Raw genomic sequence first — 70,689 nt, forward strand, 5'->3', positions numbered from 1 at the left:
AAAGTTATTCCATCTAATTTTTCTAGAGTAAGCCAGGTTCTGTGTCATGTAGTAGAGCCGCGTAAACAGCAAAGGTGCTATTGCAAACTGTGCGTGCGAGGGATCAGGTTGTGTTCCTTATGTGAATCTGAGCTAAAATAAGAAAAAAATAAAAAATAAAAATTTAGCGTGTGAGGTTAGAAGGAAGACAGTCATGTTAGATTTCTGTCATTATTCATAGTTCTGCAAAGGTGGTTTCAGGTTCTGCATCAACCGAAACGTGCTCTTCCATCCAGCAGCATTTAAAACCAAAGATGCTGTCCCTTAATTAGTTAACCCTCACAATCCATTTTAGTAATGGTTCCTCAGGAAACTGACTATTTCAATCTATAAAGTAAAACAATTTCTTCACATTATACTCTCTTGTTTGAATAGTTGCTTGGTTTTGCTCTTCCCCACAATGACTACCTTCTTGGTAGCCGTAGGTCTCAGAGGCATTTTCTGTTGTCCCTAAATGATTCTGCCCTTGGTGGGAGGTGGCTTTTAGGCTGGCTGGTGGCTTTCGTTCAGATGGACTGAAATCTAAGCTTGATCTAGCATCAAGTTTGGACCCAGCACTCTCTGTTTTTTTTTTTTTAGCTATTATAGATAACAAAGGATTGAATAATTTGCCTTTTGCTTATTAGCTTGCATTTTCTTATGCATCCAGTGAACCAGAGATTGAATATTTTGCTTTTTGCATATTAGTTTGCATTTTCTTATGCATCCAGTGAACCAGAGATTGAATATTTTGCTTTTTGCATATTAGTTTGCATTTTCTTATGCATCCAGTGTACCAACTCCCTGGGAGTTGGATCCATCTCTAAATTTCCATGGTAACTCTTACCTTTAGTAACTGAGCACAGACAGCCACAGCTCCATACCATGTATGGCCCTATGGCCACTAAGGAATCAAAGGTTTTTCATCCTCTACCCATTTTTAAATTGAGGATTATTCGAAAGTTAAAGAAAAACTTTATTATCTCTTATTAATATATGTAAATTGTGTTCAAAATAGAAAATGAACTTCTACTTTTTTTTTTTTTTTTTTTTGAGACAGAGTCTCACTCTGTTGCCCAGGCCAGTGTGCAATGGCACGATCTTGGCTCACTTCAACCTCTGCCTTCCGGGTTCAAGTGATTCTTCTGCCACAGCCCCCTGAGTTGCTGGGATTACAGGTGTGCACCACCTTGCTCGGCTAATTTTTGTATTTTTAGTAGAGACGGGGTTTCACCATGTTGGCCAGACTGGTCTCGAACTCCTGACCTCGTGATCCGCCCGCCTCTGCCTCCACCTCCCAAAGTGCTGGGATTAGAGGTGTGAGCCACCGCACCCAGCCTTTTTTTCTTTTTCTTTTTTTTTTTTTTTTTTTGAGACAGAGTCTTGCTCTTTTGCCCAGGCTTTAGTGCAGTGGTGCGATCTCGGCTCACTGCAACCTCAGCCTCGTGGGTTCAAGCAGTTCCCCTGCCTCAGCCTCCTGAGTAGCTGGGACTACAGGTGCGCAATACCACGCCCGGCTAATTTTTTATATTTTAGTAGATAATGGGGTTTCACCATGTTGGCCATGATGGTCTCGATCTCCTGACCTTGTGATCTGCCCGCCTCAGCATCCCAAAGTGCCGGGATTACAGGTGTGAGCCACTGCGCCCAGCCGAAATTCTATTTTTATATTTATGTATTGTCAATACTAAAGCTAATTTGCATAAAGTCTTATAAACAAATCCATCCAATTTTAATCAGGTTTTGACCACACAAGGTAAGATTTTTCCATAAACCTTTTATACCTTCTTAAAATTTTTTTTCTATTTTTCTATTTCCCCAATTTTTAGATCTATTTACCTTTGTTTGAGACAGAGTCTCATCTGTCACCCATACTGGAGTGCAGTGGTTTGATCTTGGGTCACTGCAACCTCCACCTCCCAGGTTCAAGTGATCCTCATGCCTCAGCCCCCCACATAGCTGGGATTACAGGCACACACCACCATGTCCGGCTAATTTTTGTATTAGTAGAGATGGGGTTTCTCCATGTTGGCCAGGCTGGTTTCAAACTCCTGGCCTCAAGTGATTCACCCACCTCAGCCTCCCAAAGTTCTGAAATTATAGGCTTGAGCTACTACACCCGGTCCTAGATCTATTTACTTTTATCTACATGTTTTTCCTTTCATTTTGAAATGATCTTTACATAACCCCTAAACTAGACGAATTCCTTTTTTTTTTTTTTTTTTTGAGGGAAGTCTCACTTTTGTTCCCCAGGCTTGAGTGCAATGGCCCGATCTTGGCTCACTGTAACCTCCGCCTCCCGGGTTCAAACAATTCTCCTGCCTCTGCCTCCCAAGTAACTGGGATTAAGGCATCTACCATCACGCCTGGCTAATTTTTGTATTTTTTTTAGTAGAGGCGGGGTTTCACCAAGTTGGCCAGGCTGGTCTCAAACTCCTGACCTCAGGTAATCTGCCTGCCTTGGCCTCCCTAAGTGCTGGGATTACAGGCGTGAGCCATCACGCCCGGCCCAGAATTACTTTTTCTTTAGCAAAAACCACATCTTCATTTTTTAAATATAAGCTTCTTCACGAAAAACACATAGTATAAACATCATGGCACTGGGCTGCACAGTACTTTGATAGAGCACGTTGATGTAAAGACATTTTTGTAAGTGTTTAGAGCATGCCTTTTATATCTAAATATGCAAAGAAATGAGTAGCCTCCTGTCATAATAACCATTTACTGTAAACAACTGCCACCAGCTGCCTCTGACACTGCAGCTCTTGCTTGTGACAGCCATTACGCACAAAAAGGTCAAGTTCTTTCACAGGACAAAGTAATCTCTGGGACCCCCCAAAACCAGTGATATCAGGTAATGCACTACAAAAGAAGGCAGAATTTTAGACCTGAGATAAATCTGTCCTCTTAAAACTCTTGAGAGAGAGAGAGAGAGAGATTTCCTCATCTGGTTAGTGTAGATAGCAGGTTGGCTTCCTGAGCTGGTCAGTGCAGTAGTGGGTTAGTTCTGTTTTATATTTTATATTTAGTTCTGTTTTATATTTGGCTTGGCCATTGTTGATTTCTATAGTCAATTTCTTACATGTAAACAAGGAAGATATCTATAATATTGAGATTTCTTGTTTTCTTAACTGGTCTTAGGTTGAAAATTGATTTGATTTTCATTCTCCTCCCCCCTCCCCCCTCCCCCCACCATCCCATTCTTCTGCCTCTGCCGGATCTTCAGCTGGGTAGCATTTTGGTTTTGTTTGTTTTTTAACCTGGAGGATGTCCCCAAATATCAAAACCTAAACTTCCGATTCTTTGAAGTCCTCCCTTCGATGAGTTGCTAGTTTTATTTCTGAACATGAACTTACCAAAACATCCCCCAGAAATCCCCTGGTCTCAGACATAGCTCTATGCTTCCCATTCCATGGCAGCAACTCAGCCTAACTCATCCAAAGCAAAAAAGCAATCCCTTCTTGCTTAAGTGACACAAGGATCCCCAGATGAACAAGTAGCTGTATCACCCTTCAATTAAATGTAAATAATATTTACTTCTGGTGGAACCTCTCCTTCCTTGGAACAAAGGGCCCCCAACCAGCAGAATTTACATTAAGAAGAAGTGGCCAGGCACAGTGGCTCAAGCCTGTAATCCCAGCACTTTGGGATCTGCCGAGGCAGGCAGATCATAAGGTCAGGATTTCGAGACCAGCCTGGCCAACATGGTGAAACCCTATCTCTACTAAAGATACAAAAAATTAGCTGGACGTGGTGGTGCATGCCTGTAATCCCAGCTACTCGGGAGGCTGAGGCAGGAGAATTGCTTTAACCCGGGAAGTGGAGGTTGCAGTGGGCTGAGATCATGCCATTGCACTCCAGCCTGGGCGACAGGGTGAAAAAAAAAAAATTAGCCGGGTATGGTGGCGGGCGCCTATAATCTCAGCTATTCAGGAGGCTGAGGCAGAAGAATCGCTTGAACCTGGGAGGCAGAGGTTGCAGTGAGCTGAGATCGTGCCAATGCACTCCAGCCTGGGTGACAGAGCAAGATTCTGTCTCAAAAAAAAAAAAAAAAGAAAAGAAAAAAAAGAAAGAAGAAGAAGGGTAGCAGAAATTCTGTGAATGAGTTATTAGGTTCAAAAATGAGGATGCTCAATATAATGCATAGGCTCAGAAAAAAAATTACGATGAAAAGAATTGTCAAATTTTGTAACTGATACTTGACCTAGTTAAATTTGAATTATTTCTAATTCCCTATGTATATGTGCAGTGAGATAAAAGATAAATATTGTATGTGACATACTTATCATAGAATTATTTGTTGTTTATCTGAAATACATTCTAAATCAGGGGTCCCCAACCCCTGGGGCCACAGATAAGTACTATGGCCTGTTAGGAATGGGGCCATATAGCCGAAGGTGAGTGGCAGATGAGTGAGCATTGCTGCCTGATCTCTGCCTCCTGTCAGATCGGCAGCAGCATTAGATTCTCATAGGGATGCAAACCGTACTGTGAACTGCACAAGAGAGGGATCTAGATTGTATGCTCCTTATGAGAATCTAATGCCTCTGAAACCATCTGCCCCCAAACACCTCTCCCTTATCCATGGAAAAATTGTCTTCCACAAAACCGGTCCCTGGTGCCAAAAAGCTTGGGGATCACAGTTCTAATGACATAACTCTTTCCCTGATAATTTGCCACTACTTAGCAATTCCTTGTTTTATATAATTTGCTTACAGAATTCCTGTAGTTACAGTCTTGATGCCATTTATGTTGTGACAAACCTTCGTCATTTGTCATATTCAACTTATTTCATTCCTTTATCTATTGGACATTCATTAATGAGAAACACACTCAACAGTAGCATTCTGAGCCTAAACACTCATGATGATAAACAGTGTAGAAAGCATTACAAACTGTATTATAATTATTCTACCATCTCCATCTGATTTTAACAAAAAAGTTATTTTGTCTCTTTCTTTGAAACTAGTTGAGAAAATCATGCACCTTCCAAAGTTAATATATATTTGACTGTCCACCATTTTCATTAGTCAATGGGCAGTTACATAGAGTCGAAGACCTTCAAAGGGAATTTTAAATATTCCTCAGTAAGTTCATCATAAATTATAAACTTGCATTTTGACATTTTTTTGCATTCAATATACTCAAAATATAGACAATAGCAACTTCTACAAGAGTTGAAAAACATTGTGGGTACAGTGGCTCATGCCTGTAATCGCAGCACTTTGGGAGGCCTAGGCGGGCAGATCACTTGAGGTCAGGAGTTTGAGACCAGTATGGCCAACATGGCGAAACCCCATCTCTAATAAAAACACAAAAAATTAGCCAGGCATGGTGCCACGCGCCTGTAATCCCAGCTACTCGGGAGGCTGAGGCACGAGAATCACTTGAACCTGGGAGCCAGAGGTTGCAGTGAGCCGAGATTGTGCCACTGCACTCCAGCTGGGTGACAGAGTGAAACTGTATCTTAAAAAAAAAAAAGAAAAGAAAAAAGAAAACACTGGAGAAAACGTTGGATTTTACAATGTATGTCTGGGTCAGTTAGTCTACCATTTCATATCCAAACTCATAACTAATTATAAAGAGAGATGGAACCATTGAAAGCTTGCAAACTTTTAAATTATATTCATATAATTAAAATATAAGTAATAATTTATATTCAATTAAGAATAAATTGGGCCAGGCGTGGTGGCTTATGCCTGTAATCCCAGCACTTTGGGAGGCCGAGGCAGGCGAATCATGAGGTCAAGAGATCGAGACCATCCGGGCCAACATGGTGAAATCCCACCTCTACTAAAAATACAAAAAAATTAGCTGGGCGTGGTGGCGTGCATATGTAGTCCCAGCTACTCAGGAGGCTGAGGCAGGAGAATCACTTGAACCGGAGAGGCGGAGGTTGCAGTGAGCCGAGATCACACCACTGCACTCCAGCCCAGCAACAGAGCAAGACTCCGTCTCAAAAAAAAAAAAAAAAAAAAAAAAGAATAAATTGATTTTGATATCTCAAGGAAAAAAAACTGATGTTCCTCTTTGTCTGCAGGGCAGAGCTGTAGTTGTCAGGCAGTCTCCTCAAACAAAGCCAAAACTGCTATTATATGAGCTTTTAGGAAGGCTGGCCTTCAGGGATTGAGGACTTTCAGAAGAAGCAGAGGTAAAAGATTGATGGACTTTCAGGTGTGTTAGTGTAAATGCAACCATTTACCAACTGGCTTTCATAAACAGGATTACTGACAGGAGGCACTTGTGGATTAGTTGTTGCCAGCAGCCTGGGGCTGCCACTGATTGACCATCTTTAGTACTGGGCCTTACCCCCATTGGAAAAATTTTAGAATCTTGGCCTAACAGTGATTTGCTAAGTTTCTGGTTAGTTACTGGGGTGAAGCTTTTGCTGACTAGCTGACTTTTAAAGCATAGGTACGCATCCCAAGTTATCTCTAATTAATGGTGGTTTCTTGTTTATGATTATGGATTTGGGGCAGAGATAAATTTTTTCCTTACTTGAACATAAGCCAGCAACTTAATTCTCATTCCCCATTTTTGGTTTCCAAACAGCCAGAATTTGTAAGAAATCATATGCTATGGTTTGGATGTTTGTCTCTTCCAAAGCTCATGTTGAAATTTAATTTCCAATGTTTGAGGTGGGGCCTAATGGGAGGTGTTTTGGTCATGAGGGTAGATCCTACATGAATGCTCCCACTTGAAGATGTGTAAATTCTCACTCTATTAGTTCCCAAGAAAGCTGATTGTTAAAAAGAGCCTGATACATTCCCCACCCACTGTCCTCCTCTCTTGCAATATGATTTCTTCGCATTATAGCTCTCTTTCGTTTTCCACCATGAATAGAACCCGCTGAAGACCCTCACCAGATGCAGATGCCCAATTTTAAACTTTCCACACATCAACATTTTGAGCCAAATAAACATTTTTTTCTTTATAAATTACCAGCTTCAGGTATTCATTTATAGCAACGCTAACTGGACTAAGACATCATCAGTATTATCTAGATATTTGTTTGTGAGGATACGATTTTCAACTCGTGTTGCCAATGAGTAATTTAACGGCCAGTTACAGTCTGAGAAAAATGTGTCTCCCACTGGTGATTCTTTGTAATATATTATAACCAGCTGATATGTAGGATATGTAGGCCATTCTGATAAGTCAATACAGGATTCAGGAAAAATCATTATATATAGGTCATATTCTTAAACTGTGCCCAGGTCTTAATTAATAACTAGCAATGACACAGAGGGGTCACTGCCATCAAAAGAAAAGATTAATGTTACAGTTGCCCTGGAAATAAGAGGCACTGAACATCACACAGGCCACAAGAAACCTTATTACATACAGAGACCGGAAAGCAGAAAGAGAAAAGAGAGTAACTGGAAGTATGTCTTTATAACTAAAGTGGCAGAGAATGATGAGGTAGAGATACCATTGATGCGCAGGAAGGAAAAACACATTTTAGTGTTTGTGGTTGGGGGGTTTTATATGAGTTTCATGCACTTGAGTAAGTGGCTTGCAAGAAAAAAAGTAAACAACTTTGGTTCTATTAGTTTGACCCTGTGATTAATGAATATCAAACAGACAAATACAGAATCTAAGAAAACATAGAACAGTCCTGTATACACATAACAGGTGGGAAACCTATTCCCAGTGTGTCCCATGCACCTATCATTGATCTGAAACCCAAATACATATGTGCTCATTGAACATTTACTAGAGAAGTAAATACACATCATCACACAGCTTCTCTATTCATTTTTATCTTGTGGCAAGTCTTTCAGTTTATCATCTGTACTTACCCCTCTAAGCAGTTAATGAGCAATGTTTTCAAGTGTGTAAAAAAATTACATTTTGGAAACAAAAGCATAGTGTGTCCAAGTGTCCAGCAGAGCCACAGGTTCAATTTCATTCTCTGACTTCTCAGAATTTGCTGTCTCTTACTCAAAAATTGAGATCTTATCTTTTTCTCACATCACAGATCGATTTCTCTAGGGCTTCTGTTTGTTTTTTTTCTTTTGGAATAACCTACATAATTACTAATAGATTTCAGTAATTTTTTTATTTCACAAATGTTTTTCACATTTCGACTCCCTGTGCAAATACGGTTGTAAACACAGGTGAAATTTTAAATCACTTCTGAGGAAGAAAATAACATAATGGAATTCCACACCTTTTTTGAGGATAAGATGTGCATATGCTTCAACTATGAAAACGGTAGACAATGTTGTCCAGAAATGGCATGTATCAGCTGCTCTTGAGAAATAAAAATAAAATTCTAAGCACCCCCTAACTGACTGAATGGATGCCCTCTTGACCGTGAGAACCCTAGAATAACTTTGGTAGCTGAATTCACCACTATAGAGGAATGGGAAATCAGACACACCTCATTATATCCCCTACCACACTACAATCATTAGGTTTTCTTCCCTAAGGGCTAAATAGAAATCAACCTTTTCAGAAGACTACTAGCTTATCTTCCAAGGTACAGAACAGAGAGAAGATGAGATTATTCATTCCTTCATCCTTCTATGAGACATCTGCTTTCTCTATTCCCTTTTCCCCTCACGTGTTTATCTTATGTAAAATGTAGATTTACTGGGCACTAACTAAAGTTTCACATGTCTGTAATCATTTATCTCACTGCCAACCTCTCTTCCTTTTTAAGGAAAATGTATAATAAATACTAAACCTCCTAAGAACCTCTTTGGAAAAATCAGCCACAGATGCTTCTGTGACTTACAGTTTTCTGGATGTGCCCTTAGGCTGGTCCAGTAATCCTCTATGATTTGTGACTTATGCCTCAATCACTCATTTTGGTCATCACTCTCGTTTTCAGATAGGATTGTGATTCTTAAAATAAATGGAAAATATCTCAGATATGAAGTAGTAAGTATTATTAGAATAAAAGCGTTGCACCCTTCGTAGGAACACAATCGCTGACTCTACAGTCAGGTAAGACGTCTTCTCTTTGATTCAGAGGCATAGCTTCACCCTTTCAACCTACTTCAGTGTCTCCTGCCATCCTTCCTACAAATTCTAGTCCCTAGGCCTAACTGTGTAGTCTTTCTTTCTTCTTCTGGACCAAACATATTGAAGCTTACTAAACAGACGCCAAAGCGTAACTGTATGTGTATTTGAAAAGCAATAATATGGCTGGCAGGCATGAGTAGAGGCAGACTGCCTTTATGGTATGGGGTGCGTCTTTGGACGTGTAGTTATTGGGAATTAGCTGTGTTTAATAGAGTCTTAAGTAATAAGTTGCTAACATTTCTGTAAATATCCTACACTACAATCCAAAAAAATACCGTATGTTGCCTTTAAGAGCAAGCCAAGTCCCCTCCTGTCTTTGGAGTCGGGGACTCCGTTTCCCAGCTCCCCTGACAGTGCCACTGGGCCTTTATCTGCCATATAAGGACTGATCAACGCTCTAAGGCAAGTCCGGAAGCGGTGTCGAAACTTCATAACCCAGAAGACACTGCAGCTCTCGGCGGCACGACTTACCCAATAAAGGCTTAGAAGGGGACGTTTGCGTGCGTGCGTGCGCACCGACGGAGGGCAGGACTTCCGCCGTCCTCCTGGTGGTGGTCGTTTTGGTTCTCTCTGGTGTTTCACCAGCTCTGGCCTATGGCTGTGTCTGACGTCACCGAAGTGACGGAGCGGAAAAGCGCGAGAAGCGGCTTGGTTCCCACCACGGAGAGGCGGGAGTGAGTCAACTGACAAGCGCTGGAGACAGTGGCGTCCTTGTCTTGCCTTTGTCGCCCCCGCCCCGCTCTTCCCTGGCTGGGCTGGCGGAGGCCTTGCTGATGAACCTGACTGAGGTGGGTGCTCCGTCCCAGGCTCCCCCGCCCGACCGGTCCTCCCAGTGCTGAAGCCCCCTGAAGGGGCCCTGCAGGTCAAGGCCCCTTGTCCCGAAGAGAGGGGCGTTCCTGCGTGGGGTCCCCGTATCAGCTGATTTGATGCAGCCTCAGAGCTCCCGTTAGGGACCTCAGGTTCAGGGCATGGAGGCGCTGCCGAGTGGGCTGTGTTGGGGCGTCAGGGGTGTGTGTTGTTTCTGCGGGAAAGAGAGGGTTTTGTGAATTCTCGCTTGGAATGGCAACCTGAGCAGCCAGTAACCATGGAAGGTTGTCAAGGGAGGGACAGTTGGAGGGGGCAGGTCCAGAGTTCGAAGTTTCAAGTTAGGAAAACCAGGTTAGGAATGGACACAGAGAGACTGGCGAAAAGGCCCTGAGGCCACTGCAGTAGACCCAGGAGAATTATGGTTGGGGCTGGACCAGTGACAGTAGAGGGAGATGTGATGAGATTCTTCATAGGCCTGAAAGATAGGGCCGGTAGGTTTTCCTGGTGCTTCAGTTATGTCTGAACAAAGGCAGTGAAGAACCGTTTCAAGTGTTTGTTTTGTTTTTTTGTTTTCTGTTTGAACGTTTGAAAGAATGGAGTTGGGGAAGTCAGCATAAAGAGATTTCCAGGATAAGATTACAGGTTGGATTTTGGACATGGCGATTCTCAAATGTCTCAAGATGTGTATGTCACACAGGCAGGTGGACGTAAAGGTGTGGAGTCTGAGGAAGGGGATTGGGTTGGCGATACCAGAGGGATGGAGGGCGTGGACTGGGCCAGAGCATGGTCTGAGGATCAGATGGAGTAGGGAGGTCTCTGGGGTTTTTTTGTTTGTTTGTTTGCATAAATTTAAGGAGTCAAGTGCAGTTTTGTTATATGGATATATTTGCATAGTGGTGAAGTCTGGGCTTTTAATGTATCCATCGCCTGAATAATGTACATTGTATCCATTAAGTAATTTCTCATCACTCATCTTAGTCTCATCCTTCTACCTATTTGGAGTCTCCAATGTCTGTCATTCCACACTCTGCGTCCATGTGTACACGTTATTCAGCTTCCACTTGTAAGTGAGAACATTTGGTATTTGACTTTCAGTTTCTGAATTGTTTCATTTAATAATGGCCTCCAGTTCCATCCTCATTGCTGTAAAAGATATAGTTTCTTTCTCTTTTTTTTTGTGGCCGAGTGGTATTACTTTGTGTATATATATGGCACATTTTCTTTACCCAGTCATACATTGATGGACAGTTAGGTTAATTCCCTATCTTTGCTATTGTGAATAGTGCTGTGATAAAAATACATGTATGTTTTTTATATAATGATTTCTTTTCCTTTGGGTAGATGCCCAGTAGTGGGATTGGTGGATTTAATGGTAGTTCTATTTTCAGTTATTTTAAAAATCTTCAAACTTTTCCATTGAGGTTGTACTTATTTACATTCTCACCAACAGTGTATAAGCTTTTTCTCTTCTCCATATCCTGGGCAACATTGGTTATTTTTTGACATTTAAATAATAGCCATTCTGACTGGTGTAAGGAGATATTGTGGTTTTAATTTGAATTTGTCTGATGATTAATGATGTTGAGCATTTTTTTATATGCCAGCTTGCCATTTATATGTCTTCTTTTGAAAAGTGTCTGTCCTGTGTTTACTGTGTTGTTGTTTTTTTTTTTTTTTTTTTTTGAGACGGAGTCTCGCTCTGTCGCCCAGGCTGGAGTGCAGTGGCGCGATATCAGCTCACTGCAACCTCCACTTCCCAGGTTCGTTCAAGCAATTCTCCTGCCTCAGCCTCCCAAGTAGCTGGGATTACAGGCGCCCACCATGAGGCCCAGCTAATTTTGTGTATTTTTAGTAGAGACGGGGTTTCACCATGTTGGCCAGGCTGGTCTTGAACTCCTGACGTCAGGTGATCCACCCGCCTTGGCCTCCCAAAGTGCTGGGATTACAGGTGTGAGCCACCGCGCCCAGACCTGTGCTGTTAATGAGATTTTTTGTCATTGTTGTTTTGTTATGTTTTGTTTGTTGTTGAGTTCCTTGTAAATTCTGGATATTAGTACCCTGTCAGATGCATAGTTTGCAAATATTTCATCCCATTTTTCAGGTTGTACATTCACTTAGTTGATTAGTCTTTTTGCTATGCAGAAGCTATTTAGTTTAATTAGGTCCTATCTGTCTACTTTTGTTTATGTTGTTTGTGCTTTTGAAGTCTTATTCATGAATTTTTTGCCTAGAGCAATGTCCAGAAGGGGTTTCCCTGGGTTTTCCTTTAGTATTTTTAGTTCAGGTCTTACATTTAAATCTTTAATTCATCTTGAGTTGATTTTTGTATATGGCAAGAGAAATTGGTCCAGATTCATTCTTCTTCATATGGCAATCCAGTTTTCCCAGCATCTTTTATTGAAAAGTGTGTCCTTTCCGTAGTGTGCGTATTTGTTGCCTTTCTCAAAGATCAGTTGGCTGTGGATATGTGGCTTTATTTCTAGGAACTTTGTTCTGTTCCATTGATCTTTGTGTCTATTTCTGCAGTCAAATGCTTTACTACTGAGCTATACACCTTATGTGTCTGTTTCTATACCATTACCATGCTGTTTTGGTTACTACCAACTTGTAGTATAATTTGAAGTCAGATGGACTTAATTTGTGGGAAATCTTGATGTTGTCATTTCAGGTGGGCTCTGTGTTGAGAGAGCAGAGGGCTGAGACTTGGGGGCCAGACCACTGGTGGCTCCAAAGACATCATACTGTGTCCAGAAAGGTGCAGACCTGGCATAACAGGGATTCTGGATTGTAGCTATAAAAAGGGAGGCCTGGACTGGGTAAGCACATAGCCTGGGATGGAGGCTGAGGTGTGAGGTGGTTTCGATCCTGCACCTGCAGGCTTCGTTGACCCTCAGGGCCACTCTCTGTTGAACAAGAGAAATGTTATTGAGGCTGGTGGAATAGCTGGGTTCCAGATCAGAGCACTGCTTTTTCCCCTTCTCTACATGTCAGGGCAAGAGGGGATGATCTACTGCCCCAGCCAAGGTCTCCTGGCAAGCTCACTTTAGAAGATTATGTAGCAGGTAGACCTGGTTGCAGAAAGGACCAGTACTTGACCTGCCTACTCTTCCCCTCTCTGTAACTCATTAACTTAATAATGTATGAAACACTTACTGATTTAAACCCTAATTAGACAATATCTTTCTAAGTGTGTGCAAACAGGTAGGCAGTTAATAGTGAAGTCATTATGTTAAATTTCTAAAAGTGAGCTGGGTGCGGTGTACAGGTGATCACACCTGTAATCCCAGCACTTTGGGAAGCCGAGGCGGTCGGATCACCTGAGGTCGGGAGTTTGAGACCAGCCTGACCAACATGGAGAAACCATGTCTCTACTAAAAATACAAAATTAGCCAGGCGTGGTGGCACATGCCTGTAATCCCAGCTACTTGGGAGGCTGAGGCAGGAGAATCGCTTGAACCCGGGAGGCGGAGGTTGCAGTGAGCCAAGATCACGCCATTGCACTCCAGCCTGGGCAACAAGAGCAAAACTCTGTCTCAATAAATAAATAAATAATAAATAAATAAATAAAATAAAAATAAATAAATAAAATTTTCTAAAAGTGCTTCATAATTGGTTTGATGTTAATTTATCTCATTTACTTTCCTTGGAAAAAGTTAATATCACATCCTCTAAAATCTTAAGCTAAAAACTACATGAAAATTTCAAAACCCCACTCTTTCATTTGCATTGAACTCATGTACAAAACCGTTAATCTTGGACCATAGCAGCTGATATATATAGTACATGCTACTGATGTTTGATACTAATATGAGCCCTGTGACGGGGGCAACTGTTCTTGCAATCTATTTACAGATGGGGACACTGAAGCTCAGGTGGGTTCAGTTCTTTTCCATGGTCACAGAGCTGCAGCACTGAGGCCTGAGGAACTTTATTCAATGAATTGAGATCAGTTTGCTCCCAGGCAGGGCAGACGAGGTGGTGGTCCATCTCAGCCTGAAGGATCCTTCCATGGCTGTCAATTTCTCATGGCCTTTCTCTTCCCTCAGGGTCCCTGGTGATGGCAGAAATGGACCCTACACACGTGAGTAGAGTGTTTCCTACCATTCATCCACCCTGGTTCTCTCCCAGATGGTTTTGGCAGGTGACAAAACCTCTTTTCCTGTCTTTCTCTTATGTCTGAAGAGTGGGTGGTTTCACCAGTTTCAGTATTACAAGTTGGCTGCTGGGTTACATAGACTGGTCCCTGTTTTTGGGAATTGATCTGATAAGATATGTTAGGGCTTCTTGGGCACAGGATTCAGAATGTTTCAATGTTTGGAGGAGAGACTGAGCTGGGTTTTTAGGGAACTGCAAATGTCTGTTACATCTGGTAGGAATACGGAGCAGAGTGGGAGGTGGCTAGAGACACACAAACATCAGGCCTGGAATGACAGCCTAGGCCCTGGGTCTCTAATCTAAGGGAAGTGGGAGACGGGGAAGATTTGAAGCAAAAGAGGTAGTGATAGGACCCTAGTTTAAGAGACTTTCTTTGGCTTCTGAGTGGAGGACAGACTGTGGAGGTGAGGGTAACGGCAGGGAGATCTGAGAGGATGCTTCTGCAGCAGTCTAGGTGGATGTTGGTGGTGGCTTGTCAAGAGTTGTCATAGCTTCAGTTTTAACTAGAGCTGCCCACATTTTATAATATAGAGAGTGAGGCAACTGGGGAGGTGGGATAGAAGGGGAATCAGGAGTGGCCCCATGGTTTTTGTTTGGAAGCATAGATGCTCCATCAGCTAAGATGGGAGAAGTCAGCAGTATTAGGAATTTTCAGAGTGAGTATGAGGAGTCAGTGTTTGTTCAAGCCACAGATGTCTCAGAGACTCCTGGTGGAGGAGTTCAGGTTGGAGACGTCCACGCTACGGTGGCTGTCGTATGGACCAGGATGAAGCCATGGATTCAGTTTAGGTGACAGCATCTCTAGGTTATGGTGGCAGTGCTGATCGAAGACAGAGAATTGGAATGGGGCATGAGAACTGGGTCTCTTACTGGGTACCTGTGCAGTGGTGGAGGAGTCACTAGACAAATGAGGGAATAGAGTGTTTGTGGGGATGAGTGTATGTGAGATGGTGGGGTATAGGAGTGAGAAAGGCTTCTGAAGGAGAGTGGACATGATGGGGTTGCTGAGGGGGGATAATGGGTGAGATTGGAGAGTTGCTAAGTAGCAGTTGGGAGGAGGTGAGGATGGGAGTTGTATTAATCCGTTTCCATACTGCTGTAAAGAACTACCTGAGACTGGGTAATTTATGAAGAAAAGAGGTTTAACTGACTCACAGTTCTTCAGGCATAACAGAAAGCATAACTGGGAGGCCTCAGGAAACTTACAATCCTGGCGGAAGGTGAAGGGGAAGCGAGGCACATCTTCCCATGATGGAGCAGGAGAGAGGGAGAGAATGAAGGGGGAAGAGCCACACACTTTTAAACAACCAGATCTCGTGAGAACTTACTACTATGAGAAAGGCAAGGGGAAAATATGCCCTCATGATCCAGTCACATCCCACCAGGTCCCTCCCCTGACACGTGGGGATTACAATTCAACATGAGATTTGGGTGGGGACACAGAGCCAAACCATATCAGGAGTGGAAATGTGGAGGTCAGTGCAGCTGGGCTTGGAATGAGGTTTTGGTGGAGAGCAATTTTCCTGACTGTTTATGGGACAGAGTGTACCATGAGGCAGAACACAGCTGAGAGTATGTGAAGTCCTCACATGGTTTGGGCAGCTGACAGTGAAGTGAGAAACAGGGCCATGTAGGGAACCTTCAATCCAGGGCCTAGGGCTGCCCCCGGTGCTAGGGGACTTTGGTGTTCTGGGACAGGACTGGGAATGAATTGGATGCTGAGCGTATTTGCCGTGCACCACCTGGTTTCCATGTGCAGAGTGGCCTGTTAGGAGCTGAAGGAAATGCCTGTGGTGTGGGCTGGGAGGTGTCTGTGGAATTGAGAGGAGTGGAGGTGTGAGAGATGGGATTGGAGTGCTGTCCAAAGAGTGATGTGCAGGCAGGAGGAGTGTGAATGGAGGGCCCCAGGCCTTGGCCCTGGTAGCTCAAGGGAGGAGGATGAGTCTGAGTTTGGTTGTCTTGGGAGGCAAGATCTGGGTGACTCCATGCAAACTGGCTGTCAGGAGAGGATGGATCCCCCCATGGGAGGCCCACATCCTAGAGGGTGCTTTTCTACCTTGTCCTTCACCTGTTTTCTCTGTGTGCTGGACATGGTAGCCAATGGAAATGGGGAGAGAAAAGTCACTTATGCCACCTGGATGTGGTTTCTCTTCCACATTGGGAGGGTGTGGAAGAGATTGAGCAAGGAATGGAGGTGTAGGGGACAGCGATGAGATCCTGGAGAGAGAAATGTAGCAGTCATTTTACCTATTGGGTTTTAATTTATGGATGTGAGTGATTGATGCTGGGGACAGGCCAATGACTGATAGAAGATATTTATTCCTTGTATTTCCCCAAGGAGGGTGCATACCACATAACACAGGGCCACATGGTGAGGCACCAGATTTGGTCAGGAGGAAAATTGGAGTGAGGGGAAAGTTTAGTTTAGTCCATAGACGTTATTGGGGTTTCCAAGGGAAAGCAAGGCAGGGCTGGGCGTCAGGATAGTTTGGCTAGTTTAAATAATTCCAGGACACCTGGGCTATTGGGACTGTCCCTAGTTTTGCAGTACCTGGCCCTGGGTTGATTTAGAGCATAGGAAATACTGGCTTAGTTTGAGAATATGGGCCCAGGGTGGTAGGGGAGATGGAAACACATTTGGCTGTTAGTTTGGCCCTGTGTTTAATGGGTGGTAAATATAAGTAGAAAATAGAGAACTTAAGTAAATACAGCTTGAAAAGAAGCTGCTTATGTATTCATCTTTCCCAATTTGGCAGGCCCGTGTGGTCTTTGAGGACGTGGCCATATATTTCTCCCAGGAGGAGTGGGGGCACCTTGATGAGGCTCAGAGATTGCTGTACCGTGATGTGATGCTGGAGAATTTGGCCCTTTTGTCCTCACTAGGTAAGGCCCTCACACTTGCCCAGTGTCCTGGGTTGGGCTGTGTTACCCCTTTTTACCCAAAGGCAGCTCTGCGTTTCCCACAGTGAGACCATGGGTGCTGCTTCTTTTCCCTGTTTCTTGGCATATATGCTGTGGGAGTCAGGGCTGGGCTGTGTGTTCTATACCCCCTTTTTCCTAGCATCCCCATCCCTGCTGCTCTGAGGCTTACAAGAAAGGGCTCAGGAGCCAGAAATGTTGAATTTGGCATAGAGACCCCACCAGCCTTGTCTGTCCCTGGTCAGGTTACTCTGTCCAAACACATGAGACCTGTGTTCTGTTGTCCCCTTTCTCTCGCTGATATTTCTTGGTGCCTTCCTGTGCTTGGAATTTCAGGCACTGCCCTGGTCACTAATTCTGGGGACTGCTGAGTTGACTGTGCAGGACGCAGGACTCTTCTGTGAAGTTCTTACGATTATAGAATATGGGATGCCATGGGCTTGATCTCTCTGGGCATGTGCTCTTTACCCTTTTTCTCTTTCTTTCCCCTAGAGACGGCCCTAGGTACCTGAGAGGGTGGATATTACTTCAACAATGGCATTAGAGGCTCAGGGACATGGCCCTGGTTCCTGGGAGTTGGGAAAAGGGTTGACGTCACAGGTGGGGTCAAATCACCCTGGGAACCAGTCCTGTGTTCACCGTTGTTTGTTGCCAGGGCCGCTGGCCACAGATTTCTACCTTTTCTTCCCCATTATCATTTCTAGTATGATTCCTGGCCCCTGCACCTCCAATGCCCCACAGTCTGTACTTCTGGGGCCACCACCTTTCACCCATTCTTTTCCACTGCTCCCTTTGAATGCCTGCCAACGCATGGCCTGTATTTAACATGGTGTGAGGTCTGCATGTATCCCTGAACACGAGCTCCTCTGTCACAGTCTGATCTCTCTGGGTTTGGAGAGAACCTTCTACACACTGCTTGCCAGTCTCCAGCAACCATGGCTTGTTGATGGCTGTTTTCAGAGGAGTGAGTTGGAGACCCTGCCTTCTCTCTCTGTACCATACCCCTCCCTTGTATGCTTACCATCATCAGGGCTCTCCCATTATGGGGCCTTTCCAGGCCCAGCCCTGCATAGTGGACCCTCCTCTCACTGGCCTTAATGTCCATGATGTCCCCAATCCCATGGCCTTATTTGTGTGTGTGCCTGACACACATTTGTGATGGAGCTGCTTCCTCCCACAAGAGTCAACATGCACTTCTCCAGCATTTCTGTTCTGACAGGTTCTTGGCATGGAGCTGAGGATGAGGAGGCACCTTCACAGCAAGGTTTTTCTGTAGGAGTGTCAGAGGTTACAACTTCAAGGCCCTGTCTGTCCAGCCAGAAGGTCCACCCTAGTGAGACATGTGGCCCACCCTTGAAAGACATTCTGTGCCTGGTTGAGCACAATGGAATTCATCCTGAGCAAGACATATATATTTGTGAGACAGAGCTTTTTCAGCACCCAAAGCAGCAAATTGGAGAAAATCTTTCCAGAGGGGATGATTGGATACCTTCATTTGGGAAGAACCACAGAGTTCACGTGGCAGAGGAGATCTTCACATGCATGGAGGGCTGGAAGGACTTACCAGCCACCTCATGCCTTCTCCAGCACCAGGGCCCTCAAAGCGAGTGGAAGCCATACAGGGACACAGAGGACAGAGAAGCCTTTCAGACTGGACAAAATGATTACAAATGTAGTGAATGTGGGAAAACCTTCACCTGCAGCTATTCATTTGTTGAGCACCAGAAAATCCACACAGGAGAAAGGTCTTATGAATGTAACAAATGTGGGAAATTCTTTAAGTACAGTGCCAATTTCATGAAACATCAGACAGTTCACACTAGTGAAAGGACTTACGAGTGCAGAGAATGTGGAAAATCCTTTATGTACAACTACCGACTCATGAGACATAAGCGAGTTCACACTGGAGAAAGGCCTTATGAGTGTAACACATGTGGGAAATTCTTTCGGTACAGCTCCACATTTGTTAGACATCAGAGAGTTCACACCGGAGAAAGGCCGTATGAGTGCAGGGAATGTGGGAAATTCTTTATGGACAGCTCCACACTCATTAAACATCAGAGAGTTCACACCGGAGAAAGACCTTATAAGTGCAATGATTGTGGGAAATTTTTTAGGTATATCTCTACACTCATTAGACATCAGAGAATTCACACTGGAGAAAGGCCTTATGAGTGCAGTGTATGTGGGGAATTGTTTAGGTACAACTCCAGCCTCGTTAAACATTGGAGAAATCACACTGGAGAAAGGCCTTATAAATGCAGTGAATGTGGGAAATCATTTAGGTACCACTGCAGGCTCATTAGACACCAGAGAGTCCACACGGGAGAAAGGCCTTATGAGTGCAGCGAATGTGGGAAATTCTTTCGTTACAACTCCAACCTCATTAAACATTGGAGAAATCACACTGGAGAAAGGCCTTACGAATGCAGAGAGTGTGGGAAAGCCTTTAGCCACAAGCATATACTTGTTGAGCACCAGAAAATCCACAGTGGAGAAAGACCTTATGAGTGCAGCGAATGCCAGAAGGCCTTTATTAGGAAGTCTCACCTGGTTCATCACCAGAAAATCCACAGTGAAGAGAGGCTTGTGTGCTCCATGAATGTGGGGAATTCTTTAGCTAAAACTCCAACCTCATTAAACATCAGAGATTTCACAATGGAGAAAGTTTACCATTGACTATTGTAATTGGGTAGTAATGTCATATAAATTCCACATTTTTATGCAACTAATCTCCAGAACATTTTTCCTCTTACAAAAAAAGTAAAATGCTGTAGCCATTAACAACTCATTCCCCTTCCCTGCTTCCCCAGAAATGTCTCAACTATGTTTCTATACTCTGTATCTATGAATTTGATATCTATTGGTACCTCATATAAGTGGATTCATACAGTATTTATCTTTTGACACTGGCTTATTTCACTTAGGATCAGGTCTTCACGGTTCACCCACGTTGTATAATGTGTCAGAATATCCTTCCTTTTTAGGTGAAATAATATTCTATGGTATTTATATACCACATTTATTTATCCATTCATCTGTTAGTGGATGCTTGGGCTACTTCCACCTTTTGCCTATTGAAATAATGCTGCTATAAAGATGAGTGTACAAGTGTCTATTCAAGATTCTACTTTCAATTCTTGTAGGGTATATACTCAGAAATGGTGGTGCTGGATCATATAGCATTTCTTTTTTTCTTTTTTTTTTTTTTTTTTGAGACAGAGTCTTGCTCTGTCACCCAGGCTGGAGTGCAGTGGTGTGATCTTGGCTCACTGCAAGCTCCGCCTCCCGGGTTCGTGCCATTCTTCTGCCTCGCCCTCCCAAGTAGCTGAGACTACAGGTGCCTGCCACCGCGCCTGGCTAATTTTTTTGTATTTTTAGTAGAGACGGGGTTTCACCGTGTTAGCCAGGATGGTCCTGATCTCATGAACTTGTGATCTGCCTGCCTTGGCCTCTCAAAGTGCTGGGATTACAGGCGTGAGCCACCGTGCCTGGCCAGGATTTCTATTTTTAATATTTTTGGGAAAATTTTTTTCATAGTACCTGTGCTATTTTACATTCCCACCAGCAGTGCACAAGGATTGCAATCTATATACATCGTCACCAACATTGTTCATTTTCCATTTCTGTTTTTGGGGTTTTTTGTAGTGCCTTTTGTTTTGGATAGAAGCCATCCTGTTGGATGTGAGGTGGAATCTATAGTGTCTTTCATTTTTATTTTGTGAATGATTAATGATGTTGAGGATCTTTTCATGTGCTTGTTAGGCATTTGTGTATCTGGAAAAATATTCAAGTCTTTCCATTTTTAATGGGACTATTTGCTTTTTGTTGTTGAGTTGTAGAAGTTCTTTATACATTCTGGATATTAACTCCTTACCAAATATATGCTTTTTACATATTACCTCCCAGTCCATAGGTTGCTTTTTCACTCTGTGGATTGTGTCCTTTGATGAAATTTTAAATTTTGATGTACTGTTGACTCTCTCTGTCTGTGGGCTCTGTATTCATGGATTGAAGCAACCATGGATCAAAAGTATTTGGAGCATCCATGGATTGCAGTGATCATTAATCAAAAATATTTGGAAAACAAAAAGGGTAGTTGCATCTGTACTAAACATGAACGGACATTTTTTTCTTGTCATTATTCCCTAAACCATATAGTATAATAAATATTTACATAGCATTTACATTGTATTAGAAGTTATAAATAACCTAGTGATTATATAGGAAGATGTATGTAGGTTATATGCAAACACTATGCCTTTTTATGTGAGGGATCTCTTGAGCATCAGATGATTTTGGTATCCACAAGGGGTCCTGGAATCAGTCCCCCACGGACACCAAGGGATGACTGTAGTCCATTTTATCTATTTTTACTTCTGTTACCTGGGCTTTTGATGTTATATATATATAAAAATTAGTATCAAATCCAACGTCAAGCATTTTCCCTATGTTTTATTCTAAGAATTTTATATTTGTAGGTCTTACATTTAGGTCTTTTTTTTTTTTCTTTTGGAGACAGAGTCTTGCTCTGTCACCCAGGCTGGAGTGCAGTAGTGGAATCTCAGCTCACTGCAACCTCCGCCTCCTGGGTTCGAACCATCACCCCACCTCAGCCTCCCAAGTAGCTTGGATTACAAGTGTACGCCACCACACCTGGCTAATTTTTGTATTTTTAGTAGAGATGGGGTTTTGCCATGTTGGCCAGGCTGGTCTTAAACTTCTGGCCTTAAGTGATCCCCCTGCCTTGGCCTCCCAAATTGCTCAGATTACAGGCAGGATTTGTAATGCACTGTACCTGGCTACATTTAGATCTTTAATCTACTTGGGGTTCATTTTTGCATATGGTTTAAGGCAAAAGTCCACTTTATGTGGCTATCCAGTTTTCCAAGCACCATTTGTTGAAAAGAGCATCTTTCCTCTGTTGAGTAGTCTTGGCACACTTGTCAAAATCATTTGTCCATATATGCCATGGTTTATATGTGGATTCTCTATTTTATTGGTCATATGTCTGTCTTTATGTCAGTACCACACATTTTAGGTGTGTGTGTGTGAGACTCAGTTTTGGGGACAAGGCTAGTGGGCTTTCACACTCCAGACTGCTGTATTCCAGCCCAAATTATTCAAATTAGCCAGTCCACGGGGAACATGGAAAACATAGCTAATGCAATCCCCTTGCCTTACCTAAGTTGTCCCCTGCAGCCTCAGGTTGCTGTTACTCTGTCTCAGATGCAACCTTCTGTGGGACCCTACCCAAGTTCTCTCATTCTTAGCTATAGGTAATAAATAGTTCTGATTTTGTGTATCCAAGTGACATTGGGTTGTTTCCTGCTATCAGAAGAACCCAGAAAGGTATTATGAATCTAATGAATGTTGGAAAGTCTTTAGCCATTAGCATAACCTCATTTCGTGCCAGCAAGTTCACCCTAGAGAAAAGTAGAAGTGAAGGCAATGTCATCTTTCCTTGTTAACATGATAACTCAGTAGAGCAGTGCTTTGGAGATTAGCTTTTTAGGGAGAGAGCCAGCAGTTGAGCCTCCTGCATCTAAACATCCACACTAGGGATATTGTCCATACTGCCAGATATATGGGAAGATTTTGTGAACTGTGTTGCACTTTTCAACTTGACTGGGGCCTTTCCCAGAGTTATGCCCCTGCCAGTGCCTGTTTAAAAATGTCATCTGTTTTCTACCAACTGGCAAAGAGCCATGGTGTGTAGCATTTTAGTCACATTAAAATGCAGTTATGGTAGCATGCTGTGTTCTCTATCTGAAGAATTCACTAGTCACTTGAACACTTTGGAGTCCTCACCCCCCCTCTTATGATTGATTAGGGCATAGACATCAGCCTTGGACAGAAGACATGGACTGGCTTTGGCAGGCAGATTGCAGAAATTTCCTTTCTCCAGGGGAAAGTATTGGTTATCTCATTGATAGTGGTAGGAGGCAGATAAATTGCTAGACAGACTAAGGATGGGTCCCTGGTGAAACCCAAACTTCAAGCCAACGACAGTTTAAAGCCTGAAAATTGAGCTGTCAGTTCCAAGTGGAGTCCGTGACTGGAGTGAGAACTTCCTCAATGCCTTTTAGCCAATCAAATGGTGCTTTTTCCAGGCCCACCCATGGACCAATCAGTACGCAGTCCCCATTCTAAGCCCATAAAAACCCTGGGTCCAGCTACACACTGGGCTACCCACTTTCAGGTCCCCTCTTGTTGAGAGCTTTTCTGCCACTCAATAAAGTTCCCTGCCTTGCTCACTCCCTGGTGTCCACATAACGTCATTCTTCTTGGTCATGGGACAAGAACTCAGAAACTGCCAAATGGCGGGTGTGAAAGGAGCTGTAATACTGTAGCCCTCCTGCCTTCCACCAGCCCCAGGCAGCCACCCCATGTGACAGGAAGCAGCGGCAGCAGGGCCAGGCCAGCCCATGAGCCGTGGGCTGGAGCAGGGTGGCAGGACCAAACAAGCTGTGACACACCCCCATTCACTGAAGTGTGTGGATGGTGGGAATGGACAAGCTGTAACACAAATGAGCTGTAATGCTTCCTTGGGCCTCAGACCTTGGGATTCCCTGAGCAAAAGCTGTAGCACCCCTTGGGGCTCTGCGGTTGCTGGCATCTCTGAGTTTTTGGGTGCTGCCATGTCCCCCTTGTCCAGATACCAGCTTCCAAGGCAGAAGCCGGTCGCAGCATGCCTGGACCAGCTGTAGGCCAAGCACAGAGCCATGGTGGGCACAGGATCCGGCTGGTAGCATGAGCCAAGCACAGCCTGTTGGACTGAGTTAGTGGAGTGAGCCCAGCAGGCCAAGTGATGTCTGGGCAGAAGTGCTTCGGCCATGGAGGTTTCCGGCTGGTGAAGTGGCACGGAAAGTATCCTGTGTCATCATGACACTTGGGATGGAATTTTCCAGCCTGCCAGTCGCCCACACTGTGAACTCCTTCTCACCCCTAATGCACACACATACCCTGGTTGGTTTTGTGATAATAAAGGTCACATTGTTTAGGCTACCTTAACTCTTGGAAATCTAGTCACCGTATGCAGTGGGTTTTGAACAGAATTGGTCTCTGCTAGAATAAAAGCATGAATGGTTTTTTGTGAGACCTTTACTTTATGAGCTCCAGAGGGAGTAGTAGGAAGCAAAAGATCAGTTCGTATGCAGATTTGGACCAATTTGCATTGCCATGAGAAGCCTCCTGGGAAAGTGTGAAAGACTTCTGCACAAAATCTCAAGCCCTGAGTACAAAGATTATTTGTATTCAGAAGAGTACAATTTGAGGAGAAAACAGTTGCCTTGATGTTTAAGGCATTGGGCAACAGTATGCATTGGGTATCCCTACCTATATTTCCCATATTTCCCCTGCATTGATGAGGGATAGCTGTTTCTTGTGACCTGCTGGAAGCTATGGGTCCTGAAGTAAAACGCTATCTAGGTATATGTTCCTGGCTGTTGACCTTTAGGGCCAGATGGAAGCCATATTCTTTTTTTTTTTTTTTTTTTTTTGAGACATCTCGCTCTGTTGCCCAGGCTGGAGTGCAGTGGGATGATCTCAGCTCACTGCAACCTCGCTTCCTGGGTTCAAACAATTCTCCTGCCTCAGCCTTCCGAGTAGCTGGGACTGTAGGTGCACGCCACCACGCCCGGCTAATTTTTGTATTTTTATTAGAGATGGGGTTTCACCATATTATATTGGCCAGGCTAGTCTCAAACTCCTGACCTCGTGATCTGCCCACCTCAGCCTCCCAAAGTGCCAGGATTACAGGCGTGAGCCACTGCACCTGGCCGGAAGCCATATTCTGTAATAAATACTGGTTGGATTAATAGGACATGGGAGAGACTGCAGTAGAGTGGATGAGTCCCCTCTAAAGGAGCACTCACAAATGTCCCGGTAGCTATGGCTGTGTGGGGTGGGGTATTACAGGAATTCCAAAGACCTAAGGACCTGTGTACCTCCTGTAGCCAAGGTCAATGTCAGAGCAACTAAATCAATGATTTTATGAATTCCTGTAGCCTCCCTGGACTATAAATTTCAAACCATATTTGCATCATCTACATAGGGATGGGCCTTGAGCCTTCCCTAAAGATAAAAAGCCTACATAGCCTGTGCTGCCCCATCACCTGTGTGTTGGAACATCTTCCTTGTTTCAAGCTAAATGAGTGCTTTTTTGTTCTGTTGAAGTGTGTCATGTCATGCCTGGTGAATTAATAAATCTGTCCTCTGCAACTGACAGGGTTCTTCCACTGTGAAACAAGAGGGTTGTGTATAGGTTGTGTTTAACTAACAGAGTTAATTAAACCTTTTTACTTTAAAAATTACTCAGTCTTGGGCCGGGCGCAGTGGCTCACGCCTGTAATCCCAGCACTTTGGGAGGCTGAGGCGGGCGGATCACGATGTCAGGAGATCGAGACCATACTGGCTAACACAGTGAAACCCCGTCTCTACTAAAAATACAAAAATTAGCTGGGCGTGGTGACAGGCACCTGTAATCCCAGCTACTTGGGAGGCTGAGGCAGGACAATCACTTGAGCCCGGGAGGTGGAGATTGTGGTGAGCTGAGATCGCGCCATCGCACTACAGCCTGGGAAACGAGCGAAACTCCATCTTTTTTTTTTGACACAGAGTCTTGCACTGTCACCCAGGCTGGAGTGCAGTGCTGTGATCTCAGCTCACTGCAATCTCCGCCTCGTGGGTTCACGCCATTCTCCTGCCTCAGCCTCCCGAGTAGCTGGGACTACAGGTGCCCGCCACCACACCCAGCTAAGTTTTTGTATTTTTAGTAGAGACGGGGTTTCACCGTGTTAACCAGGACGGTCTCCATCTCCTGACCTCGTGATCCGCCCACCTCGGCCTCCCAAAGTGCTGGGATTACAGGCATGAACCACCGTGCCCGGCCACTCCATCTTAAAAAAATTAAAAAAATAGTTTATCTCTCTATTTTTGAATTCACTTTTTTGTTTGTGGGGGTTTTGAAGATGTATCAATGGTTTTGGTTGAGTAGGGCATTTTAGCTTTACTTCTGAGTGCATGCAGCAGTAAAGTTTTTTTATGATTTCCTTGGCTTTAAACAGCTCAAGTGGTTTTCTCGTGTGTTAGGGTGCACATTGTTAGTTATTAGTGGAGGTTTTGGTAAAGTTGTGCTGGGAACAGAATGCCAGATGAGCTTATCTTCAGGCTTTAGCAGTACTACTGGTGGTGAGCTACGAATGTTTATCCCTGTGCTTTGTGGTGCTGAATGTTGGTACCTGTGTTGGCAGTTCTAGGCAGGCTGATTCTTAGGCCTCTGGTTGGCTTTCTTAGATGCTGATTGTGATAGCAGTGTACCAAGCATGTGAGTGTACTCTTGAGCCCCTGGGCTGCTGGTGTGGCATCCGTGATGGTGGTGGCAGTGGTGCGAAACTCTTCTGGGTTTCATTTACTGTGCTCATTAGCAGTGGTTGTAGTGGGCTCTGTGGGCCAGCCACTAGACCGGCAGATGGCGCCTGCAGACAGGAGATGGCTGAAGTGGGCGCAGTAGGGTATTTAGGCCTAACCTCAGCGCCCTAGGAGGAGTGCTCAGGTGTTTCACATGGTGGACTAGGTTGTGCAATCTCTGGGGGATTTTAAAAGTTTATTTTGCAATTGAGAATGGGATGTTTAGAATTTTTGTCTCCTACAGACTAAAGGTAGAGTATGGGGAAAAAAACAAGCAAAACTAGGAGTTTAAAGAAAAGGAGAGAGAAGAAAAAGAAATGAAGATACAATAATACAGAGAGAACAGAGGAGAAAACTTTATTTATATTTCATACCTGTGATGTGACATGCCCGGAGTTAGGAGCATTCATAAGCACCATCTCATATTATCCTCCAACTAAGCTACTCATGTCAGAAAAAATTAAAATTAACAAAGGTCAACAGGGAGTAAGAAATAGAAAATGGAAAGGAAACAATTTTGGAGTGAGACCTACAAAATGATCTCAGAATTTACCCTCTGATAAGTCTTTCTTTGATCCCAGAGTGCACAAAATGTTACATGAAAAAACAAATTAATATAATTACATCTAAATTTCAAGCTTTCTATTTCATAAAGATTATGAGTCAAAATTGAGTGAGTTCAGGGACTCAGAGAAGCATTTAAAATATCTAAATGTGCTGAGTTTTACGGTTTTAGGCATGCGAGTTTTAGATTTTTTTGCTTTTTTCTTGAGACAGGGTCTCTTTCACCCAGGATGGAGTGCAGTGGCGTGATCTCCACTCACAGCAGCCTCCACCTCTCAGGTTCAAGCAATCCTCTCACTTCAGCCTCCCCAGTAGCTGGGACTACAAGTGCGCACTACCGTGCTTGGCTAATTTTTAACTTTTTGGTAGAGACGGGGATTTCACTATACTGCCCAGGCTGGTCTCGAACTCCTAGACTCAAATGATCCTCCCACCTCCACCTTTCAAAGTATTGGGATTACAGGCATGAGCCACTGTGCCCAGCCAAAGTTTCAGAATCTTCTTAAAGGAATAAAGTCAGAGATCTTAGAAATGAACTAAAGCATGAGCATACAATAAACAAGAGAGAAAAATCAGAAGGTTATCAAGAATATGAATGGATATTCAAACTCGTTAGTGTTAGAGAAATGCAAATTAGATATTATTGCATGTTACTTTAAGTTCTATAAATTACTATACTATGGAAAGAAATATGGGGTGATGTAGCTGCAATCATGTTTATTTCATGGAAGAGTCAAAGACTGTAGCAGTTTCATAAAACAATCTGCACAGGTACTGTAAAAAAATGATTTTCTAGAATATCATGTGACACAGAAAGCCTGTTTCTGGTATATCTCTCAGTCAAGTCCATAAATTCTTATGTGAGAGAAGTTTTCTCACAATACTGTTCAAGGCAGCAGGGACATGGAGACAATATGTTGTAGCATTAAGTGTAAGAGGAGGACCAAAGACATCTATGAGTGAAGTAGAAGACTGAATGTCCACACTAAAGTACAACAGGGCAGTTACTAGCATTTAAGTAGACTTCGACACAGGAGTATATATACATATTCAACACACATTTTGAGTACCAACAAAGGGAGAGAGAAGTCTATAGTACAGTACAATTAAACTACACAAAAAGTAACAGTGGTCCTCTTTCTAAAACACATGTAAATACAAAAACACACAACAGACTTTTAGAATCGTTGTCTACAAGTGGTGGGATGATGAAGTGTGAGGAACAGGAATGAGTGGAAACATGTCGGAACATTGAACAAGATGAGGTCCTTGTGGGGAAATAAGAAGAGAATGCCCTTTCACTGTCCAGAGCCTCCTAGGCCATTGTCACCATACAGCCGCTCATTACATGAAAGTGGAATTTCAAAAGGTAGCGGAACACCTAATAAAATATATTAAAAGGGCTGGGCACGGTGGCTCATGCCTGTAATCCCAGCACTTTGGGAGGCCAAGGTGGGTGGATCATGAGGTTAGGAGTTCAAGACCAGCCTGGCCAATGTGGTGAAACCCTGTCTCTACTAAAAATACAAAAATTAGCTGGGCGTGGTGGTGCACACCTGTAGTCCCAGCTACTCGGGAGGCTGAGGCAGGAGAATTGCTTGAACCCAGGAGGCAGAGGTTGCAGTGAGCTGAGATCATGTGACTGCACTCCAGCCTGGGCAACAGAGCAAGACTCTCTCTCTCTCTCTCTGTCTCCATATATATATATATATATTCAAAGATATATGGCCTGTCACCAAGTATTAGATGGATGTTTGGGCCAGGCGAGGTGGCTCATGCCTGTAATCCCAGCACTTTGGGAGGCTGAGGCGGGTGGATCACCTGAGGCCAGGAGTTCAAGACCAGCCTGGCCAACATGGTGAAACCCCGTCTCTATTAAAAGTACGAAAATCAGCCAGGCGTGGTGGCCATGCCTGTAATCCCAGCTACTCCGGAGGGTGAGGCAGGAGAATCGCCTGAACCTGGGAGGCAGAGGTTACAGTGAGCCGAGATCGCGCCATTGCACTCCAGCCTGGGCGACAGAGACTCTATCTCAAAAAAAGAAAAAAAAAAGTTTGTTTAGTTTCTTTTGGTAAATATCTAGAAATAGAATTGTAGGATGGTAGGGATGTATTGTTGGTAAATGATTAACATGTTTTTAATTTTCAATTTTTTCAGAGACGGGGATCTCACTATATTGCCCAAACTGGTTTTGAACTTATGAACTCAAGTAATCCTCCTGTCTTAGCTTCCATGTAGCTGGCACTCCTGAACAGCTTTAACTCTTCCAGACCTTCAGTTGGGTGGTTTTTCTTTTCTTTTCCTTTCCTTTCCTTCTTTCTCTCTCCTTCCTTCCTTCTTTTTGTAATTTGATAAACCAAGTTTCAACACTTTGGCCAAAAAACTGTCTTCTCCTTTACTGAATATCTCAGTGCTCCATTTTATTTTTCCCTCACCAATTCTGCAGGAGAGATCACAAGACTATGTCCATATCTTTATTTGTGGGGGTATGATTTTCAGCTAACATAGCTGCTAAGTGATTTAATTTACAATTATAGTGGTAGAAAAATAGCTCTAACTTCTGAGGTTTTGTAATTTAGTGTAAAAAGCTGAATACAGGACATTTAAAGTGACCTGACAAGGTCAATACAGGACTGAGGACTAATTCATTAAATATGTCTTACATGTCTTATAGGATCACAGACAGCTAGCAACCCTATTCCTGATGTGTCCCATGCACTTAGTATTGTACCTGGCATCTAATGAATGTCCATCAAACATGTTAGAGTAATAAATACGACAGCACAGTTTCCCTGTTCAGTTTTACTTTTCTGGTAACTCTTTTAATGTATAGTCTTTACCTCTCCCTTCAAGCTGTTAATGCACAATGTTTTCAAGTTTGAAAAAGAATCCGATTTTGGACACCAAACTTGAGTGTGTCCAAGGTTCCAGGACAACCTTAGCTTTTTTCCTCCTATCACAAATATGTTTCTCTATAACTATTTTTGCCACTTTCTTTGGATATCTAAATAATCATCAGTAATAGTTTCAGTAATAGCCATTTCACAAGTGTTATTCAGAGACAATTTCAACTCCCTGTGCAGACACTGTTGATACAATTTCAGGCGAAATGATAAACCACTTTCCAGTAATGAGATGAGATCATGCATTCCCAAACCTTTATCTCAGGGGTAAGATGCTTTCTTTGCACAAGGGCTTTGACTGGTGGAAGGCCACACTATTACTACTCTGGCAGATAATGGTAGATAAGTCGCTTTTCCTTTTCAGTTAGGTTTCAGTTTCTTAAAATAAGTGGAAAATATCTCAGATATAAAGTAATAAGTATCATGTGAATAAAGTGTTGCTGGGTAGGCTGAAAGACAATACCTGATTATTCAGAAAGGAAAGATATTCCTCCTCAAACTCCCCATCATGCCATGTCTGGGTCTTTTCAATGTGCCCAGCAGAGCACATTGAAGATCATAAAACAGTCTCCAGAGCTTCGTTCTGTGTGTATTTGGCAAGCACAAAAGAGCTGACCGCTATGCGTGGAAGACCAGTTCTTTATGGTTGGCCACGTTCCTTCGGATGTTCGTCCTTTGGGAACTTGCTGTGCTTTACAGAATCTGAAAGGGCAGGTCTCTGAAACATTTCTCTGACTTGTTCTAGACTGCCTTCAGGGAAAATCTGGATGCTTGCCGTTTAAAAGCCAGTGAAGCGCCTCCACGTCCTTGGAGCCCTGCAACTGCATTTCTCAACGCCTCTGGAGGATCCTCCTGGCTTTCATCCTGAATGCGAGTTACTTAAGTTCAGAGGCGGGGCAGGCAGCGGCGTGGGAACTACATTACCCAAAAGACACAGCGGCGGACACAAGCAGCGAGTGTAGCCAATGAAGGCCTAGTGGAGGGGCGGCTACGTGGGTTCGCAATGCGTGTGGGCGGGACTTCCTGCAACGCCCTCTAGGGTTGTCAATATGGCTGCGTTGGGATCTGTTCACCTTCAGGCTGAGTCGAGACTGAGGTTAAAGAGCGGAAAAACGCGAGAAAAGGTTTCCCCGTTGTACAGAGGCTAGAGTGAGGCTCGGCTGAATCGGTTGCAGGCGTTGGTGCCTCTGTCAGCGTCCAGGTCACCGCCGCTCCCGCCCCGCTCTTCCCTGGCTGTGCTGGCGGAGGCTGCGCCGATGAACCTGACTGAGGTGGTTGCCGCGTCCCAGGGCGCCCCGTCCGACCCCTCCTCCGAGTGCCGAAGCCCTGAGGAGGGGCCCTGTAGGTCAGGCCCCTGTGTCCCGAAGAGAGGGGCATTCTTGTGTGGGGTACCGGTGTCCGCGGTGCTGTGAGGCGGGGAAGCTCCTGTCAGGGACCTGCACGTGCGAGGCTTAGAGGCGCTGCAGAGCCGGCGGCACTGGGGAGCCGGAGCGTCTTTGTCTCCACGGAGCTGAGGGTGAGGCGGAGTCTCGTCTGGGAGGGCAGCGGAGCCACTGAAAGCCGTAGAAGGCTGTGCAGGAAGGGTTATGCCCAGAGGTAGACGTTTAAAGTTGGGAAAAACAGGGTGTTAAACCAGGACAAGGGGACCGCTGAGGAGATCCCTTGAGTTATGGTAGGGATGGGCCAGAGGGGTTGCAGTAGAGGGGAAGTGTGATGAGATTCTGGATGGATCTCAGAGAGAAAGTTGACAGGATTTCCTGCTGCATCAAATATAGCAGTGAGTGTAGTGAAGGGTCTAGTCCATGGATTTTGTTTTGGCCTGAAAATCTGAAAGAATGGAGTTGGAGAAGTCAGCTTAGGGAGCAGGTTTCAGAGAGGATTACGAGTTGCATTTTGGAGGGCTGAGTTTTGGAGGGCAGATCATGGGGTGGGTCCATAAGCCTGACGCTCTCTTTAGAAAGGCGCAGACCTGTCATAGGAAGGATTCTGGCTCATATCTGCAAAAACGGAGTTCTGAATGGGTTAAGGAATTGGCCTAGGCTGGAGACTGAGGTGTGAGGTGGTTTAGATTTCTGCACCTGCAGACCCAGCAGCCCCCCAGGCCCACTCTGGAACAATAGGAAGGTCATCCAGACTAGTGGGGAAATTGGGTCCAGACGGGGGTAGGGCTTTCTCACATCTAGTCAAGGGCCTCCAGCAAGCTTCCAGCAACTGAATTTGTAGCAGGCAGGCCTGGTTGCTGATGGGACCAGTAACTGACCTGCTTGCTTATCCCCTCCCTACAACTTATTTATTTATGAATGTATACAACATTTTTTTTTCTGAGACAGAGTCTCGCTCCATCGTCCAGGTTGGAGTGCAGTGGTGCGATCTCGGCTCACTGCAAGCTCTGCCTCCCGGGTTCAAGCAATTCTCCTGCCTCAGCCTCCCGAGTAGCTGGGACTACAGGTGTTCGCCACCACGCCCGGCTAATTGTTTGTATTTTTAGTAGAGACAGGGTTTCACCGTGTTAGCCAGTGTGTTCTCTATCTCCTGACCTCATGATCTGCCCGCCTCAGCCTCCCAAAGTTCTGGGATTACAGGCATGAGCCACCGCGCCCGGCCGAATTTATGAAACATTTATTTAACCACTAATGAACCAGTATCCTTCTAAATATGTACACATAGGTCGGCAGTTAGAAATGAATGTAACCAATAGTTAAATTTATTCACTTAATAATTGTTGAATGTTAATTCTTCTTTTTTCTTTTTTTTTTTTTTTTGAGACGGAGTCTCGCTGTGTCGCCAGGCTGGAGTGCAGTGGCGCAGTCTCGGCTCACTGCAACCTCTGCCTCCCGGGTTCAAGCGATTCTCCTACCTCAGCCTCCCGAGTAGCTGGGATTACAGGCATGCGCCACCATGCCCATCTAATTTTTGTATTTTTGATAGAGACAGTGTTTCACCATGGTTGGCCAGGATGGTCTTGATCTCTGAACCTCGTGATCCGCCCACCTCGGCCTCCCAAAGTGCTGGGATTAGAGGTGTGAGCCACCGTGCCCGGCTGAATGTTAATTTTTCTATTTGTTTGCAATGGAAAGTTTTATGTATCACATTTCCTTAACACTGTAAGAAGTAGGAAAAATACCCGAAATTTCAAAACCCTTCCATGTCATTTGCACCAAAAACGTGTACAAAATATTTAATCCAGTAGAAAGAGATTGCTGGTACATAGTGTGTACTACTTATGTTTTATGCCAATATAAGCCCTATTAGTTGGCAATCCTTTTAATCTCTATTTTACACATAAGGGCACCAAAACTTAAGGAAGTTCAGTCCTCGTCAAGACACTGAACCCTGAGGACTTACTGTGTAGCCTCAGGTAACTTTGCTGTAGTTGCAGGGCCAGAGGTGGTCGTACAGTCAGCCTGTAGGATGTTGCAATGCTGTCTTAATCCTCATGGCCTGCCTCTTCCCACAGGGTTCATAGCAGTGGCAGCAATGCTTATGGATGCTGGACAGGTGAGTGGAGAGTGTTTCCAGCTTTCACCTATCCCAGATGGTTTCAGCATGCTGATATAGGGAATGGTGTTATCCTGAGACTGTTCACCTTTTCTTCTGTCTCCCTTGGGTCCAAGGAGAGCCTGTAGTTCCACCAGACCTGGGTTCCAAACTCAGTCCCTGGTTACATAGAGTGGTTCTAGTTCTCACAACTGATGGTTTGAGATTTGGCAGGGCATCTCAGACGCAGGATCCAGAATGTTCAAATGCTTGGTGGTGAGACTTAGGTGGGATGCTTAGAGAACTGTAGCTTAATGTTCTAGTTGGCAAGGATAAGGAGCACAGCAGCAGGGCAGGAGGTCGGGGCATGCAGGGATCAGGCATGGAATGGCAGCCTGAGGTTGTCTAGGTTTTTGTTTTTGTTTTGTTTTGTTTTTGAGACAGAATCTAGCTCTGTCGCCAGGCTGGAGTGCAGTGATGCGATCTCGGCTCACTACAACCTCCGCCTCCCGGGTTCAAACGATTCTCCTGCCTCAGCCTCCTGAGTAGCTGGGATTGCAGGTGCTCGCCACCACGCCTGGCTAATTTTTGTATTTTTAGTAGAGATAGGATTTCACCATGTTGGCCAGGATGGTTTCAATCTCTTGACCTGGTGATTCACCTGCCTCGGCCCTCCCAAAGTGCTGGGATTACAGGCTTGAGCCACCACACCTTGTTTTTTTTTTTTTTTTTTTCCAGACAGAGTCTCGCTCTATCGCCCAGGCGGGAGTGCATCGATGTGATCTCGGATCATTGCAACCTCTGCCTCCCAGGTTCAAGCAATTGTCCTGCCTCAGCCTTCCAAGTAGCTGGGATTACAGGCATGATCCAATACACCCAGCTAATTTTTGTATTTTTAGTAGAGACAGGATTTCACCATGTTGGCCAGGCTGGTCTTGAACTCCTGGCCTCAAGCGATCTGCCTGCCTCAGCCTCCCAAAGTGCTGCGATTACAGGTGTGAGCCACTGTGCCCAGCGGTTCTAGGTCTTTAGTCTGAGGGGGGTAGTAGCTAGGGAAGGTTTGAGAAAGAAAAAAGAGGTGATTTGACCTAGATTCTTTTTTTTTTTTCTTTTTGAGACGGAGTCTCGCTCTGTCGCCCAGGCTGGAATGCAGTGGCGTGAACTTGGCTCACTGCAAGCTCCGCCTCCTGGATTCACGCCATTCTCCTGCCTCAGCCTCCCGAGTAGCTGGGATTACAGGCACCTGCCATCACGCCCAGCTAACTTTTTTTTGTATTTTTTAGTAGAGACAGGGTTTCACCGTGTTAGCAAGGATGGTCTCGATCTCCTGACCTCATGATCTGCCCGCCTCGGCCTCCCAAAGTGCTGGAATTACAGGCCTGAGCCACTGCACCCAGCCAGATTTGACCTAGATTCTAAGAGGCTTCCTCTCCCTGCAGAATGGAGGACAGAGTGAGGGTTAGGGAAGAACCAAGGATACCTGGGTGATAATTCCTGCCACAGTCCAGTGGAGGTTGGTAGTGGCTGGACACGAGTGGCGGCTGTGGAGGTGGGAGGGGTGGGTGGCTTCTGTAGGTTTTGATCTAGAGCTGCTCACATTTTTTGATGTACAGAGAGAGGAAGCTCGGGAGGTAGGATGCAAGAGGGAGTCAGGAATGGCCCCATTGTTTTGGCCTTGTTGAGAAGGTTGGATGTTCCAGCAACTAAGATGTGGTAAATTTTGTAGTAGGGGGAGTTTAATAGAGCATATGAAGAACCAGGTTTGGGCTAAGTCAAAAATGTTCCAGAGACTCGAGTAGAGGTGCCAGACTGGCAGCTGAACACACAGGGATGGAGTTCATTGGAGGTGTTCAGGATGGAGACATCTACTACATGATAGCCGGTGTGTACACCATGGTAAATCTGTGGGTCAGATTTAGGACTAGACATCTTTAGATTCTGGAGGCAATGCTGTTAGGGAGAAGGAAGGGGAAGGAAGAGGCTGAGGACTGGATCTTTCTATTGGGCACCTGGATGGGGTTGCTGGGCATCACAAAGACAGATGAGGGAGTGGATGGACTGAGGATACATGTGTGTGTATTTGTGTGTTTATGTTGGGGACGGCCTTTGGAAAATAAGAAAGGCTTTTGAGGGGGAGGTGCACATAAGTTGGATGGTGAGGCATCTCCACCAAAGAGGTGAGATGGTAGTGAGGTCTGGGAGGGGCTTAGTACCCTGTTACGGACTCAGTAGGGTTTTGTGGCAAGTCTTGGTTGTACCTGGGTAGTTTCATGCGAACTCTGAGACTATTTTGGCAGAAGATGGGATCAGCTAGAATCATTGCTAGTCCTGGGGTGGGGATAGTGTTGGGGAGGTCAGTGTATTTGGGCTTTGGATTAGAGTTGGGAGATAGAGAAGGTCGTGACTGCTTATGGGACAGCATATACATGTAGAAGGAGGAGACAGCCAAGATCTGGAACTCAAAGGAGGTGTGCAAGAATATGTGGGTTTGGAAAGCTGAGGTCAAAGCAAGAAACAGGATTGGGTTGGAAGACCTTCAAAGCAATGTTTCCTAAACATTGCATTCTGGTTATTCTAGGGGCAAATAGGATTCTGGTTGCATTTGTCATGCACTGCAGGATTTCATGTGCAGAGTGGCATGGTAGTACGCCATGGAAATACTCCCAGTTGGGCTGTGGTGGTTGTTAGTGTTGCCAAGAGTGGAGGTGTTGGAGGGAGGTGCCATCCAAAGCCTGAGTGGAGAAGCATGAGTAGATGGTTCCATCTCTGGCACTGGGCACTTAAGGGAGGAGGGTGAGTCCAAGTTTGGTTATCTGAGAGGCAAGATCTGGGTGACTCTAGGGAAATTGAGTGACAAAAGAAAGGTAGGCCCCCATGTGCCATGTGTTTTTTTTGTTTTGTTTTGTTTTTTTGAGACGGAGTCTAGCTCTGTTGCCCAGGATGGAGTTCAGTGGCGCGATCTCGGCTCACTGCAACCTCTGCCTCCCAGGTTCAAGCAATACTCTGCCTCAGCCTCCCGAGTAGCTGGGATTACAGGTGCCAGCCACCATGCCCGGCTAATTTTTGTATTTTTAGTAGAGATGGGGTTTTACCATCTTGGCCAGGCTGGTCTTGAACTCCTGACCTTGTGATCCACCTGCCTCAGCCTCCCAAAGTGCTGGGATTACAGGCATGAGCCACCATGCCCGGCCATGTGCCAGGTTTTGATGGCGCTTTTCAGTCTCTCCCCCCACCCATCTTTGTTTTATACTGGAGTCAGTGATCAGTGGCAATGAGGGGAGAGCAGGTACAGTTGCCATGAAGACCTAGTGTCTCTTCCTCCTTCAGAAGTGGGTGGAGGCTAGCAGGGGGTGGATGTGTGTGGGTGTGGTGAGGAGCACCGAAGGTCCTGGAGTGGGAAGTGTATCAGTGATTGTACCCACAGGATTTCAATCTATGAACAAGAGTGAGTGATTACAGAAAAGCCAATGACATTGAAAAATTTTTTTTTTTCGATTGGTGAGAAATCATACCTGGATGAAATGATTTTTATTCCTTTCATTTCCTGAGTACAGGAAATGCCACACCGCATAAAGCCACAGAGGAAATAGCGGATTTGGTCAGGTGGCAGATGCACAGTTGAAGGCAGAGCATACATCAGTGGCTTTATTGGGGTTTTGGCTTGAAAGGCATGCAGGGGAGAGTGAAGAGCTTAAGGCTGGGTAGTTTGCATGATTTTGGCAGCCTTGAGGTATAGGGACTATCCCTCCTTTTGTGGTACAAGCCTTGTATTGATTTAGGGCAGGAGAAAGAATCATGTGTGATTGTTAGATAGGAGGCAGTTCAGACTATGGGATCTGGATTATAAGAGAAATGTTAAAATGCTGGTTGTTATTTTGGTCCTCTAATTCTTAGATTTCAAATAGATAAATACAGATCTAAGGAAACAGAATAAGAAGTTGCTCGTGGGCCGGGCGTGGTGGCTCATGCCTGTAATCCCAGCACTTTGGGAGGCCAAGGCAGGCAGTTCACGAGGTCAGGAGTTCTAGACCAGCCTGAACAACATGGTGAAACCCCGTCTCTACTAAAAATACAAAAATTAGCCAGGCATGGCGGCATGTGCCTGTAATCCCAGCTACTCAAGAGGCTGAGGCAGGAGAATTGCTTGAACCCGGGAGGCGGAGCTTGCAGTGAGCCGAGATCACACAACTGCACTCCAGCCTGGCGACAGAGCGAGACTCCATCTCAAAAAAAAAAAAAAAGAAAAAAAAATGTTGCTCACAGACTAAATTGTCATAATTTTGGCAGGATTGTATGGTTTTTGAGGACGTGGCCATACATTTCTCCCAGGAGGAGTGGGGAATTCTTAATCACGTTCAGAGACACCTGCACAGCGATGTGATGCTGGAGAACTTTGCACTTTTGTCATCAGTAGGTAAGGCCCTGACACCTACGTCAGTGTCTTGTGCTGGGCAATGTTTTTTCACTTTTTTCCTTGGCAACTCTGTCTCACAGCAGGTCATGGATGCTGCATCCTCTCCTGGTTTCCTGGCATCTGTGTTGTGGCAGCCACAGCTGGGCTCTGTGATCTGTATCAGTTTTCCTTAAGAAGCTTAGTTCTTGTCACTCTGAAGCCTTATAAGATAAAGTTCAAAAGTCAGCAGTCCTCAGGTTTCTCAAGAATATCCTAATGACCTTGCCTGTCCCTGGTTAGTTTACTCTGTCCAAATGCATGACACTTTCCACTGTGCAAGGCTTTCTCCATTCTTCTTGCCGACATAGGGATACCCTGTGTCAGGAATTTCAGGGACCTACCTCGTCACTGCTTGTGAGGACTGTGGGCTTATTTCTGCAGGACTTTCCACTAGAAATTCTGGTAACTTTAGAATGCATCATGTCCTGGGTTTATTGCTCTGTGTACATGCTGTCGACACCCTCCCTTTCCCTGTCTTTCCCCTAGCTTGGCTAATGCCACACCTAGATAGTTGCTCACCTTGAGCAAGGTAGAGGTCCCTGGGTGCCTGACAGAGTGGACATTACTCCATTGAAGGCAAGAGATGCTCAAAAGGACTTGGCCCTGGTTTGTGGGAGCTTGGAAGGGGTGTGATGACAGGGCTGGGTTCACATCACACTGGGAATCAATCCAGTTTGATGCCCCTGCCAGTGGCCACACCACATCTCTCTCTTTTCTTCCCTATTGTGATTTCTGTTTTGACTTTCATCTCCTGGCTCCCACAACTGACCCTACCTCTGTGGCCTCCACCTCTCACCTGTTCCTGTTTTTTTTTTTTTTTTTTTTTTTTTTGAGATGGAGTTTTGCTCTTGTAGCCCAGGCTGGAGTGCAATGGTGTGCACGATCTTGACTCAGTGCAACCTCCGCCTCCCGGGTTCAAGCGATTCTCCTGCCTCAGCATCCCAAATAGCTGGGATTACAGGTGTGCACCACTGCACCTGGCTAATTTTGTATTTTTAGTAGAGATGGTGTTTCTCCATGTTGGTCAGGCTGGTCTCCAACCCCCGACCTCAGCTGATCGCCTGCCTTGGCCTCCCAAAGTTCTGGGATTATAGGTATGAGCCACCGCACCCAGCCACCTGATCCCTTTTACTGTTCCCTTTGTAGTGCCCTCAACATATGACCTATACTTAAGGTGTTGTGAGGTCTGGATGTATATACTTCAGTAGTCCCTGAACACCAGCTCTACTGTTACATCAGATCTCTCTGGGTCTGGACACAGTCTTCTACGCATTGTTCACCAGCAGCTATGGCCTGTTGAAAGCCATTTACTGAGGAGTAACTTGGGGACTCCACTTCTGTGCTCTGCACTGTACCACTCCCTATGTTGTTCCCCATCATCAGGACTCTTTCGTTATGAGTTTCTGTCAGGCCCGGTTCTGCCCAGTAGGCTTTCCTCTCACTGGCTTTAGTGTCCCTTGCCTGTCACCAATCCCATGGTCTTATTTGTGAGTTGGTCTGTCAGACATTTGTTATGGGGCTGCCTCTTCCCTCCAAAGTGAACATGCACTTCACAAGCATTTCTGTTTTAGGTTGTTGGCATGGAGCCAAGGATGAGGAGGCACCTTCCAAGCAATGTGTTTCTGTAGGAGTGTCACAGGTCAAAACTCTAAAGCCAGCTTTGTCCACCCAGAAGGCCCAGCCCTGTGAGACATGTAGCTCACTTCTGAAGGACATTCTACACCTGGCTGAGCATGACGGAACACACCCCAAGCGTACAGCCAAGCTTTACCTGCACCAAAAGGAGCATCTTAGAGAGAAGCTCACCAGAAGTGATGAAGGGAGGCCTTTGTTTGTGAATGACAGTGTTCACCTGGCGAAGAGGAACCTCACATGCATGCAGGGTGGCAAGGATTTTACTGGTGATTCAGATCTTCAACAACAGGCTCTTCACAGGGGGTGGAAGCCACACAGGGACACTCATGGTGTGGAGGCCTTTCAAAGTGGACGGAATGATTACAGCTGCAGCCAATGTGGGAAAGACTTTTGCCACCAACATACACTGTTTGAGCACCAGAAAATCCACACAGAGGAAAGGCCTTATGAGTGCAGTGAATGTGGCAAATTGTTTAGGTACAACTCCGACCTTATTAAACATCAGCGAAATCATACTGGAGAAAGGCCTTATAAGTGTAGTGAATGTGGAAAAGCCTTCAGCCTCAAATATAATGTTGTTCAACACCAGAAAATTCACACTGGAGAAAGGCCTTATGAGTGCAGTGAATGTGGGAAAGCTTTCCTTAGAAAGTCTCACCTACTTCAGCACCAGAGGATTCACACCAGGCCAAGGCCTTATGTGTGTAGTGAATGTGGGAAGGCCTTCCTTACACAGGCTCACCTTGTTGGTCACCAGAAAATTCATACTGGAGAACGGCCTTATGGATGCAATGAATGTGGGAAATACTTTATGTACAGTTCAGCACTCATTAGACATCAGAAAGTTCACACTGGAGAAAGGCCTTTTTATTGCTGTGAATGTGGGAAATTCTTTATGGACAGCTGCACACTCATTATTCACCAGAGAGTTCATACTGGAGAAAAACCTTATGAATGCAACGAATGTGGGAAATTCTTTAGATACCGTTCCACACTTATCAGACATCAGAAAGTTCACACTGGAGAAAAGCCTTATGAGTGTAGTGAATGTGGAAAGTTCTTTATGGACACTTCCACACTCATTATTCATCAGAGAGTTCACACTGGAGAAAAGCCTTATGAATGCAGCAAATGTGGGAAATTCTTTAGGTATTGCTTCACACTGAATAGACATCAGAGAGTTCACTCTGGAGAGAGGCCTTATGAATGCAGTGAATGTGGCAAATTCTTTGTAGACAGCTGTACACTGAAGAGTCATCAGAGAGTTCACACTGGAGAAAGACCTTTTGAATGCAGCATTTGTGGAAAATCCTTTAGATGTCGCTCCACACTTGATACACATCAGAGAATTCACACTGGTGAAAGGCCTTATGAGTGTAGTGAATGTGGGAAATTCTTTAGGCACAACTCAAATCATATTAGACATCGGAGAAATCACTTTGGAGAAAGGTCTTTTGAGTGCACTGAGTGTGGGAGAGTTTTTAGCCAAAATTCCCACCTCATTCGGCACCAAAAAGTTCACACTAGGGAAAGAACTTACAAATGCAGCAAATGTGGGAAATTTTTTATGGACAGCGCCACACTTATTAGTCATGAGAGAGTTCATACTGGAGAAAAGCCTTATGAGTGCAGTCAATGTGGGAAAGTCTTTAGATACAACTCTAGCCTCATTAAACATCGGAGAATTCACACTGGAGAGAGACCTTATCAGTGCAGTGAATGTGGGAGAGTCTTTAACCAAAATTCTCATCTCATTCAGCACCAGAAAGTTCACACCAGATAAAGAATGTGTATATAAAGCAGATGGGGAAAGACTTCACACAGAAATCTACTCTGATTTAGCACTGGGACCTACTTTTTTAAAAAAGTATTCTTGTAGAATACAGATAACATAAAATCTAACATCTTAACCATGTTAAAGTGTATAGTTCAGTACTGTTAAGTCATTCACATTGTGCAATGAATATCTAGAAGTCTTTTCAACTTATGAAACTAAGTCTATACCTTTTAAAACCTTATTCCTCACTCCATCCAGCCTCTTGACAAGAACCACTCTGTATGAATTTTACTAGTCTGGGTACCTCATATAAGAAAACTTAAGTTTTGGTCTTCTTGTGGTTTATTTTGTGGCTTATTTTGCTTAACGTTATATTTTTAAGGTTTCATGTTCTAATCCATTAGAATTTCCATCCTTTTTAAAGGCTGAATAAAATTCTGTTACAGTCATGTGTTGCCTAACAATGGGGAAGTGTCCTGAGAAAAGTGTTATTAGGTGATTTTCTTTCTTTTTTTGGTGGTAGGGGGATTGTGTGAATGCCTAGGCTGTATGGTATATCCTATAGCACCTTGCTACAAGCTTGTATAGCATATTACTGTACTGAATACTGTAGGCTGTTGGAACACATGGTAAGTAATTGTTTTTAAGTATATCTAAACAGAAAAGGTACAGTAAAAATACAGTATAAAAGAAAAAATGATAGACTCACAGAGAACTTACCATGAATGGAGCTTACAGTACTGCAAGTTGCTCTAGGTGAGTCAGTGAGTGGTAAGTGAATGTGAAGGCCTAGGTTGTTACTGTGCTGTAGACTTTATAGACATTGTATACTTAGACAACACTACATTTTTATTTTTATTGTTATTTTTGAGACAGAATCTTGCTCTGTTGCCCAGACTGGAGTGCAGTGGTGCAATCTTGGCTTCCTGCAACCTCCACCTCCTGGTTCAAGCAATTCTGCCTCAGCTTCCCAAGTATCTGGGATTACAGGCATGCACCACCATGCCCCGCTAATTTTTGTATTTTTAGTAGAGAACGGGGTCTTACCATGTTGGCCAGGCTGGTCTCAAACTCCCGACCTCAAGTGAGCCACTCACTTTGGCCTCCCAAAGTGCTGGGATTACAGGCATGAGCCACCGTGCCCGGCTGGACAAAATTAAATTTATAGAAATTTTTTCTTTATTAACCTTAGCTGACCATTTTTTACTTTATAAGCTTGTATTTTAAAAAACTTTTTGACTATTTTATAATAATGTTTTGCTTAAAACATTGTACAACTGTACAAAAATATTTTTTATATCCTAACTTCTTAAATTTTTTTTGTTAAAAACTAAGATACGCACATTCGTCTAGGCCGGCACAGGATCAGGATAATGTCATTGTCTTCCACCTTCACATCCTGTTCCAGAAGGTCTTCTGGGACAGTAACACACATGGAGCTGTCATCTAAAATAACAATGCCTTTTTCTGGAATACCTCTTGAAGGACCTGTCTGAGGCTGTGTTACAGTTTGTGTTTGTGTGTATATACACCTGTATATTTATAGACATACACACAACTCCATATATACTCTACTGTTGAAGAACACCTAATGATAAAAAGCGTAGTATACTAAGAACATAAGCTAGTAACTCGTTTATATTAGTTTTATCTACTGTACATTATTGTATATGTTATACTGCTATATGACTGGCAGCACAATAGGTTTGTTTATACTAGCATCACCATGAACATGTGATTAATATATTGCCTTACCACTGCTATCATGTCATTAGGCAATAAGCATTTTTCAGCTTCATTGTAATTTTATGGAACCACTGTCATGCATGTGGCCCATTGTTGACTGAAAAGTGCGGTGCGTGATTATATATGTATGTGCCACTTTTCCTTTCATTAGTGGACATTTGGGTTGTTTCCACTCAGCTGTTGTTAATAGCAGATGAGCATGAATGTACAAATGTTTCTTTGAGGCTGTGCTTTAACTTCCTTTTGAGGATTTACGCAGAAGTATAACTGGTGCTTCCTATGTTTTTTGTTTTTTTTTGAGACGGGAGTCTCGCTCTGTCGCCAGGCTGGAGTACAGTGGCCTGATCGCAGCTCACTGCAACCTCTGCCTCCTGGGTTCAAGCAGTTCTCCTGCCTTAGCCTCCCAAGTAGCTGGGACTACAAGCATGCACCACCACACCCAGATAATTTTTGTATGTTTAGTTGAGACGGGTTTTTACCATGTTGGCAAGGATGGTCTCAATCTCGACCTCATGATCCACTCACCTGGCCCCCTATGTTCATTTAAAAAATATTTTTAATTTTTTAAATTTCTGCCTCACAATGTTCCCATCCCATGTTAATTCTATTTAAAAATTTTTGAGGACTCTTTTTTATAGCAGCTGCATCATTTTTTAATTTAACTTTATTATTAATTTTTTTTTAGTAGTAGCTTTACTGGGTTGAGTTTTTTTTTTTTTTCTTTAGGGTTATTTGGTTTTGAGATGTAGGAGTTTTTTAGTATATGTGGGGACTTCAGAAAGTTTGTGGAAACATGAAAGTAAAGGATACAAGAAGAAAACATAAGTTTTATTTCTCAACAGAAGCTCCATCAAGTTCAAGACAATTTTGTAAGTGATGATACCAGGCATTTAGTCCATCCCTAAAGAAGTGAGGTTCCTGGGAATTTAACCTTGTCTATGTAATATTTTTTAATATTAACTAAAGAAAAATAGGTGCCCTTTAAAGATTTTTTAAAAGTAGGAAACAAGAAGTCAGAAGGAGCCAAATCAGGGCTGTAAGGTGGATGCCTTAGGATTATCAGAATTCTCATAAAGTTGCAGTTATTTGATGAGAGGAATGAGCAGGAGCATTGTAGTGAAGGACTCCTGGTGAAGCTTTCCCAGGGGTTTTCTGCTAAAGCTTTAGCTAACTTTCTCAAAACACTCATAGCGGGCGCGGTGGCTCATGTCTATAATCCCAGCAGTTTGGGAGGCCGAGTTGGGCGGATCACCTGAGCTCAGGAGTTTGAGACCAGCCTGACCAACATGGAGAAACCCCCCTCTCTACTAAAAAATACAAAAATTAGCCGGGCAAGGTGGCACATGCCTGTAATCCCAGCTACTCGGGAGGCTGAGGCAGGAGAATCGCTTGAACCCAGGAGGCGGAGGTGGCAGTGAGCCGAGATCACGCCATTGCACTCCAGCCTGGGCAACAAGAGTGAAACTCCATCTCAAATAATAATAATAAAGCCATGTTTCATCTGTACAGTTCTTCAAAGAAATGCTTCAGCATCTTGATCCTACCTGTTTAACATTTACATTGAAGGTTCTGCTCTTGTCTGCAGCTGATCTGGATTCAGTGGCTTTGGCACCCATTGAGTGGAAAGTTTGCACAACTTTAATTTTTCAGTCAGAATTGTGTAAGCTGAACCAATTCAGATGTCTGTGGTGTCAGTTACTGTTTCTGCTGTTAATCATCAGTCTTCTTCAGTTAGGTCATGAGTAAGATGAATTTCTTCCTCTCAAATTGATATTAATGGTTTGCCATTGTGGGCTGCATGGTCACCATCATCTCATCTCTTCTTAAAATGTTATCAGGCCGGGCGCAGTGGCTCATGCCTGTAATCCCAGCACTTTGGGAGGCCGAGGTGGGTGGATCACGAGGTCAGGAGATCGAGACCATCCTGGCTAACACAGTGAAACCCTGTCTCTACTAAAAGTACGAAAAATTAGCTGGGCGTGGTGGCGAGCGCCTGTAGTCCCAGCTACTCAGGAGGCTGAGGCAGGAGAATGGCGTGAACCTGGGAGGTGGAGCTTGCAGTGAGTGGAGATCGTACCACTGCACTCCAGCATGGGCGACAGAGTGAGACTACGTCTAAAAAAAAAAAGAAAACAGGTTATCAATTTGTAAACTCTGATTTCTCTGGGGCATTGTGCCCATAAACTTTTCTTTTTCTTTTTTTTGAGATGGAGTCTCTCTCTGTCTTCTAGGCTGGAGTGCAGTGGCGCAGTCTCAGCTCACTGCAACCTCGTCTCCTGGGTTCAAGCAATTCTTCTGCCTCAGCCTCCTGTGTAGCTGGGATTACAGGCATGCGCCACCACGCCAGGCTAATTTTTGTATTTTTAGTAGTGGTGGGGTTTCACCATGTTGGTCAGAATGGTCTTGAACTCCTGACCTTGTGATCCGCCCAAACTCGGCCTCCCAAAGTGCTGGGATTACAGGCGTGAGCCACCGCGCCCGGCCGGTTTTACCATTTTTAGAGCCAAGCTTTACCATATATTTGATATTTGTTCTTTCTTCAACTTTAACTGAATTTACATTCCTCTGATAGAAGGTGTTTTCAAACTGATGCCGTTCTTAGTGCCTCAAACTAGATCCTGTTCATACTTGTTATAACAAATTATAACAAGTTTACTTTGGTGTAAAAAATTGAAATCCATACATAATTTTTCCTTTTTTTTTTTTTTTTTTTGACAGTCTCACTCTCGCTAGGTTGGAGTGCAGTGGCATGATCTCGGCTCATTGCAACCTCCACCTCCTGGGTTCAAGCAATTCTCCTGCCTCAGCCTCTGGAGTAGCTGGGATTACAGGTGCCCACAATCATGCCCAGCTAATTTTTGTATTTTTAGTAGAGATGGGTTTTCACTCTGTTGACCAGGCTGGTCTCGAACTCCTGACCTCAGGTGATCCACCTGCCTGGGCCTCTCAAAGTGCTGTGATTACAGGCTTAAGCCACCACCCCTGGCCAAGTTTTTCATAATATACATTTTTTTTCTCATTTTTCATGAAACTTTTGAAGACCCCTCATATTCTAGATATTCCTTCTCAGATATGTGGTTTTCAAATACTTTCTCCCATTGAGTCTTTTTCCTTTTCACTCTGTGCATTATGTCCTTTTTTACACAGGAATTTTGAATTTAAATGGAGTCTAATATATCTGTTTTATAAGTCTGATGCATTTGAGTTCATTTTAGCAACTTAATTCTTTTGTGTGTGGATATCCAGTTTTTTTTTTTTTAACATCAAAAGAATAATGTTTTTGCCTAGCATTAAGGCCCTTGGTAGAGGCTTGTCAGTTCCAATTTTGGAGCAGCTGATTAAGTCCACACTCCCAACCACTTTCCTTATCAGGCTCTCAAACTCTGGGCCACAATATGTAAGACCCAATCACCCCAGGATCAGGAATCAGATATCTAGGGACAGCTTCTGTGCCCAGGAGCTTGTAAAATTATTCACATTGGTCAATGCACAAGGATCCCTGAAAACCTAGCTAACCCCAATTTACATGGCACACACAAGCTGCCCCCTACAGCTCCAGCTTGCTGTTATCTTGGGTTCCCTCATAACTGTTGCAGCCCTACCTATGTCCTTAGGTTTCAAGCTGTAAGTAGCAAAGTGGTCTACATTTTATGATTATCATTGTGACATGTCCTGACATCAGAAAAACATCTTTGTATGTTACTACTATACAACCAACAGAATATTGTGAGTGCACCAAATGTTAGAAAGTCTTCAGCCTAACTTCATTGAGCAAGAGTAAGTTCATCCTGGAGAAAGTCCTTAGGAATACAGGCAATATACTTTTTTTCCTTTGTCAATAGGTCAAAAATAGCAAAGCTCTATCAAGCTTGTCCTACCCACCCTATTTTTTTGTTGCTCTGTTTTGTTTTAGGCTTTTAGCCTGAAGCAATGGTTGTGTTTCTGTCTCCAGTGGTAGGTGGACAAGAGGAATGAGATGAGAAAGGGGCTTTACTGGCCCAGCTAGAAACAAACAACCCATGACTGTATTCTTTCCCTTGGACAACCCTGTGTTAGCTTGTTGAGGGAGATCTCAGCCTGAAATTGAATCTCACATCCAAACATCCACGCAAGGGAGATTTGTTGTAATTGTCAGATATATGGGAAATTTTTATGAATGATGTTGCACTTTCTGACCTGCCTGGGGCCTTTCCAGAGTTAAGTTTCTGAAAGTGTGCATTACAGAAGACTCCTGCTAGTAGCTGGCATGGTGCCACAATGTGCATCACCTTAGTCACCTTAAATTACTTAGAGAGTGATGAGGTCTAGACTTCTGGTTAAATGTTTTTAAAAAATGGGGAGGCAGTGCATAGATTGCTGTGTTCTCTACCTTTATCTGGAATATTCAGTCATTTGTTCCCTTTGGGGGCCTCATTCCCATTCCCCTGACTGGTTTGGGTGTGGACATCACCCAGCTTTGGACACAGAACACACGCCAACTTCAGCTGGCAGCTTGTAGAGATTTCCTTTCTTCAGAGGTATTATTAGTTGTCTGATACTGATAATGTTGATAATAAATTTTCTACCTTCCAAGCTTCCCAACCCAGTCAATTTCCACCTAAGCATTGCTGTTTTCTTCTGATGATAAAGGTCATATTGTTTAAGCTACATTTACTCTTGCGGTTCTCTTCACTGTGTGCTGCGGGTTGAGAAAAAAATTAGGCTTTGCCAGAATGAAAAAGTGAATGGTTTTTGGGGCCTTCAACTTTTTGTGCTCTTGAAGAAATAAGAAGACAAAATAGCTTTCAATCCACATCAGGCCCAGGAACTTCGGGAGTTCCTGGGAAAGTGATGGACTTCTATCCAAAATCTCGCCCTGAATTTGATTATTGGTAGTTCCACAGTCAGCTTGAGGGTTGTTGGTGTGACAATTGTCAGAGCATGTTGCAGCTGTATGAGTTGGGTATCTGTACATATGGATGTCCCATATTCTCCAGCATTGCGTAGGAATAGCTGGCTTCTAGATCCTGCCTCAGGAGCCATGTGTCCTGAGTTAAAAAATCAGGTATGTTATATCCCTGGGGGATGTCAGACATACAACAACAGTGCATTAGTCCATTTTCCATTGCTTACAACAAAATACCTTAAACTGGGTAATTTGTAGAGAAAATAAACTTCTTACTGTTGTTTTGTTGTGCTTTTTTTTTGGTTTACTTTGTTTTTAGAGACAGGATCTCACTCTGTCCCCTAAGCTGGAGTGCAGTGGCATGATCATAGCTCACTGCCACCTGGACTCCCTGGGCTCAAGTGATCCTCCTGCCTCAGCCTCTCAAGTAGCTGGGACTACAGGTGAGCACCACCACACTTGGCTACTGTTATTATTATTTTGACAAGATTTAATGTAGAAAGTATAGCACCTGTTATCTACCAGGAATAGATGAGGATGATCAGGTACATTTATGTTTGAATCTGAGCGTTTAAGTGTATGGGAAGACATTAGACACTACCTTTCCTCATAAGACACTCAGTGATCTGAATTGAGGAACTTCTAGTTTTTGCTCTCCCACTTCTTGGAAACCCCTATCTACTTTCCTATGTATTTGACTACTTTAGGTAGCTTATACAAGTAGAATCATACAAATGTATTGTTTTGTGACTAGCTTACTTCACTTACAATAAGTCCTCCATGTTGTTGTGTGTGTCAAAATTTCCTTCCTTGCTAAGGCTGAATAATATTCCATTGTATATACATTTTCTGTATCCAGTCATTCATCAGTGAATACTTTTTTTTTTTTTTTTTTTTTTTTTTGTGGTAGAGTTTCGCTCTTATTGCCCAGGCTGGAGTGCAATGGCGATCTCAGCTCACTGCAACCTCCACCTTGTGGGTTCAAGCGATTCTCCTGCCTTAGCCTCCTGAGTAGCTGGGATTATAGGCGCCCACCACCACGCCTGGCTAATTTTTTGTATTTTTAGTAAAGATGGGGTTTCGCCATATTGGCCAGGCTGGTCTCGAACTCCTGACCTCAGGTGATCTGCCTGCCTCGGCCTCCGAAAGTACTGGGATTACAGGCGTGAGCCACTGCGCCCAGCCACATCAGTGAACACTTTGATTGTCTCCACATTCTAGCTACTGTGAACATGGGTGTGGAACTATCTTCATGAAGCCCTACTTTAATTTCTTTTTGTATATACCCAGAAGTAAAATTGCTGGATCACATATAATTCTATTTTAAAATTTTTTCTTATTTTTAAATCATCTTTTGGAGACAAGATATTGCTCTGTACCCAGGCTGGAGTAAGTGGCACAGTCACAGCTCACTGCATCCTTGACATCCTGGGCTCAAGAGATCCTCCTGCCTCAGATTTCCAAGTAGCTAGGACTAAAAGTGTGCACCACCATGCCTGGTGAATTTTTTTTATTTTTTATTTTTTGAGGCAGGTCTTCCTCTGGCACTCAGGCTGGAGTGGTGCAGTGATGTAATCTCAGCTTACCACAGTCCAATACCAGGTTCAAGTGATCCTCCCACCTCGAGTAGCTGAGTCCACAGGTGCACAGCCACCATGGTGGCTGCATCATTTTACATTCTTATCAAAAGGCACATGTTTCTAATTTTTCCACATCCTTGACAACACTTGTCTTCTTCTGTTTCTTTTAATTGTAGCTACTCTGTTCGAATGGATTTTGATTGAAAACATTTGAGATATGGCTTTTAGGAGACTTGATCTTAATTTCCTAGCCTTTTTGACCTATAGTTTTATTGTGGTTTATTGTGGAAAAAGGTGCCCTGTAGCTCCCTATCCAGGTCAGTCTAATCACCTTTCATCATTCAGGATTTATCATCTGAGGTTCACACCAACATGTATACAAGTGGTATGTCTTAGTCTGTTTTGTGCTTCTATAACAGAATATTACAGGCTGGGTAATTTACAAAGAAGAGACATTTATTGGCTCATAGTTTGGAGGCTGGGAAGTCCAATACCAAGATACTAGCATCTGGTGAGGGCCTTCTCGCTGCATCATAACATGACATAAGGCATCAAATGGTAGAAGAGCAAAGAGAGAGCAAGAGGGAATAAGAACCCATTCTTGCGTTGATAGCATTAGTCCACCTATGAGGGTGGAGCCCTCATGATCTGAAGACTCTTAAAGGTTCCACCTCTTAATATTGTTACAATGGCAATTAGATTTCAGCATGAGTTTGGAGAAGACAAAGGTTTAAACCATAACATGGTGTAAGTCACATAACTCTGGGTCATATGCATATGAAAGAATTCGAAATTCCTCTATGAACACATGCTAGTCTTATTTGGGTTTAGAGAAATCTTTAGTTGCAGCTGTTAATTCATCCTGGGTCAAAGGTTTACATCTGACAGTTGCCTACATACTTGGCTCTTGAAAGCATAGATCTTTAGAGGTAATTGGCATTTTGGAATTTTAGGATATTGTTTGGGAAAAATATAGGGAGGCTGGGCAAAGGATAGAGGAGGGAGGAGGTGCAAAAGGAGAAATATGAGGCAGGGCACGGTGGCTCACGCCTGTAATCCCAGCACTTTGGGAGGCCGAGGCGGGTGGATCACGAGGTCAGGAGATCGAGACCATCCTGGCCAACATGGTGAAACCCCGTCTCTACTAAAATACAAAAAATTAGCCGGGCGTGCTGGTGCGTGCCTGTAGTCCCCGCTACTCAGGAAGCTGAGGCAGGGGAACCACTTGAACCCGGGAGGCAGAGATTGCAGTGAGCTGAGATTGTGCCACTGCACTCCAGCCTGATGACAGAGCAGGACTCTGTCTCAAAAAAAAAAAAAAAAAAAAAAGGAGAGAGATTAGAAGGGTAAAGGGGAAGTAGAAGAGCTAGATATAAGGCAGCAACTAGAGGAACAGGAGGGGGAGGATTTTGCTTAAGTTTGCCAAATTGTTCAATGGCTTTATTCAAGGAAATTTTTACTGAAACAATTTTTTATTCAGAACCTTGGAGATTGTACAAATAAGATTCATTCCAATAAAAAACTACTGCTCACTGGGCCTGAGAAATTTTGTTTTCTTTCTTTTCTAATGCATCTCTTAAATTAACAGTTTTTTTTTTTTTTTTCAACTGAAATGTTCCTCCTAGTAGCCACTGAAGACAAAAATTATCCGGGTGAAGTTATGCCACTTAGAAACCTAAACACTAGAATTATGATTGTAATCAGAGTACATATAACATGCAGGAGACTTTCCTGGAAAGGAGATGATTTCAATTTAGACAATCCCATAAGTGCTGGCACTGTCTGAGGGGAGTGTAATGATTATGTACCTTAGGCCTGGTTCTACAGCATGATAGGTGGCTACTTCCCCACAAGAACACAACAATCTTCACACCTCAGCATGCAGAAAATCTAAGAGAATACTCTTTCTGAATGAATGCCTAATTCTCTGGACAAAAAAGAAAAAAAAAGAAAGAAAAAGAAGATAAGAGAATCTTATCCCATTTTATCAGTGACCCAAAGCAAAGTCTGTCCAAATGGTCACCAGTCTGTTGAGAATCAGAAAACCCTTGGTCTGTGATATTAGCTGAAACAAGTCACTAGGACTATGCTTGAGTTTTTTTGTTTGTTTTTGTTTTTTTAACGGAGTTTCACTCTTGTTGTCCAGGCTGGAGTGCAATGGCGTGATCTTGGCTCACTGCAAACTCTGCCTCCCGGGTTCAAGCAATTCTCCTGCCTCAGCATCCCGAGTAGCTGGGATTATAGGCGCATGCCACCATGCCTGGCTAATTTTGTATTTTTTAGTAAAGATGGGGTTTCTCCATGTTGGTCAGGCTGATCTCGAACTCCAGACCTCAGGTGATCTGCCTGTCTCGGCCTCCCAAAGTGCTGGGATTGCAGGTGTGAGCCACCGCGCCCAGCCTATGCTTGAGTTTTACCCTATTCTTATCCTCTTCATGACAACACTTTAAGAAAGTACATCACTAAACTGTTACATATAAGATAGCAAAAAGAGATGAAAAGAAATGGTGTGATACTATCAAGGATGGCAATGTCATGGGAGCCAATTAAAAAAAAAAAAAGGAGGCTGGGCATGGTGGCTCATGTCTATAATCCCAGCACTTTGGGCGTCTGAGGCAGGCAGATCACCTGAGGTCAGGAGTTTGAGACCAGCCTGGCCAATGTCTCTACTAAAAATACAAAATTAGCCAGGTGTGATGGCACGAGCCTGTAGTCCCAGCTACTCGGGAGGCTGAGGCAGGAGAATTGCTTGAACCCGGGAGGTGGAGGTTGCAATGAGCTGAGATCCTGCCGTTGCACTGTAGCCTGGGCAACAGAGTGAGACTCTGTCTTAAAAAAAAAAAAAAGGTGGGAGGGGGGACTAAACAGAGTCTAAATAGCCAAGAAACTCAGTGCAAAGACAGTAGTGTTCAAACTTGTTGCTGACTTAACATGTCATCACGGATTTGACAAGGTGTGAAGACCAAAGCATAAAGGACCTCTGTGGTTACTATACCTGTTTGATGACTATGGCCCATGGTGATGAACAGGTTAGACCTTATTTCACTGGGACCTCTATAAGTATGATACATTGTAACATAATTTCTACGAAGGTCACATCTAATTATATCAATCCTTTGTTCACTGCACCTTCATTAGTAAGAAGTATGCTTAATGGTAGCATTCATGGACTGCAAACAGACAACTTGGAAATAAATGAAGACCCAAATGAGAACAAACATAGCCTATTAAATCAGACCACACCATAGTAAAGGAGTCATCCACAATCTCTTGCACTCAGCAGAGCTTGAAAGGCAAGCAGAGGTGTAAAAAGCTTCATAGTAGATAAAAGGTAAAGTATTAGGTATGCCATGACTGGAGGCTATAGTCTTGAGAAGTGTGTGTGTGTGTGTGTGTGTGTGTTGGAAGGGGTTATTTAGAAGGTTGACATCCTATGTGATTGGCTAGTGATGCACTGACTTTCTCTAGTTGCTCCTAAGTTGAACATGTGGGCAACAATGAGAAAGCTGTCAGTTCTTAGTCATGTCTTAGCCATTTTAAGCCAGTTGTTACGTGGGATGTTGTTTGGCTTCCTGGCCTTGTTGCTAGACATAGTATTCTGACTTGGGAGTGGTTACTGTAGATACCACATTAGATTTCTGAATGGGTTGGTGTAGATTATGGGTCAGAGTCAATTTTTATATTTGGTGTAGCCATTGTCCGTTTGTATAGCAAATTTCTCACACCTAAATAAGGAAATAACTATCCACGTTAGTGGGATTTCTTATTTTTAACTGGTTATGTTGAAAATTAGTTTAATATTTATTAATTTTCCACAACCCTTTCAAAGGTTTGTTTTTGCTGGACCTTCAGTTGGGCAGAGTTAATTTTTCCATTTTTTTTTTTTTAAACTGGTTGGCAAACTAAATTGTAACGCTTTGGCCAAAAAATAGCCCTTTCCTTTTCTGAATATAAAGAGAATGGGTTTTAATTTTTGGTCTTTTCTTTTGTTCTTCCTTCACTAATCCTGCAGAAGAGACCATAAGGCATTATCCAAATCTTCATTTGTTGGGGGCATGGTTTTCAGGTAGTATTGCCACCACCTGATGGCAATACTATTGCTACTCAATTTTTCTCTCACTGCTACTCAATTGCAGTGAGAGAAAAATAGCTCTAAATGCCGACTTTTTGTAATGCATTGTAAAAAGCTGAATAAAGCCAGGGACAGTCTGGAGGCTGAGGTGGGAAGATAGCTTTAGCTCAGGAGCTGAGGCCTTATCATAAGGCCTTATAAGACTACCTGGAGGCTTCATCTGCATGATATAACCTTGGTCTTCACAACCCCTTGTCTTTTTTTGTTTTTGAGACGGAGTTTCACTCTTGTTGCCCAGGCTGGAGTACAATGGCGAGATCTCGGCTCACTGTAACCTTCGCCTCCTGGGTTCAAGCGATTCTCCTGCCTCAGCCTCCCGAGTAGCTGGCATTACAGGCATGTGCCACCATGCCCGTCTAATTTTGTATTTTTAGTAGAGATGGGGTTTCTCCATGTTGGTCAGGCTGGTCTCGAACTCCCAACCTCAGGTGATCCGCCCACCTCGGCCTCCCAGAGTGCTGGGATTACAGGCGTGAGACACCACGCCCGACCCACAACCCCTTATCTTAACCCAGACAACTATTTCCACTGATTCCAGGTCTTTAGATAAAAGCTCTTTCAACCAATTGCCAATTGGAAAATCTTTGAACCCACCTGACCTGGAAGCCCCGCCCCTCCCTTCCAGTTGCCCCGCCTTTCCAGAGGAATTACATGTATTGATTGATGTCTTATGTCTTCCTAAATTGTTAAACCAAGCTGTAGATGCGCCACCTTGGGCACATGTTCTCAGGATTTCTTGGAGCTGTGTCATGGGCCATTAGTCACTCATATTTGTCTCAGAATAAATCTCTTCAACTATTTCACAAAGTTCCACCCTTTTCGTCGACAGAAAGATATTCCTCCTTTGACTCTCCATCATATCCTGTGTGGGTCTTTTCTTTCTTGTCCCAACAGCAGCACACTAACGATCAAAAAAAAGTCTCCAGAGCTTCAGTATGTGTGTACCTGACAAGCACAAAAGAGCTGACCGCTATGAGTCGAGGACCAGTTCATTATGGTCAGCCATGTCGCTTCTGATGTTCTTCCTTTCGGAACTTGCTGTGCTTCAGAGAATCTGAAACGACAGGTCTCTGAAATATTTCTCAGACTTGTCCTAGACTGCCCTCCGGGAAAATCTGGTTACTTGCAGTTTAAGAGTCAGCAAAGCCCCTCCATGTCCTCAAGAGCCCCGGAACTGCATTTCTCAACGCTCCTCCAGGAGCCTCCAGCTTTTTTCCGTAAGGTCAGCGCGCCCTACATTATGAGGGGAGGCAGGCAGCGGCGTGGGAACTACATTACCCAGAAGACACTGCGGGCGACGCAGGTAGCAGCGTGGGAACTACATTACCCAGAAGACACTGCGGGGGTCACGGCAGCGAGTGTAGCCATTGGTCTAGCAGAGAGACGACTAATGAGGTCTCAATTGTGTGGGCGGGACTTCTGGCGGCGCCCTCATGCTTACGTTAGCATGGCTGCCTAGGGATCTGTTCACTGATTTAGGGGGTCCCAGAGCTCTGGGTCGGGACTGAGGTGACAGAGCGGGAAAACGCGAGAAGCGGTGTTCCTTCTACACAGAGGCTAGAGTGCGGATCGGCTGAGTCGGCTGCAGGCGCCCCTGCCTCCGTCAGCGTCCAGGTGACCGCCGTTCCCGCCCCGCTCTTCCCTGGCTGGACTGGAGGAGGCCGCGCCGATGAACCTGATCGAGGTGCGTGCAGCGTCCCAGGCCGCCCCGCCCAACCCTTCCTCCCAGTGCTGAAGTCCCAAGGAGCGGCCCTGCAGGTTAGGCCCTTGTGTCTCTAAGAGGGGCGTTATTGTGTGGGGTGCCCGGGACTGGGACTGCGGTGCGATGAGGCGGAGGAGCTCCCGTCGGAGACCGACACGTCTCTGGGGCTTGGAGGCACTGCAGAACGGGCGGCACTGGGGAGCCCGAGCGTCTTTGTCTCCAAGGAGCAGAGGTTGAGGCGGAGTCTCCCCTGGAAGGGCAGTGGAGCCGCAGAAAGCCATAGAGGGCTGTGCAGGGAGGACGAATGGGAGGGTCACGTCCAGAGTTAGAAGTTTAGAGTTGGGGAAAACAGGATGTTGAACTGGGGCAGGGGGACCGCTGAGGAGACCCCTTGAGTTATGGTAGGGCTGGGCCAGAGGGGTTGCAGTAGAGGGGAGATGTGATGAGACTCTGGATGGATCTCAGAGATAGAGTCAACAGGATTTCCTGCTGCATCAAACATAGCTGTGAGGGAAAGTCGGTAGTGAAGGGTGTCTTCCGTAGGTTTTGTTTTGGCCTGAAAAATCTGAAAGAATGGAATTAGAGATATCAGCTTAAGGAGCAGGTTTCAGACAGAAGATCTTGGGTTGGATTTTGGGCGACATCACATGGGTAGGTGGACGTAATTTCCAAAGGTGAGGGAAGGTAGCTGGCCTGTAGCTTTAAATGAGTTAGAAGTTGTGCACTTGAGAAGTTGGCCTGTGGATCAGATTGAGAAGGAAGAATTCTACATTGTTTTTTCATATGGGCTGAGGTAGGGGAGGGCTCAGATTTGGAGGAAAGACCATGGTAGGGAGGGCATCTCTGATACTCCCTGCAGAAGGGAGCAGATATGGGCTAAGAGTTTGGTCTGTTTCTGTTGAAAAAGAGGCCTGGATGGATAAGGAGTTGCCCTGGAATACAGAGACTGAGGCATGAGATAATTATAGTCACTCCACCTTTCTAACTCAGCTGGCCCTGAGGGCCACTCTTTGGGGAACAAGATAAGGCCATGGAGCAACTGGGTCCAAAACTGGGCAGGGCTTTCTCACGTCCTCCACCACAGTTAAGGGCCTCCAGCAAGCTCCCTTTACTGCATTACATGGCAGACTGACCTGTTTGCTGAACGGACTAGTAACTGATTGACTGCTCAACCCCATCCTATAACTCATTAACTTAGGGATGTAAAAACAGGTAATTGACTTAAACACTAATGAACTATATCAATCTTAAATAACCAAGCAAGTCAGAATCTAGTTTAAAGAGAGTTTATTCAAGTTCACATGTTGATGATAGCCATCTGGGACCATAGATTGAAGTTGTCCTAAATATACACTTCAATTACCACAGTGACAAGTGTTTGTTTTTTTGTTTTAAAGGAAAAAAGCTGTTTCTGAGTTGTTGACCAATAACTTATGTTAAAATAACATAAGTTTTTATTGGCTATACATTCTTCTTTATATTATAGATTACAGAAACATGAAGATAATAGGTGAGACAGCTAGTCAGGAACAAAATGTCTTTAAACAGTTGTTCTCAGGCATAGGTTCAGGGATGTGACTGACATCTCATATATTCTTGCCTCTCTGAGCCTGATACATTTTGTGTAGGTCAGACAGGTCTGGGCTATTTTTTTTTTTTTTCTCAGCCAATATCCTTCTAAATATGTACACATAGGCAATTGGAAATAGATGTAGTCAATAATTTAAATGTATTAAAATATTTATTGTTAGAATGTTAATTTACCTGTAACTCTGCTTATAGTACAAAGCTTTATATATATATCACATTTCCTTAAAACATTAAGAAGTGTGGGCTGGGCACAGTGGCTCACGCCTATAATCCCAGCACTTTGGGAAGCGAAGGTGGGCGGATCACGAGGTCAGGAGGTCGAGACGAGCCTGGCCAACATGGTGAAACTTCGTCGGTACTAAAAATACAAAAATTACCTGGGTGTGGTGGTGGGCGCCTGTAATCCCAGCTACTCAGGAGGCTGAGGCAGGAGAATCGTTTGAACCCGGGAGGCAGAGGTTCCAGTGAGCTGAGATTGTGCCATTCCACTGTAGCCTGGGCAACAGGGCGAGACCCTGTCTCAAAAAAAAAAAAAAAAAGTGGGAAAAATACTCAAATTTTCAAAACCCTTCTACTTTGTGCTGAAAACATGTACAAAACCATTAATCCTATAGAAAGTAATGCTTATACATAGTGTGTACTACTTATGCTTCTTGTCAATATGAGCCCTGTGAAGTGGGAACCCTTTTAATCTCCATTTTACACATAAGGGCGCTGAGGCTTAGGGAGTTCAGTCCTTGTCCAAAGACACAGAGCTGCTAAGAGGCAGCACGGAACTTAGGACTTGCTGTAGCTTCAGATTACTTTGCTCCAGTACAGGGCAGAGATGGTTGTACAGCTCAGCCTGTAGGATGCCGCAGTACTGTCCTGATACTCATGGCTTACCTCTTCCTGTTACAGGCCGAAAGAGAGTCGTGATCAACTCAGTATACCACTGGAGGCTATATGAGTAAACAGCAAACTGTTTCTCATGAAAGCAGGATGTTGGCAAACTGACAAACTGCATCTGCCACCCAGAAGGAATGCTGAAGGCAGTCACGACCCAGGCACAAGTGTTTCTTGTGATTAGGCATAATTGAAGCCTGTTAACAATAATGTGAACTTGTGATCAATTAAGCAGCTGACCAGTGGTTACCTCCTCCTCCCTTTCATCCTACCCAATAAATTCGGAGGGCTGTGGAAGCTCAGGGGCTGCCTTTGCTCACTAGAAGCAGGGAGCTCTCTTCTTCCCTGGTTCACCTTTTTTAAAACAGTTTCTTTTGTCTTAAGTTTTCATTTCTACGTTCGTCCCCCTTCATTCAGTCTTGTAATGATGGTCTCAAGTAGTAACAGTAGTAACTGTCGTAGTGACGGTCTCAAGTGGTAACTATACAAGTCTGCCACATCTTCCCACGGGGTCCATTGCAGTGGCAGCAATGCATAAGGACCCTGCACAGGTAAGTTAAGGGTTTCTCAGGCTCTCTCCCCCAGGCCCCCACCACTTATCTCTCCGATATTTTAGGCATGCTGATATAGGGAAAGGTAGTGTCCTGGAACTTCATGTTTTTCCCTTCCTTGGGTCTGAAGACTGTGTTTCCACCACAACCAGGAGTCAGAACTCAGCCTCTGGTTATAGAGTGGTCCTAGTTCCGACAACTGATGGGATAAGATGTGGCAGGGCGTTCAGGCACAGGATATAGAAAGTTCAGATGCTTACTGGTGCGACTTAGCTGGGATGTTTAGTGAACTGAAAATTCATGTTGTATCCGGTCGTGATAGAGTATGGCAGCAGAGTAGGAGGTTGGGGCATACAGGGCATGTGGGATCAGCATGGAATGCAGTCTAAGGTTCTGGGCCTTTCATCTGAGGGCGATGGTAACTAGGGAACGTTTAAGCAGGGGGGGGAAAAGAGGTGACCTGACCCAGGTTTTAGTGGCTCCCTCTGCCTGCAGAATGGAAGACCATGTGTGGGTGAGGGTGGAGCCACGGATACCTGGGTGATCGGTCCAGCAGCAGCCCAGGTGGAGGTTGTTGGTGACTGAACAAGAGTGGCGGTGGTGGAAGTGGGAGGAGTGGGGGGCTTCTGTATGTGTTTGATCTAGAGCTGCCTGTATTTTATAATGTAGAGAGCAAGGGAGCTTGGGAGCTGAGATGGAAGAGGGGGTCAGGAATGGCTCCACAGTTTTGGCCTTATTTGGAAGGATGGATGTTCCAGCAACTAAGATGTAGTAAGTTCTGTAGTAGGGGGAGTGTTTATATAGTAGAGCATATGAGGAACCAAGTTTTGGCCAAGTCAAAAATGTTCCAGTGGCCAGGCATGGTGGCTCATACCTGTAATCCCAGCACTTTGGGAGGCAGAGGTGGGAAGATCGCTTGAGGCCAGCCTGGGCAGCATAGGGAGACCCTGTCCCTACAAATAATAATAAATAGCTAGGTGTGGTGGCGTCTGTCTGTGGTCTCAGCTAATCGGCGTGCTGAGGCAGGAGGGTCACCTGAGTCTGGGAAGTAAAGGCTGCAATGAGCCATGATTGTGCCTCTGCACTCCAGCCTGGACAACAGAGTAAGACAAAAACAAAAAAATCCAAGCCAAAACAAAAACAAAAATACACAAAGAATGTTTCAGAGACTTTGAGTGGAGGTGCCAGGCTGGCAGTTGTACACACAGGAACGGAGTTCATTGGAGGTGTTCAGGAAGGAGACATCCACTACATGATAGCTGAACTGCTGTGAAACTGGGTCAGACTTAGGAAGCAATGGTGTTAATAGGAAGGAAGGAGAAGGAACAGACTGAGGACTGGGTGTCTCCACTGGGCACCTGGATGGTATTGGTGGATGTCACAAAGACAGATGAGAGAGTGGATCGACTGAGGGTATGTGTGTTATGTTGGGGACGGCCTGTGGAGTATAAGGAAGGGCTTTTGAGGGGAGAGTGGCCATGAGATGGATGGTGAGGCATCTCCACAAACTCACCAGGGTTTTGTGGTGAGTCTTGCTTGGACCTGGGTAGTTTCATGCAAACTGTGAGACTACTTTAGGGGGAAGATGGGATCAGCAAGGAGCATTGCTAGGCCTGGGGTGGGGATAGCATTGGGGAGGTCAGTGTATCTGGGCTTTGGATTAGGATTAGGGGGATAGAGAAGGTTGTGACTGCTTATGGGAGAGCATGTACAGTGCAAAAGGGGGAGACAGCCAAGATCTGGAACTCAGAGGAGGTATGCAAGAACTGTGAGGTTGTCACTTGGGTTTTGGGGGGGACTGAGGTTAAACCAGGAAACAGGACTGGGAAGGGAGACCTTCAGAACAGGGCTCGGTGCTGCCCCAGGTGCTAGGGAACATTATATTCTGGGCAGCCCAGGAGCAAATAGGGTTCTGGTGCACTGCAGGACTCCAGCCTGCCCAACATGGGGAAACCCCGTCTCTACTAAAAATACAAAAATTAGCCGGGAGTGGTGGCAGGTGCCTGTAATCCCAGCTACTCAGGAGGCTGAGGCAGGAGAATTGCTTGAACCTGGGAGGCAGAGTTTGCAGTGAGCCACTGCACTCCAGTCTGGGCGACAGAGCAAGACTCTGTCTCAATAAATAAATAAATAAATAAAAAAGAAGGTAGGGCACCCTGGGCTAGGCATTGATGATGCTTTTGCTTTCTCCCCACCCATCTTTGTGCTGTGCTGGACTCAGCAATCAGTAGCAGTGGGGGCGAGAGAAGTGCAGATGCTACCAGGATGTGGAGTCTCTTCCTCCTTGGGAAATGGGTGGAGGCTAAGCAGGGGATGGATGTGTGTGGGTACTGGGGAAGCACTGAAGATTCTGGAGAGGGAAGTGTATCAGTGATTGACTCGCTGGATTTTCATTTTTGGAAAAGAGTGAGTGATGACAGAGAGGCTAATGGCATTGAAATGATTTTTATTACTTTCATTTCCTTAGTGCAGGGGGAATGCCGTGCTGCACCAGGCCACAGGAAATACTAGATTTGGTCAGGAGGCAGAGGAATGACTGAAGGGAAAGCATACATCAGAGACTGTATTGGAGTTTTGGCAGGAAAGGCATGCAGGGTGGGATGAGGAGCTTCAAACTCAGTGGTTTGCATAAGTCTGGCAGCCTTAGGGCTTAGAGATTATCCCTTATTGTGTGGTGACAGGGCTTGTGTTGATTAGGACAGGAGAAATAATCATGTATGAGCATTAGATAGTGAGTGGTTCAGCATATGGGATCTGGATTGCAAGGGAAATGTAAAAACATTGGCTTTTAGTTTGGCCCTCCAATTCTTAGATTTTAAGTAGATAAATACAGATCTAAGGAAACACAGAATAAGAAGTTGTTCATAGACTGAAGTGTCATAATTTTGGCAGGACTGTATGGTCTTTGAGGATGTGGCCATATATTTCTCCCAAGAGGAATGGGGGATCCTTAATGATGCTCAGAGACACCTGCACAGCAATGTGATGTTGGAGAACTTTGCGCTTTTGTCATCAGTAGGTAAGGCCTTCATACCTACTCTGGTGTCTTGTGCTGGGTGCTGTTTTTTTGCTCTTTTCCATGACAACTCTGTCTTTCTCACACCAGATTGTGGGTGCTATGTCCTGTCCTCTCCTGGTTTCCTGGCAGATGTGATGAGGCAGCCAGAGCTGGGCTGTGTATACTGTACCACCTCCCCTTAAGCAGCCCCAGCTTCTGTTGCTCTGAAACTTTACAAGATAAGGCTCGGAAGTCAGAAATCTTCAGGTTTCTTTAAGATATCCTAATGGCGGTGCCTGTTCCTGGTTTGATTACTCTGTCCAAATGCATGAAACCTCTGTCCAAGGGTTTCCCTGTTCCCCTTGCTGACATACTTGGAGACAGTGTCTGTGCTAGGAATTTCAGGCACCTCCCTGGTCACCACTTGTGAAGATTGTGAAGTTATTTCTGCAGGACTCTCTACTGGGTGTTCTGGTAGCTTTAGAATGCAGCATGTCCTGGGCTTATTGCTCTGTGTACATGCTGTCCCCTCCCTTTCCCTGCCTTTCCCCTAGCTTGACTTATGCTGCAGCTAGATAGTTGCTCACCTTGAGCAAGGGGGAGGTCTCTGGGTGCCTGGCAGAGTGGATAGTCCTCTATTAATGGCAAGAGACACTCAGAAGGACATGTCCCTGGTGGGTGAAAGCTGGGAAAGGATGTGATATCAAGGCTGGGTTCAAATCACATTGAGAACTTACCTTGTGACCACTATTGTTTGATGCAGGGCCACTGGCCACCCCTCACTCTTCCTTTCCTTCCGTGTTGTTATTTTTACTCTGACTTCCGACCCCTAGCTTCCACCTCTGACCCCTCCTCTCCAGCCTTCATCTCTCCACCATTCTCTTCTACCTCTCCCTTTGCAGTGCTGTCTAATGTATGACCTGTTCTTTAGGTGTTATGAGGTCTGCATGTATCCTTCAGTAGTCCATGAATACTTGCTCTCACACAATCAGATCTCTCTGGATCTGGACACAACAGTCATGGCCCATTGAAAGCCATTTGTAGAGGAGTGAGTTGGAGACCCCACCTGCACTCCCTGCTTGGTACTTCTCCCTTTTGTCCTTACCACCGGGATTCCCCCACTACACACACTTGACAGGCCCACCTCTGAACACTGGGCCTTCCTCTTACTGGCCTTATTTCCTTGCCTGTGACCAGTCCTGTGCCCTTATTTGTGGGTGTGCCTCACAGACATTTATGATGGGGCTGCCTCCTCCCTCCAGAGTTCACATGCACTTCACCAGCATTTCTGTTCTTACAGGTTGTTGGCATGGAGCCAAGGATGAGGAGGTACCTTCCAAGCAGTGTGTTTCTGTAAGAGTGTTACAGGTCACAACTCCAAAGCCAGCTTTGTCCACCCTGAAGGCCCAGCCTTGCAAGACGTGTAGCTCACTTCTGAAGGACATTCTGCACCTGGCTGAGCACGATGGAACACACCCTGAGCAAGGGCTGTACACTTGTGCAGCAGAGCATGACCTGCACCAAAAGGAGCAGATTAGAGAGAAGCTCACCAGAAGTGATGAGTGGAGGCCTTCATTTGTGAACCACAGTGCTCACATGGGAGAGAGGAACTTCACATGCACACAGGGTGGCAAGGATTTTACTGCCAGCTCAGACCTTCTCCAGCAACAGGTCTTAAACAGTGGGTGGAAGCTATACAGGGATACCCAGGATGGGGAAGGCTTTCAAGGTGAACAGAATGATTTCAACTCCAGCCAAGGTGGGAAAGACTTTTGCCACCAACATAGGCTGTTTGAGCACCAAAAAACCCATAATGGAGAGAGGCCTTATGAGTTCAGTGAATGTGAGGAATTGTTTAGGTACAACTCCAACCTTATTAAATATCAGCAAAATCATGCTGGAGAAAGGCCTTATGAGGGTACTGAATATGGAAAGACCTTTATTAGAAAGTCCAACCTAGTTCAGCACCAGAAAATTCACAGTGAAGGCTTTCTTTCAAAAAGGTCTGACCCCATTGAACATCAGGAGATTCGCAGAAGACCAACACCTTATGAATGCACCCAGTGTGGGAAGGCCTTCCTTACACAGGCTGATCTGGTTGGTCACCAGAAAACCCATACTGGAGAACAGCCCTATGAATGCAACAAGTGTGGGAAATTTTTTATGTATAACTCCAAACTCATTAGACATCAGAAAGTTCACACTGGGGAGAGGCATTACGAGTGTAGCGAATGTGGGAAATTGTTTATGGACAGCTTCACACTCGGTAGACATCAGAGAGTTCACACTGGCGAAAGGCCTTTTGAATGCAGCATATGTGAAAAATTCTTTAGTCACCGCTCCACACTCAATATGCACCAGAGAGTTCATACTGGCAAAAGGCCTTATAAGTGTAGCGAATGTGGGAAAGCCTTTAGCCTCCAACATAATGTTGTTCAGCATCTGAAAATTCACACTGGAGAACGGCCTTATGAGTGCACTGAATGTGAAAAGGCCTTTGTTAGAAAGTCCCACCTAATTCAGCACCAGAAAATCCACACTGATGCATTTTCAAAAAGGTCTGACCTCATTCAACACAAGAAGATTGACATCAGGCCAAGGCCTTATGCATGTAGTGAATGTGGGAAGGCCTTCCTTACACAGGCTCATCTGGTTGGTCACCAGAAAATCCATACTGGAGAACGGCCTTATGAATGCACTCAATGTGCGAAGGCCTTTGTTAGAAAATCCCACCTAGTTCAGCACCAGAAAATCCACACTGATGCATTTTCAAAAAGGTCTGACCTCATTCAACACGAGAGGATTGACCTCAGGCCAAGGCCTTATGTGTGTGGTGAATGTGGGAAGGCCTTCCTTACACAGGCTCATCTAGATGGTCACCAGAAAATCCAGACTGAAGAATGGCCTTATGAATGCAATGAATGTGGGAAATTCTTTTTGGACAGCTACAAACTTGTTATTCATCAGAGAATTCACACTGGAGAAAAGCCTTATAAATGCAGCAAATGTGGGAAATTCTTTGGATATCGCTGTACACTGAGTAGACATCAGAAAGTTCACACTGGAGAAAGACCTTATGAGTGTAGTGAATGTGGGAAATTTTTTAGAGATAGCTACAAACTCATTATTCATCAGAGAGTTCATACTGGAGAAAAGCCTTATGAATGCAGCAACTGTGGGAAGTTTCTTAGATACCGCTCTACATTCATTAAACATCATAAAGTTTGCACTGGGGAGAAGCCTCATGAGTGCAGTAAATGTAGGGAATTGTTTAGGACTAAATCAAGCCTTATTAGACATCAGCAGTCTCACACTGGAGAAAGTCCTTTTAAGTTAAGGGAATGTGGGAAAGACTTCAACAAATGTAATACTGGTCAGCGCCAAAAAACTCACACTGGAGAAAGGTCTTATGAGTGTGGTGAATGCAGCAAAGTGTTTAAATACAACTCCAGCCTCATTAAACATCAGAGAATTCACACTGGAAAAAGGCCTTAGTGGAGTGAATGCAGGAAAGTCACCAAAACTGTCACCTCATTCAGCACCAAAAAGTTCACATCAGAGAAAGAACCTATTAATATATGTAAATCTAATGTTGAAAGAGTTCAGATGGAAATCTGCGAGGATTTCCTGCTGGGAACTACGTTAAAAACATTTATGTCCAGGCATGGTGGCTCACGCCTATAATCCCAGCACTTTGGGAGGCAGAGGTGGGTGGATCACCTGAGGTCAGGAGTTTGAGACCATCCTGGCCAACATGGTGAAGCCCCATCTCTACTAAAAATACAAAAATTAGCTGGGCATGGTGGCGGGTGCCTGTAATCCCAGCTACTCAGGAGGCTGAGGCAGGGAGAATCACTTGAACCTGGGAGGCGGAGGTTGCAGTGAGCTGAGATTGTTCCATTGCACTCCAGCCTGGGTGACAGGGCGAGAGTGTGTCTCAAAAAGAAAAAAATTATAATTGTGGCAAATTACAGGTAACTTAAAATCTACCATCTTAACCCATATTTAACTGTACTGTTCAGTAGTGTTAAGTCATTCGCATTGTTGTCAATTAATATCCAGAAGTTTTTTCAACTTAATGAAACTAAAACATTATACCCTTTAAACCAGGGGTCCACAACCCCCAGGCTGCAAACTGGTACCAGTCTGTGGCCTGTTAGGAACCGGGCCAGCATCACTACCTGAGCTTCACCTCCTGTCAGATCAGCAGCATTAGATTCTCATAGCAGCCTGAGCCCTATTGTGAACTGTGCCTGTGAGGGATCTAGGTTGTGTGCTCCTTATGAGAATCTAACTAATACCTGATGATCTGAGGTGGAACAGTTTTATTCTGAAACTATCCACCCCCTCCTCCGTGGATGCGTGGAAAAATTGGCTTCCATGAAACCAGTCCCTGGTGCCAAAAGGTTGGGGACCGCTGCTTTAAACCACTCCTCTTCCTCATCCCCTACTCCAACCAGCCCCTGACAACTACTACGGTATGAATTTTACTATAAATATATGAGGAAACTTAAGTTTTAGTCTTTTGTGACTTATTTTGAGGCTTATGTCCCTTAATGTCTTCAAGGTTTGTCCATGTTATGGCATAGCTTATGATTTTCATCTTTTTTAAAGGCTGAATAAAATCCCATTGTAGTCATGTGTCGCCTAACAAGAGGACTGTGTTCTGAGTAATCATCTTAAGGTGATTTTGTCATTGTGTGAACGAAGAGTGTACTTACACAAACCTGAAGGGCACAGCCTATTACGCACCTAGGCTATATGATATGGTCCATTGCGCCTCAGATATAAACCTTAACAGCATGTTACAGTATTGAATATTGTAGGTAATTGAAACACAATGATAAGTAAATGTGTATCTAAATATATCTAAGTTTACAAAAGGTACTGTAAAAATTTATAAAAAATGGTAAAAACTTTATAGGGCACTAACATGAACGAAGCTTGCGGGACCCCTCTGGTTGAGTCAGGGAGTGAGTTGTGAGTGAATGTGAAGCTCTAGGACATTACTGTACCCTATTGTAGATGTTATAAACATTGTACACTTAGGCTACTCTAAATTAATTTTTTTCTTTAGTAATAAATTAACCTTAGTCTACTGTAAAGTTTTTACTTCATGAATTTTTAAAATTTTAAGAAGCTTTTTGACTCCTTTGTAATAATAGCTTAAAACACAAACACATTATACAGCCTGTATAGAAGTACTCCTTTATATTCTATAAACTTTTTCTATTTAATTTTTTTAACTTCATAAAAAAGAAGTTAAAAATGAAGACAGACATACACGTTAGTCAAGGCCTATACAGGGTGAGGATCATTAATATCACTGTCTTTTGCCTCCACATCTTGTCCCACTAGAAGGTTTTCAGGCTCAATAACAAGGAGTTGTTATCTCCTATGATAACAATGTATTCTGGAATATTTTCTGAAGCCTTGCCTCACACTTTTTTTTTTTTTTTTTTTTGAGACAGAGTCTCGCACTGTTGCCAGGCTGGAGTGCAGTGGCACAATCTCGGCTCACTGCAACCTCTGCCTCCCAGGTCCAAGTGATTCTCCTGCTTCAGCCTCCCGAGTGGCTAGGATTACAGGTGCCTGCCACCACGCTCAGCTAATTTTTTGTATTTTTAGTAGAGACGGGGTTTAGTAGGCTGGTCTCGAACTCCTGACCTCATGATTCACCCGCCTCGGCCTCCCACAGTGCTGGGATGACAGGCATGAGCCACCGCGCCTGGCTTTATTTTTTTTTGAGACAGAGTCTCGCACTGTTGCCTGGGCTGGTGTGTAGTGGTGTGACCTTGGCTCATTGCAACCTCCACCTCCCGGGTACAAGCGATTCTCCTGCCTCAGCCTCCCGAGTAGCTAGGATTACAGGTGCCCACTAGCATGCCTGGCTAATTTTTTGTATTTTTAGTAGAGACGGGGTTTCACTATGTTGGCCAGGCTGGTCTCCAACTCCTGACCTCATGATCCGTCCACCTCGGCCTCCCAAAGTGCTGGGATTACAGGCATGAGTCATGGCGCCCGGCTTGTGCTCTTTATATGACTGGCAGCCCAGTAGGTTTGTTTACACCAGTGTCACCACACACACTTGAGTAATGGGATTGAGTTACAGTGGCTATGGTGTCACTAGGTGATAGGAGTTGTTTAGCTCTGTTATAATACGGGATTACTGTTATACACATGGTCCATGGTAGACAGAAATGTGTGGCACATGACTGGTATATGTATATGCCACTTTTCCTGTATTCTTTTATCAGTGTACACTTGGGTTGCTTCCACTCTTCTGTTCTTGTTAATGCCGCTATGAGCATGAATATTATTATTATTATTATTATTATTATTATTATTATTATTTATTTTGAGGTGGAGTCTTGCTCTGTCACCCAGGCTGGAGTTCAGTGGCACGATCTCGGCTCACTGCAAGCTCCGCCTCCTGGGTTCACGCCATTCTCCTGCCTCAGCCTCCCGAGTAGCTGGGACTACAGGCGCCCGCCACCACGCCCAGCTAATTTTTTGTATTTTTAGTAGAGATGGGGTTTCACCGTGTTAGCCAGGATGGTCTCGATCTTCCTGACCTTGTGATCCATCCGCCTCATCCTCCCAAAGTGCTGGGATTACAGGCATGAGCCACCACGCCTGGCCACTTCCCGTTAATTCTATATTAAGTTTTGGGGGAATTATTTTCCATAGCAGCTGCACCATTTTACATTCTCACCAGTGCAGGGGTTCTAGTTTTTCACATTATTGCCAGCACTTTGTTTTTTAATCATGATGGGTGTAAGATGTTATTTTATTATGGTTTTTTAATTTGCATTTCAGTATTCATGTTGAGCATCTTTTCATTTGCTTGTTGACTAATCGTATAGGTTCTTTGGAGGAATGTCTGTTAAACGTCTTTGCCCATTAAAGTTTTTGTAAATTTTCAGATAACATTGTATGCTTTTGTTGTGTACAACATGATGTGAAGTATATATACTTTGTTGAGTGGTTAGCATGTACGTATTACATATGTACATATTCTGTATACATATTTTAAATATTAACCCCTTGCAGATATGTGTTTTTCAAATACTGTCTCCCATTCAGTCTGTTTCCTTTTCACTCTGTTCATAATGTCTTTTTTTTTTTTTTTTTTTTTTTTTTTTTTTTTGCACAGGAGTTTTCAAATTTCAGTGGAGTCCAATATATGTTATGTTTGTTTCCTATGCTTTTGGTATTATACCCAAGAAATTATTGCTAAATCCAGTGTCATGAAACTTTTTTCATGTTATTTTCTAGGAGTTTTATAGTTTTAAGTTGTGCTTTTATGTCTGATTTATTTCAGTTCGTTTTAGTAAATGGAGGAAGGTAAGAGTTCAACTTCATTCTTTTGCATAGATATCCAGCTTTTTGAAACACATTTGTTGAAGACTCCTTAATAAGTTTTTGCACTCTTGTCAAAAATCTGAGCATAAGTATGAGGACTTCCGTCTGGCCTCTTTATTCCACTATATGTATGCGTTTGTGCTAGTACCAAGGTGTTTTGATACATAATTCTTTTAAAAGAATAATGTTTCTGTCCACTGTTGAGGCCCTTGCTAGAGGCTTGACAGTGCTACATTTGGAAGAGCTGATTAAGTACACTTCCAACCACTTAACAGGCTGTCAAACTCTGGGTCAATATATTATCAGCCCAGTCACCCCAGGAGCAGGTATCAGACATCTGGGGACAGCTCCTATGCCCTGAAACGTGTAAAATTACTCAAATTGGGCAAGGTATAGAAAGCCCAGAAAACCTAGCTAACCCGAATCCACTTGCCACACACAAGCTGCCTCCCACAACTCCAGTTTGCTGTATTACTATCTATATTCCTTCACAACTCCAGTGCAGCCCTGAATCATGTCCTCTGGTTCTGAGTTGTAAGTTACAACATGCTCCACCTTTCATCTATCTGTCATGTCATGTCCTGACATCAAGAAATCTTCTAAATCTTAAAACTACACACCCAGAAGGGTATTATGAGTGAAGCGAATGTTGGAAAGTCTTCAGCCATTAACCTCATTCAGCACCAGTAAACCATCTTGGAGAAAAACCTTAGGAATGCAGGCAGGCAAAGTGCTTTCGCCAGCAGATAAAATAGTAAAGCTCTGGATATTAGCTTTTGTGAGGGAGACCTCAACCAGAAATGGAATCTTACATCCAAACATCCACACAAGGGAGGTTTGTTGTAATTGTCTGCTATATGAGAAGCTTTTGTGAATTACTTTGCACTTTCTGACCTGCCTGGGATCCTTGCCAGTGTTAAGTCACTGAAAGTGTGTACTACAAAAGACTTCCATCCACTATTAGCTGATATCATAGTGTGTATCACCTTAAAATACTTAGGGAGGGAAGACAGCTGTGCTCTCTACCTTTATCTGGAGTATTGAGTCATCTGATCCCTTTGGGCGAGGCTTCATTCCCACTTCCGTGGCTGGTTTGGGTGCAGACATCATTCAACTTTGGACAGAGGATACAGGCTGGCTTGAGCTGGCAGCTTGTAAAGATTTCCTTTCTTCATGGGTGTTATTGATTGTCTTATAATGTTGGTGATAGATTTTTCACCTTCCAAGGTGCCCAAACCCAGTCACTTTCCATGTAACCATACTGGTTTTAGTGATGATAAAGTCATTGTTTCAGCTACATTTACTCATTGGGGTTTTATTCTCTGTGTGCTGTGGGTTGAGAGCAAAATTGGAGTCTGCCAAAATGAAAAAGTGAGTGGTTTTGTGAGGTTTTCGATTTTATGTGCTTCCAAGGAAATAGCAAAAATAAAAACAAAACAAAAAACAAAACAAACTCTCAATCCACAAACGCCTGATGTATATTGCTTCAGAAGGTTCCTGGGAAAAAGAGGATTTCTATCCAAAATCCCTTACCCTGAATTTGAAGATTATTTGTGGTTGCACAGCCAGCTTGCAGCCAGGGCAATTGGTTTGACAACTGTCAGGATTTATGGCAGCTGTGAGAGTTGGGTATTTGTACCCATGCATGTCCCATATTCTCCAGTATTGTTTAGGGATAGCTTGCTCCTGTGATGTGCCTTATGAGCTATGTGTCTTGAACCCAAAAATGATGTAGTTTATGTTCCTGGATGTAAAATGTAAGAGTGCATTAGTTTGTTGTCCATTGCTTATAAAATAATACCTGAAACTGGGTTATTTATAAAGAAAAATGTATTTCTTACAGTTATGGAGGTTGAAAGGTCCAAGGTTGAGTGGCCGCATTTGGTAAGAGCCTTCTTGCCGGTAGAGACTGTGCAAAAAGTCCCAAGGTGGTACAGGGCATCACATGGTGAGGCTGCTGAGTATGCTCACATGTTAATATGCTAGCGCAAATCATTCTCTCTTTTTTTGTTGTTTTTTTTTGAGACAGAGTTTCGCTCTTATTGCCCAGGCTGGAGTGCAATGGCACGATCTTGGCTCACTGCAACCTCTGCCTCCTGGGTT

General features: G+C 44.2%; 3 protein-coding genes across 6 annotated transcripts; all 3 read left to right on the forward strand.

The window, feature by feature from the left end:
- Positions 1 to 8,044: 8,044 nt before the first annotated feature.
- ZNF548 (zinc finger protein 548) lies at positions 8,045 to 21,115 on the forward strand. 2 transcript variants are annotated; one of them, XM_063658533.1, is made up of 3 exons: positions 8,045 to 9,839; positions 16,770 to 16,896; positions 18,152 to 21,115. In XM_063658533.1, exons 1-3 carry the CDS (start codon positions 9,825 to 9,827, stop codon positions 19,609 to 19,611), a joined length of 1,602 nt encoding a protein of 533 aa, XP_063514603.1. In that variant the 5' UTR covers positions 8,045 to 9,824; the 3' UTR covers positions 19,612 to 21,115. The 2 variants fall into 2 exon arrangements, with proteins under 2 accessions (XP_063514603.1, XP_054320517.2); XM_054464542.2 differs by lacking the exon at positions 8,045 to 9,839 and adding an exon at positions 13,906 to 13,939.
- On the forward strand, positions 16,826 to 41,601 carry ZNF17 (zinc finger protein 17). Of its 2 annotated transcripts, none has more exons than XM_063658531.1 (4): positions 16,826 to 16,896; positions 30,556 to 31,081; positions 37,575 to 37,701; positions 39,312 to 41,601. In XM_063658531.1, exons 2-4 carry the CDS (start codon positions 31,067 to 31,069, stop codon positions 41,156 to 41,158), a joined length of 1,989 nt encoding a protein of 662 aa, XP_063514601.1. In that variant the 5' UTR covers positions 16,826 to 16,896; positions 30,556 to 31,066; the 3' UTR covers positions 41,159 to 41,601. The 2 variants fall into 2 exon arrangements, with proteins under 2 accessions (XP_063514601.1, XP_054320510.1); XM_054464535.2 differs by lacking the exons at positions 16,826 to 16,896; positions 30,556 to 31,081 and adding exons at positions 31,338 to 33,168; positions 33,268 to 33,308.
- Positions 41,602 to 52,611: 11,010 nt separating this feature from the next.
- On the forward strand, positions 52,612 to 65,735 carry ZNF749 (zinc finger protein 749). 2 transcript variants are annotated; one of them, XM_063658208.1, is made up of 4 exons: positions 52,612 to 52,694; positions 54,390 to 55,179; positions 61,116 to 61,242; positions 62,522 to 65,735. In XM_063658208.1, exons 2-4 carry the CDS (start codon positions 55,165 to 55,167, stop codon positions 64,714 to 64,716), a joined length of 2,337 nt encoding a protein of 778 aa, XP_063514278.1. In that variant the 5' UTR covers positions 52,612 to 52,694; positions 54,390 to 55,164; the 3' UTR covers positions 64,717 to 65,735. The 2 variants fall into 2 exon arrangements, with proteins under 2 accessions (XP_063514278.1, XP_054320506.1); XM_054464531.2 differs by lacking the exon at positions 52,612 to 52,694 and having other exon boundaries at positions 53,257 to 55,179.
- Positions 65,736 to 70,689: the final 4,954 nt, after the last annotated feature.

This window comes from Pongo pygmaeus, chromosome 20 (assembly GCF_028885625.2).
Source record: "Pongo pygmaeus isolate AG05252 chromosome 20, NHGRI_mPonPyg2-v2.0_pri, whole genome shotgun sequence".
NCBI classification, from domain to species: Eukaryota; Metazoa; Chordata; class Mammalia; order Primates; family Hominidae; genus Pongo; species Pongo pygmaeus.

What these genes read in the sequence shown, in the direction of transcription:
- ZNF548 (XM_054464542.2), top strand. Translation starts at nt 13,916, where the DNA reads ATGGCAGAAATGGACCCTACACAC. An exon ending in CAGAAATGGACCCTACACAC is followed by an intron (nt 13,940 to 16,769) that starts GTGAGTAGAGTG and finishes CCAATTTGGCAG; the next exon opens with GCCCGTGTGGTCTTTGAGGA. An exon ending in GGCCCTTTTGTCCTCACTAG is followed by an intron (nt 16,897 to 18,151) that starts GTAAGGCCCTCA and finishes CTGTTCTGACAG; the next exon opens with GTTCTTGGCATGGAGCTGAG.
- ZNF17 (XM_054464535.2), top strand. Translation starts at nt 33,288, where the DNA reads ATGCTTATGGATGCTGGACAG. An exon ending in TGCTTATGGATGCTGGACAG is followed by an intron (nt 33,309 to 37,574) that starts GTGAGTGGAGAG and finishes TAATTTTGGCAG; the next exon opens with GATTGTATGGTTTTTGAGGA. An exon ending in TGCACTTTTGTCATCAGTAG is followed by an intron (nt 37,702 to 39,311) that starts GTAAGGCCCTGA and finishes TTTCTGTTTTAG; the next exon opens with GTTGTTGGCATGGAGCCAAG.
- ZNF749 (XM_063658208.1), top strand. An exon ending in TGCGCTTTTGTCATCAGTAG is followed by an intron (nt 61,243 to 62,521) that starts GTAAGGCCTTCA and finishes CTGTTCTTACAG; the next exon opens with GTTGTTGGCATGGAGCCAAG.